The following is a 72,089-nucleotide window of genomic DNA, read 5'->3' as shown; positions in this document are numbered from 1 at the left end:
CACTAGGAGAAGGGGACGTCAGAGGACAAGATGGTTGGACAGTGTTCTTGAAGCTACGAACATGAGTTTGACCAAACTGCGGGAGTCTGTGCAAGACAGGAGTGCCTGGCGTGCTATGGTCCATGGGGTCACGAAGAGTCGGACACGACTAAACGACTAAACAACAACAGGATTGTTGTAAAAACCTGCAGAACACCTCCCATTTTAATTCCGAAAACAGCATGCTCCAGTCTTCAGAAGCTAGGGAAAACCCTGCCTTAACCTTTGACTGCCAGAATACCTCGCTCATTCCACCAAACTGCTCCCTTAATTAAGGAACGTTTCTGCTCCTGCACATTTTGTTATGGGCTCCCTCCATCCTGTTTTGTTGCAGGGAGAAAGGGAGTGCCTCATTTCTTGAAAATGGCTGGGGGAATCGTCTTTTAAAATTGCGCTGCCAGATACATTTTCCAGGTAGGAGTAGAAACAGTCCTCGGCTATTAAAAATACAAGAACCAGCTGCTCTTTAATTCTTGAGAAAGATGGATAATTCTCAAGTATAGGGCTCTGCTGCCCCAAATAGTCCAGGAATTATTTGCTAAAGGGTACTGTTAACTACCTAATTTCAATTCCTAGATAATAGGTTTTGCACCACAAACACAAGGATGACCGTTTTATGTTGTATTCATTCATTCAAAGTGACTACAGGCAGTTTGTATGCTCAAGTGAAAAATTGTCACTGGATCTAACTACCATAAGCTGCAGGGAGGGGGAGGTGTGCATGTGTGTGTTTCTGTGTGTGTGGGCAAAACTCAGCTTGCATCAGGGCCGCCTTAAGCGGGTCGGGCGCCCTGGCGCTGTGGTGTACAGATCGCTCCGGCGCCCCCGCCCCGTTTCTTCCCACGGCTGGTGGGTGAGCGCAGCACACAGCGTGGTTTCCGCGCGGCTTCGTCGTGCAGCGCCCCCCTGCCGACCCGGCGTCCTGGCGCCCCGCGCCACACAGCCTACCCCTAGAGCCGGCCCTGGCTTGCATACATTTACAGGGGGAGATACAAAGGGCTGGGAACCCAGCCACCAATTCTCTCCTGCAAATGCATCCCCTTGCCCAGATTAGCACCTTGAGGCAAACAGGGAATTGATTTTGGTCATGTAGTTCCATCCTTAAGCACAACTAAATTCCAAATATGCAAACATATGTATCGTATACAGTGCTTTTTTCTTTAAAAAAATGTATAGGGGTACTCTCATTTTCCTACTCTTATCGAAATACTGCCCCTCAATGAGGCCAAACTTAGATTCACAAAATGTTTAGGGGCAGTGCTTTTTTCCAAAAAAAAAAAAATAGAGGTACTCTCATTTTGACTCAAGAAAACCACCATTTTATAGTTCAAATCGGGGAAAATAAATACAGTAAATGGGGAAAAAAGTACAAAGATTCACAAAATGTTTAGGGGTATGCATACCCCTGCGTCGTTCCCCCCCCCCAGGAAAAAAAAACACTGTTCATATATACATATTTTAAACTGTTATGGGCCTCAGGAGGTTGTGCATTAGAAAAATAATATATAAGCAACTTGGGTTCCATTTCCCATGGTGCACAGAAGACATCGCCTCATTGGCTATGGGGAGTCCTCAGATATGGCTGGCAAAATGTCCTTAAAGTTATATTAGCGGAATTTAGCAAAAGAGAGGTCTGGGTTTGGTTTGGTCTTTCTTCCTCTTCTTTAGAAATTATTACCCCTGCAAATTATCGAAATAAATGCTAAAGTGTTTAGCACCCAGCCAGTTTAACAGTGGCCTCAGCACCAAAGGGAGACTTTATGGAATACAGCTGTGCTTATTTTATGGCTTCCGGGCCTTTTACAGTTTTTGCAGAGTGCCGTTTGTGAGACTCCACTCTGCCTTTGTAGATCAGGCAGGGCGCTGGGGGGAGTTTCAGTCGAACGTTTCCAAGCTGAAAGATGAAGGTTTTTGTTTTGTTTTTTAAGCTCAGCAGACTCCTTGTTAGAGAACAGATTCAAATTTAATTATATACGTTGGTGCTCCAAACTGTTTCACTGAGTACCCGGGGCTAATCCGCCGCTGGAAAAATGGGGGGCATTTGTGGTGGGAACGACCACCTCTAGCAGTTTACCAGGCATAAATGATGACCATTATGTTTGCTGTTGGTGGCAAGTGTCCTTCACAGAATATCAAGGACTGCCCCTCGCCATATGAACATAGCTGCCAAGTTATCCCTTTTTTTAAGGGATTTTCCCTTATGCTGAATAGGCTTCCTCGTGAGAAAAGCGAAAACTTGGCAGCTATGCATATGAACCTACCCAGACCCTGCAGTGACCTGAGGCCCTTCTTCATGTGCCTCCTCCATGAGAGATCCAGAGAGTCCAGAAAAAGGGCCTTTTCTGCAGTGGCTCCCCACTTGTGGAATGTTCTCCCCAGGGAGTCTCACCTGGTGCCTTCACTATATATTTTTAGGCACTAGGCAAAAACAGTTTTCTTTAACCAGGCCGTTGGCTGGTTGACATCCGCTGCTCTTTTAAATGTGTTGTTGGAGCAGGGGGTTATTGGTTTGGTTTTGCTCTTATTTTTATTTTGTGATTTTTGTGATTTTTATGTTGTAATTTTATGTTTAGAACTGCTCCGAGATCTATGGAGCATTTAGCATATGCTCCACCACTAAGAGACAGTAATTACTTTTAAATGTTTACTCACACTTTCCTTGATCCAAACTCTTAAAATTTCAATGTTGTTTCGTACGCTGCTCAGTTTTATCTATGATATACAGACGTACCTTGGTTTTCGAACAGCTTAGTTCTCGAACGTTTTGGCTCCCGAACTCCACAAACCGGGAAGTGACTGTTCCGGTTTGCGAACTATTTTTGGAAGCCGAACATCCGACATGGCTTCTGCAGCTTCCGATTGGCTGCAGGAGCTTCCTGCAGCCAATCAGAAGGCACACTTTGGTTTGCGAACGTTTTGGAAGTCGAGCGGACTTCTGGAACGGATTCCGTTCGACTTCCAAGGTACGACTGTATAGCTTTGCTCTGTTTCTACCAAGTTGTTAGGAAACATTACTGAATGCCGTTGTTGTATTTTCATGGCTTTTATGCAAACTACCTGAGAAATTTTTAATATATGGAATAGTATAAAAACTGTATGGATAAATTAACTTTTCTGATTGGGTGGCAAAAGAAGACTGATATGCCTTCAAGTAACTAGCCGTAGCTAATCAAAGAAGCAACCATCAATTACTTTTGAAATCGATAGGGTTAGTGGAACTAATTTAACTCCCATTGATTTCAAGGTGACTTTAGCCTGGCTAAATTTATTTGGGTCTCTTCCCTGGAGACCTAATTACAAATATTGCCTGGTAGGACACATAAAATATTTATATTAAAGAATCAAGTGGCTGGATTGATCCAAATTGAGAGGATGCTTGAGAAACAGAAGGTGCTTGGTGGTGTTACAGTCATAAACAGGAGGATTTTAATTTTAATGTACTGTATTTAATCTTCTTAAGTTGTATTTTTATCAGTTGTTTTAGCTGCCTTGAGCCCACCCTTGGCTGGGGAGGGCGGGGTATAAATAAAAATTATTATTATTATTATTATTATTATTATTATTATTATTATGTGGATGGGGTTAACCTGAAAGACCGTCTGCACATGTGCCTACAAAGTATTCAGGTCAGCCTGCACATGTGCAGAAAGCCATATTTTTATCACATAGTTTCTGAGCAACCTAGAATTGTAGAGTTGGAAGGGACCCTGAAGATCCTCTGTTCCACCCCCCTGAAGCCTGGGCATCCAGCCTCATTGGGGAGGGCGTTCCACAGAGACGGCACCACTGCCAGGAATGGTGACCACAGATACTGTTTTTACAGTCCATGATTTTGGGGGTGGGGTGAGGGTGGGGTTTATGGGGAAAACAACACTTCAAGATAAAGGTTAAACGCTGCTAGTGTCAATATTGATGACTTGGGCCCATTCGGCTAATTTTTTTTTTTTAAAAAAAATATTTTTATTAGTATTTTCACAAAAATAACAACGATATATGAAGAAAAAAGAAAAAAGATACATAAAAGGAAAAAGGAAAAAGGAAACGAATACAGTAACAATTCTCCTATCACTTCACATGGTATAATGGGACCTCCTCGGGTTTCCCTCCCTGTGGTTCTTTAACACATTTATGTTTAGCAAATTCTACATCATTTTAATCACCTTATATAACCTTATTTTCTTCCTTTAACATTACATATTCCTAAATTCCACAGTTTATTTACAACTTAATTTCTGATCTAATATGTTACTTTAGCATATTTTTTTAAATACAGTTTAAAATCTTTCCATTCTTATTCCATCGCTTCCTCTCCCTGGTTGCGGATTCTTCCGGTCATCTCAGCCAATTCCATAAACTCCATCATCTTCATCTGCCAGTCATCGATCGTTGGTAGTATTTGTAGTTTCCAGTTCTTCGGCTAATTAATGCCTTGCCACCAAAAGGGTATCTTGCCTGCACTCCCAGCAAAAGCACTGATGGCGCTTCCAGTTTATCTGAGGCCAGAGCTCCGTTTCATTCATTTATTTGGGTGTGGAGGTCCCCAAAACCACCCCTCAAATAACTCACCACATAGACAGAATTTTTGTTTAATGGTTTTTGGCATGAATTTGGCCACAACGTTTATTTAATACAAAACATGTGAGTGGTTGCGTAGGCATTGGTTCTCAACTGTCACCTAAGGACAGAAATAATAATAACTTGCCTTGTCAACACAGGGAAATCCTACAGGGAGAGACGGGGACCCGGGTGCAATGAACTCTCCCCTCTCCCTTCAGGCTCCCAGGGGCCTCAATACGCCGTCCTGGCCCCCTACCTTGGGGTTACGGACACAGCATAGAGCCCCTGTATTCCTGACCGGGATTTCCCCAACCACGCAGGCATAAACTTGGGGCCAACATAATCAATAAGACCCTTTAATACAACCAAAATAACCAATGCCTAACCGCCAACCTTACAAGTTGTGACTATTTGCTATGCAGTAGGCAAAAAACCAGATGGCACCAGCCAATCAGCCAAATGGGAAAAAATCCTACCAGGCCCCTGAATACAGGCAACCCCTGAAGAGGCACAGCAATGTCAACACAGAGGCCTAAAAAACAGCGGAGGGAGGGTGGGGATCAGAAACGCAGCCAAAGAGAAAGAGAAACCAAGCATTTAGCCATTTATACCCCAGGGGTTGGACTACCACTTGAAACATGCTATTTTGCCCAACAACAGCCCAGGTCCAATCGGGCGGTGGCCACTCATGCCCCCACCTTTGACTCAGGAGTGGTTTGCTAGCCCCCACCGCAAATCGTGCTCTCTATGATAGAGAACCTGCATTGCGGTCTTACATGCAAAACACAGTCAGGAGAGTGGGGAGAAGGTACAGATGGATCTGAAGCTGACCGCTGATCATTCCTAAGGGCGAAATATCATCTGAGCAGGGTTATGACCTTCAGTTAAATAACTGAAGCTGTGGTGGATAATTAGGATGGGTGTTTGGGAGAAAGGGACCAGAGTTTACATTTCCTTCATGTTATCTCTAGCTGTGACACTCTTCCCCAGAGTTCCTGTAGAAAGCACTCATCCTTCCTGAAGGACAGGAAGTGTTTGTCGGAATGGGGATTTACATATTCCCTTGGTGATGGGGTCGCTCACCCAGATGGCATGCTACTTATTTCCTTCAAACAACAAAATAATGTGGGCAAAGTTGAGAGGCTGCATTGTTTGGGAAATGCTTTTCTCGTTTGTATTCCGCCCTTAGCTCAGCTATGAAGTGTTGCTTCCCTTGCAGAATGTAGAACTCGGGGTTGCTAATAACGTGAAATAAAACCAAAGATTCCATAAGCAACAGAGAAAATGACCTGGTAAATAGGCCTGCTGCGCCATTCATGTTTTTAGAAGGAGATGCTTAGAAACAGCAATATATTCTTCATTCACAGTGGCAGCAAAGAATTCTTCCTCCTCCTCATTTTGGTAAAAATAAAATAAAGAAGAATCTTCACCCAAGTGGGGTTTAAATATGAAGTCTATGTATGGGGGAGAAATTTGATTTGGTTCACATTTATATGTGAACCCATCTAATTTGCTCTTTCTGAAAAATTATGAGAACTGAAATTCAGCCATCCTTTGAATTTCACCTCTCTGAATTTTGCAAGCAGGGCCGGCCCACCCAGGAAGCAAGGTGCCTCAAGTGGCAGGATACACAGGGGCAGTGAATCCCAATGTAGATCTTTATTCTCCTCCTGAAAATAACACACCAAAATGCACTATTTTATAGGAAAGTGCTTTCCCAAAAAAGTTGCATATTAAGTGAAATTGCATACAAATGTATATTATTAGGAGAAAATTGCACACAAACGCTAATGAAATCTCGTGAGGACTTTTAAAGAAAAGAAAATGATTTGGAGATATGGACAACTGAATTTAAGATTGGAAACATGAGAAACTGAGGGAAACCAAAATTGACAGAGTTGTCCACCTACCCTGGATAGTCTTAGAATTCATCCGCCATAGATATTGCAGACACACACACTTCTGCGGGCACTGAATTATCCCATGAAAGTATGAGAGGGGAGATATTCAGATTAGCTTTAGACCATACATTTCTCAAAAAGGCAGACTACAGAACGCCCTCTAATTTTAAGCACAGCTCTTGTGGTAATTTGCTACCTTAGTGCTACATAAGCTTTGCTCCTACAGGAAGCAAGCATCCCTAAGTTGTTTCAGGGTTGGTGTTCAATGGGACATCCTGAGACTTTGAAGCAAGAAGGAAGGATTTCATGGGGAGGTGGATGACATAAGGCTTCTTCTGATAGGCCGCCAAGCCACAAGACAATAATTCACGCTTTCTCAGGCCTGAACCGCAAATTCGATAACAGCACAAGAACACATGAAGGCTGCTTGCAAGATAATTAAGGCTGGTGGCTTTGTTTGAGAAGGAAACAAGAAGGATTCCCCACCTCCTTTCTTTTACCTTACAACATAAACTCTTTTCTAGTTAGGTTACCATATACGTTTTAATTAATATAAGGGAAGACAGATATAGGATGGGCGAATTCAAGATGGCTCCTGAGAGCCAGTGTGGTGTAGTGGTTAAGAGCAGTAGACTCGTAATCCGGGGAACCGGGTTCGTGTCTCCGCTCCTCCACATGCAGCTACTGGGTGACCTTGGGCTAGTCACACTTCTCTGAAGTCTCTCAGCCCCACCCACCTCACAGGGTGTTTTTTGTGGGGGAGGAGGGGAAAGGAGATTGTTAGCCGCTTTGAGACTCCTTCGGGTAGTCTCAAACACTGCCCAACACTGCAAAGAACAGGAAGAAGATATAATGTGAGGCATATTATGGGCACCTATACCCTATCAGCGCAGTGGTCTAAACCACAGAGCCTAGGGCTTGCTGATCAGAAGGTTGGCAGTTCAAATCCCCACGACGGGGTGAGCTCCCATTGCTCGGTCCCTGCTCCTGCCAACCTAGCAGTTCGAAAGCACATCAAAGTGCAAGTAGATAAATAGGCACCGCTCCGGCAGGAAGGTAAACAGTGTTTCCATGCACTGCTCTGGTTTTGCCAGAAGCGGCTTAGTCATGCTGGCCACATGACCTGGAAGCTGTCTGCTGACAAACGCTGGCTCCCTCGGCCAGTAAAGCGAGATGAGCGCCGCAACCCCAGAGTTGTTTGCGACTGGACTTAACTGTCAGGGGTCCTTTATCTTTTTATACCCTATCAGCAACATGGCAGCCCCTCCAAGTGTCCCTATTTTCCAGGGACAGTCCCGGATTTACAGAAGCCATCCTGGTTTCCAATCTGGTCCCAGACCTTGGGCATCCCTGTTTTCATCAGAGAAATGTTGGAGGGTATGCCATGGCTGATAGCAGCTTCAGGGGTTAATAGCACGAAGTGAAATCTCTTCCCTCAATGCCATGCTCCTGATCCAATTTGCTCCTCTTCCTGGCTTTTCAAAGTCTATAATTGGGAGAACTTATAGCAAAATTTCCAATGCCCCTGAGATCTCTCCTCTCCTCATCCACTTCCTTCTCTGTCATTCTAAGATAGCTGCTAAGTTTTGTTTTGTCACCTTGCTAATTACCAGTATTTGGTTAGATCAATCTAAAAGAGATGGAAGCCAAGCCTTCACTAAGTGCTTTTTAAAAAAGTAATTTCTGACAGTAAATATAATAGATCCAATTTCAGTCTCAGAAAAAAAAACATCTACAGAAATACTGTGTGAATCATACTTGCTGAACATCACCGTTTTCTGTAACGTGTGGGACTAATGGCAAACAGAAATCATTAAAATATGCTCTGACTGTAATTTCTTTTTCAGAACCGCTTACACGTTTCTGGTAAACAATGGCTATTTCTAATAAATTTCTAATGTATTGGTTGGAAGACAACTATGGTCAGACACATTTGGGGGAATCTGGATTTAGGCTTTCTGACCATACAAGTTAAAAGCTGAAACCTTTTCCTTAATTAAATTTATTGTGCCTAAAGGTATTAGCCTCAAAACTAAAAATCAATGTAAAAAGAACCTTGTAATATTATACAGACACTGAGTGGGCAGAAAGCAGACTTTTCATCTTAATTTTTATCTTCCTGCCTTTTGTGAGCATAAATCAGACACTCAAACAAAGTATTTTTTTTAGGGGGGGGGACCTTTAATGTGGAACAGAATTTAGTAACAAATCTAGGAAAGGTATGACTTTCACAAGTTTCCGGATTTGTGGGAAATGCCTTGCTTTCTTTTAAATTCACATATTTGTCTAAAATGAACTTTTAATCTAAGTCAGTGCAAAAATATTCATTTGGAATCTGTTCTTTCCTCCAGCTTTTAAGACTTCAAGATGCCAGAAGTAGCTTTCATAATTAATCACATCGTGTGCATCTGTGTGCAATTACAAAAAAAATGCTTCAGTCTTAAAGCTGTGTATACCTGATGTAATGGAAGTTAAATTTATTAAGTATTTCAAAACCATATGGTTTCCCCTTTCTCCCATATGCAAGAAGCTGATTGAAATCTCATACATAAGCAGAAACTGTTGTCTCTTTACTTTCATCTGAAGACTGGAAAACCACTCAACAAATCTGTGCTGAGAAGGTGTTGCGTGATGGCCCATAGCATGTAGGCAGCAGTTATTTGGTTCAATAAAACACAAATTCCTCATGGATCCTAGAATTCTAATACCATGGTTTTCCAAATTCTAACTTTCAGATGCCTAGCTGTAAGATGTCCAACCTTTCACTGGCATCAGATGTTGGGACATTGTTATTTGGTGTGTTCGTTTATTGTTATATTTGTTTACTGCCCATCCAATCAGGTTCTCTGGGTGGTTAACATCTATATATATATAAAAATGTAAAAAGGGCATGTGGGTGGGTCTCCACTTTTCTCTGAAACCGCTTGACCGATTGTGTTCAAATTCGGACACAACATCCCATGCGAATGTCTGAAGGATCTTATAAAGTTTGCTAAGACAAATGCCACACCTGGGCCAAGTAAGACCCCCAAAACCCTGTGTTCAAGAACTCACAACTCACCCTAAAGTGCATGCTGGGAAATAGAAGCCAGAATCAGGAGACCTTGCACAACAGCGGCCTCTAGCAGAGGCTACACTGGTACTGCAGGTAGGACAGCTTCCCTCTCCAAAACAACTCGGCTTGACTTTACAGACTAGGCCGAGTAGAGGTTTGCAGACTAGGCCGAATAGAGGTGGGGGGCTCACCTGGGTGGGGGATGGGGGGAGGTGGCAGAAAAGGTCATGGGTCAGGACAGGGTGGGGCCAATCACAGGGATGAGGCAGGGTGGGTGAGGAGTGTGAAGGGGGACTCTGAGGGCCCATTTAACAGACTAAGCCACAGCAAAGCATGGCCGGGACAATAAAATACAAAATGCAATTCACAATAAATGGACACCAGAGGGATCTTATATCTCAGGGCCAGGGTCAGCCCAAGACATTTTGGCCCCTGAGGCGAACCACAAAGCAGCGTCCTCCTTCCCACTGGAGAAGAAGAGGTGAGTGAAGATCTGCATCAGGAACAAGGCGGGAATAAAGATCTACTTTGGGATCTGCTGCCCCTGTGGATTCTGCTGCCCGAGGCAGTCATCTCACCTTGCCTCCTGGGTGGCCGGCCCTGCTCAGTGCAAATCAACACAGTGCTGGGGCTGTAGATGGCTCCCCACTGATCAGAAGATAAAATATCTCTCTGACCACTCATTCGGGATCCTAAAGGACAACCAGAAGAACATTTCCCTCCAGTCTAAGCTGTAATCACCACAGTGCTGAGACCAGATCAAAGTCCTCTGAATGGGGTATAAAATATCCCTCCGACTATTATTTAGACATTGGCTGTGTACATTCTGTACACCGAAAGCACATTTGAAGCACAGTTTCCTGCAAAGAATCATGGGAACTGTCATTTATGGCTCACAGAGCTACAGTTCCCAGCACTCTTAACAATAATCCGGTTTCTAGGATTCTTGAGGGGAAGTCATATACAGTACTTTAAATGTGCTTTCACAATATGTGGCATCCATGCAGCCATCCTCTCTCTAAAGGGCAGTCAGAAGGCTATTTTACCTCTCCCCTCAGTGCTAAGCACCACAGCACTGAGACAGGATATAAAAAGCAGTTTTTCCTTCAGTCTATTGCAGATGAGTGAAATGCCACCTTTTTTTAAAAAAAGAAAAAGGTAGGGAAATAAGTGCTGTGGCACTTAGTGCTGAAATCTGAGATAAAAGATCCTCTGACTGCTCTTTGGAGATAGGTTTTTTTTTTTGAAAGGCAGTCTAAGGGGTCTGTTATCTCCAATCTGAGGGTCAAGTACCAAAGTGCTGAGATCAGAGATAAGGACCCCTGTTTACTCTTTAAGAGCAACATTTCTCCCTACTATCACCCCTTTGCTGGATGCTGGAGTCTGGGTGAGTGGAAACTCTGCATTTTCTTTTGCACAGATGCTGCAAAAAATTGATCTGCCCTTACTGCATAAAGACAAAAAGAGCTCAGTATTTCTAGGAAAAAAATAAGGCAAATAATGTCAACAAACAGTTGGACCGCAAGCCCTATCTTACAGCTATTCAAAGCCTCAAACATAAAAGGGCAATTGCCTTTCAAAATACGCATGCATGCAATTGCAATGTGTAGTAACAATGTTTTGTCTATTTGCAAGAGCACATGTTGGAGCTTTATCTCTGCTTTGATTGAGAAGGGGGACACAGTCTTTGTTACCTATTCTCTTCAGCAAGTTTTGCAACAAATATGAAAGCTGCAAGCACTCGATCTTCGTCCAGTTTGAGCTTCTGCCTACGGAATATCTTGTTGAAGAGGAATAAACTGTACTTACGTACCTTGCAAAAAAAAAAAAGATTGCAAAGTATAGCCATGCAGCTCATAAGAATAGGTTTGTTGCACAAGACCTCCCTACCAGCTATAATTGTGCAACCTGAATTTGCTGGTTTGATTGAATCACACCCAAAATAGCAACAGTGTGGAAGCACCTACTGTCTTGAATGTGGAGACAGAACGTAGCCTTCATGGCAAGCAACCACTGATAGTCTTTATGCCCCATGAATGTGTCTAATCCTCTTTTAAAGCCATTCCAGTTGGTGGCCATCACCACCTCTTGTGGGAGGAAATTCAGTTGTATAACTATGCACAGTGTGATGAAGGATTTTCTGTCCTGAATATTCCAACAGTCTGCAGAAATTGGTTGCTCACAAGTTCTAGAGTTATTAAGAAAGGAAGTAAAACTTTTCTCTGTCCACTTTTTCTGCACCGTGCGTAAGGTTTGTGCTCCTCTAACATGGAAGCCTTATTATCTCTGATAGCTTATTTGACTCTGCTTGTTAACAATACTGGCATTCTCTTTTCCCCGGTGGTACCATTTTGATTTGCGGTGTACGTTCTAGCTGAGCAGTGCTGGGTTACCAAATAGGCAAAGTAGACACCGGCCTATGGGCCCCAGGCCTTTTAGGGGCCCCGAGACAATGGGTCAAAATAATATCTGACCTTGATCTTGTTGGTTAGTAAAACAAAAAGCACATTAAGATATAATTTGTGAGGGAGACCCCAAAATCTTGACTCCCTAGGGGCCTCCACAGGGTTTAATCTGGCACTGTACCTAAGCTTCTAATACAGCCGTACCTTGGTTTTAGAACAGCTTAGTTCTCTTACGTTTTTGCTCCCAAATGCTGCAACCCTGGAAGTGAGTGTTCTGGTCTATGAACTATTTTTGGAAGCCAAATGTCCGACAGGGCTTCTACAGCTTCCGATTGGCTGCAGGAAGCTCCTGCAGAAGCTGTGCTTTGGTTTCCGAACGTTTTGGAAGTCGAATGGACTTCCGGAACGGATTCCATTTGACTTCCAAGATTCATGATTGTATTGCGCTTTTAAGCAGGTCACTTGGTCCCTGCTGAACAGCTGGTTGGTGGGAATAGAGCCAGAGGGCTAGTTTTCATGTACACAGCTTGCATACAGGCAGATGTTTGCAGATGGTTGTGCCATGGGACAAAACATCTGGAGGGCACCAGGTTGACAAAGATCGGATAGCTTGAGGAAAGATGCTTCAGAAAGTTTCTGTGGGGAGGGGGCAGGGAGGCATTTAATTAAACTACAGCATTACCCTTATCTATAAATTAGAAAGTGCAGATACCTTAATATGAAGTAAAAATTCTCTGTGAACTCCTTAGCCAATACTACTTCATTATTTGTTGTTGTTGCTGTTTAGTCGTTTAGTCGTGTCCTACTCTTCGTAACCCCATGGACCAAAGCATGCCAGGCACTCCTGTCTTCCACTGCGTTCATTATTTAGCTTCCATCATAAAAAGAAAAGAAAAAAAGGAAAGGAAGGGAAGGGAAGGGAACATGTTTTTACTTCCAGTAATCTAATAGTATTAAGCAATTTAAGTTTTCTTTGGGACAGACCCAATACTGATAAACAAGCTTAGCTTTTCTTTTTTCAGTAATCTGGGGTTATTCACAGCTGATAATTAACCTTGACGTTATGTGTTTATTATACAGGACATCTAACATTCACATTCAGCCTACCTAAGAAGAGATGAAGAGGTTGAGGTCCACAGCATTGATGATTTTTTAAAACATAATAGCAGGGAGATAATATATTCAAAGAGGGCTATAATAAAACTTTTGTGCATGTAAAATACATGATTTTTTTCTATATTCACACATATGTATCTTCAATTACCGGTAGTAAAAAATTAAAATAAATAAACATCCCTTGTTCCACCGGTTCCATGAATTAATCTTAGATTTATTTTGCAAACTGTACATACACAATATGCACTGGCGCTGGTATTCTTGATATGGCGATTTTCATTTTTCATTTTGAAAGCAAACAATGCATATTATGCTGCCTGGAAAAAGAAATGGGAACACCCTGACAATGAAAAGGGATGTAGTAGTGAATAACTGAACCAAGTGGATATGAACTCCAACAAATAAAGAATGAAAAGCTGTGTGGTTATTTTAGAACAACAATAACACACAATGCATTATTAGAAAGCAGAAGGAAGTTTATAGGGCAGGCACATTTATAGTATTTTGAGCATGCAGCTGACAGACAGGAAAAATGGAGACCAGTGAGAGCTAAGGCTTCTTCCATACATTAAAGCAATGTCTGAAGAGTTACTCCCTTGTAATCTAGTTGCATGCACTCCAGTAACATTTACATCAGGGATCACCAACTCAAGGCCCACGGCCATGTTTTGCACCCTAAGAAATGCCAGCTCTCCTTCCTAGATTCAAGAAAGGTATCAAATAGGCCTACAGATGGCTGCGGGAACAGCAGATCATGGAAGGAAGCTGCCATTAGTTGCTGATCAGCAGAACTCTAGATGGAGGAATCACCTGGGCTACTTCCAGGCAAAGATCACATATTGCAAACAGATTATTCAGCTCCATATTTATTTATTTTTGCATGTGCAATTGATACACGAGCATCCACACGTTGACATATTTTCAGCCACAAAATCAATTGTTATTCCACAGCTTGCAATCCACGCTAGTGGACGAAGTATGACAGAAGACATGCAGGTAGTGGTCTGTTTGTTTTTTGTCTCTCACCCCAATCAACTCTTACCCCACCCCACCCCCAATCCTCTTCACAACCTGGGCATACCTGCAGGTACCGGTAATTCCGTACCTATGTATGTGCACCTTAAAAAAAACCAAAAAACACCAACCAGGTTTTGTGCAAAAGAGTACATAAAATCAAGCATTAGTAACCATGTTTCACAATGGAAGGGGATGGAAGCTTGTACTTTTGGACAACACATTTCTGTTTCTTGGGGGAGGGAATAATACTGAGGTCTTGAGCAATACTGAATTTGCCTAAGGCTTGCACAAGAGTGGTGGTTTTTTTATATAAAAAAACAAACCCCTTATACAGTATATGTCCTGTAATGATAGTCTCTGAGGATTAATCCCTCATATGTTATACTGTGCAGAGATCTTGACAGACCAGCTGCTCTTAACTGGCTTGCTAAAATTTAAATGTGCCTTTTGCAGGTAGCAATATGTTGAAATAGGCACAGTCATGGCCACCCTTTTAAAAATGGCTACGGTGCGCTTGGGTAAGTCACGTGACAAACTGCCCATTAAAAAAAGTTCTAATGACCTTATACATCAGCAGTGATTGCAGATGTACAATGGGCTATTTTTAAATCAGATTTTCTGCGGAATGGGTACATCTGGATTAAACAAAGTATAAATAAGAGCTGGCATTTTGGTGACATCATCACGTGGATGGCAGAAACGATTTGCATACACCAATTCAACAATGAACACCCATCTAGAAACACCAGTAGGAAGGGCCAAGAGTATCTTTGCTTCCTTCCCATGGCTGTATTGCCCTCCCTTGGGTGAAGGTGGCTTTGGAAGAAGCATAATTTCTCATGACCATGCGGTTCCTCCAAGGAAATGGTAGCACAGCAGCATTGGACCTGATCCATGGAGAAGAGGCTCCCATGCCACATCAGTAATTCACACATTGACTCTCTTGCCTCCTTTGGGTTATATTTCAGTGTTTCTGTTGTCAAACTTTGTTTTGTGCTTGTTTGGTTGTAAGTTGCTTTGGCTTGCCTTGGGCAAGATAAAGTAACTAGAAAATTTAATAAACAATCTAACAGACTTGAATTGTATTTTATTCTTAGTATCAGTTAGGCACTTAGGAATTCCTTCTTGTTTGTCAAATGATATACAGTATCTATATCTATACAGTATATTTATAGGCATACAAAGAGCTACATTAGATATATCCATGCAAGTCCAAACTCCTGGAGAGTGAATGGAAGAAAACACACCTGCTACCCTGGCCTTTGGCGCTTGAAAGGTGTATTTTTTAGGACCTACCATAGTAGCGACTGCAATTTGTTTTCAACTGTTTTTAATATTGTATTTTACACCATAGTGACCTGTCTTGGGACCTAATGGTGAAAAGCAAGCAATAAATAATAATAGTAATAATAGTAAACTATGTTTACAGTGGTACCTCAGTTTAAGAACAGCCCTGTTTACGAACTACGAACTCCACAAAACTGGAAGTAGTGTCCTGGTTTGCAAACTTTACCTCGCTCTATGAACGGAAGCTGAATGGTGGAAGGGCACTGGGGGTGGGAGGCCTTGTTAGGGAAACTGCGCCTCGGTTTAAGAACGGTTTCGGTCTAAGAACGAACTTCCAGAACAGATTATGTTTGTAAACCAAGATACCACTGTACATGTTTTGGGTGTTTAAGGGGTGTTAGGAGAGCGGTAGTAGGATTATAATCATAATAATGGGTTGTAACCAGTGTACGGTCAACCAGTGTACGTCTGGGGAACATAGCAACCAACTCCTGGGGACCAAAGTCCCTTCATCCCCAACCCCAATACAATATTTGTGGGGGCTGCCCCCTCCCAAAAGTTGATGGACATTGCCATGAAAATGGTGTGTTTGTGCCGCAGCATGTGATCGATTACTTGCCTCCCCCAATATTTTATTCAAGTTGACACCGCTGGTGTGTTGCATCTAGTGTAAGGTCAAGCTGAGGTAGCTGAACTCCTACGGCCTGAGGTCTCTTTGCCCCCCCCCCCCAATTAAAATATTTGAGGGGGCTGTCACCCCAAAGTTGATGGGCATTACCATTCCAATGGTGTGTGCATGTGCCATGTCAGGTGATCCATTTTATGGGGTGGGGCTTATCTGCCCTCCCTCCAATATTTTATTCAACTTGGTACCTTTGGTGGGTAACTCTCCTTGTGTAAAGGGGAGCACACACTTCTTCTCCTTCTCCTTCTCCTTCTTCCCTTCTTTGGCGATTACTCATAATCAAGTAAGATTGTCTTCCATGAACATGATCTTAATGGTGAGTCCATAAGTGACTGTGGAGGCCAATTCTGGATCTGCACTTCCTTCCACAGTGGGGACACAGGTTTCCTGGCGGGAGTTGATCACAGTGAGGGTTTGCCAAGTGTGCCTTCCTGCACATTTCTCCTTTCGTTCTGAGTTTGTGCTTTTTCAAAGTCCAAGATACCTTTGGGAAAAGCTGTTTTCCAATTGGAGCGCTCGCAGGCCAGTGTTTCTCAGTTATCTGTGCTTATAATGCAGGGGTTTTTTTAGATTTGCCTTGAGAGTCTTTAAACCTCTTTTGTTACCCACTGGTATTTTGCTTTCCATTCTTAAGTTCAGAATAGAGTAATTGCTTTGGAAGACAATATTCAGGCTTCCAAACAACACAGTCCAACAAAGTTGATGCTGAAGAATCATTGCTTTGACATGGGTGATCTTTGCTACTTCCATTACACTGACATTAGTTCACCTGTCTTCCCAAGTGATATGGAAAATTGATGGGATCTTTCAAGGAGTTGGAGATGGGGTTGCCATGTGTCCTCTTTTTCCAGGATGTGTCCTCTTTTTCAGGGGTAAAATTTGTGTCCGGGTGGATTTTTTAAACGTGCCAAACTGGCTATACTTTCTAGATGAGAGAGAGACATAAGTGGTGGTTGAAGACTTGCTTTCCTTTCCCTCTTCTCCTGCCCCCCTCAGCAGTAGATCACAGCTTCTATAGCCTACCTATGGTAGAGGTCATGGGTGTAGCCAAATCCTCAAAATGATTGAAAACCATAAAAAATAATAAATCAACTGAGGTTCTGCCCCCCCCAGCAGAAACCTGCCCCCCAAGAACACCCCCCCTCCAGTATTGTCCTCATTTTGGGTGGATTTCTACCCATGATATCCACCCAAAACATCAACAACTTTTGGGGTGATCTCCCAAGAAAAGCTCAACAACTTCCCTCCCCACCAACCCCCAAAATCCTGGCTACACCCATGGTAGGGGTATTTAAAACAAGTCTCCTCATAGCGTCATCTTTTTTGCTCTCGAAATACACCCCGCACCACCGCTGGGGATCTCGTCTGTGCAATGGAGCACCCGAGATCTCATTATACACCTTTAGGCGCCAGGCAAAAAAAACACTGCTTTTCAACCAGGCCTTGGGTTGATTTGAATTTACATCCTATGCCCTTTTAAAATGTGGGGGGTGTTTTTGGGGGAGGAGGGGGGCTTATTGGGTTGCTATATATATTCTGATTCTACATTTTATGGTTTTATAGCTCGCTTTTGTTCTGTGAAACCACCTGGAGACCTCTGGGTATAGGGCAGTATATAAATTCAATAAATAATAATAATAATAATAATGTGAGGGAAGAATTGCAGGGTGATAATATTGTGAGGAGAGGACATGGGGGAGGGGAGGAAGGGCGTAGCAGGTGGGGCAAAAAAATAACTGAAATTAATTGAGGTTCTGCCCCCCCCCCAGCAGATACAGGTGAAACTCGGAAAATCAGAAAAATTATTTCAGTAACGAAACTTAAAAGGTGAAACCAACATATGAGATAGATGCATGGCATGCAAAGCAAGATATGTCAAAGCCTTTATTTGCTGTAATTGCAATTATTTGTCGTTAGGTGGGTCAATTATAAATGGAATGCAATTACTGTAATGAAATGTAATAGCGAGGTTTAGTTTTGGATTATTGTAACTATTTATTTCCAAAAGTATTTGTAAAAATTGAAAAAAAAAAGAAAAAATAATAAGTTGCATTACTGAAATAAATGCACTTTTCGACGATATTTTCCGAGTTTCAACTGTACCTGCCCCCCCTTACGAAACCTTGTCGCCCCCCCAAAAAAATTGGGGAGCATTTATACCCTTGATCTCCCCCCTTCAAAAAAGCTGCCCCCTCCCCCTGTCTACGCCTAGACAGGGTGGGTTGGGGGGGGACCCTTCTCCCTCAGAGAGAGAGAGGTGGGCAGCAGCGCCATTTGCGCGGGGCACGCGGCTGGGGGGGGGGGGCGCTAAAGCCGCGAAGAAGAAGAAGAAGAAGAAGAAGAAGAAGAAGAAGAAGAAGAAGAAGAAGAAGAAGAAGAAGAAGAAGAAGAAGAAGAAGAAGAAGAAGAAGAAGAAGAAGAAGAAGAAGAAGAAGAAGAAGAAGAAGAAGAAGAAGAAGAAGAAGAAGAAGAAGAAGAAGAAGAAGAAGAAGTGGGGGGCGAGGAGGGGAGTTCGGGGTTGAGCGCCCCACAAGCGCCGCCACCGCCGCTCTCCTCAGGAGCGCAGCCTCGCCTCCGAGTCCCCTCAGAGATGGAGACGGGGAGAGGATGGTGTTGCTGACGCCGCCGCCTCCTCCGCCTCCTCCTCCCCGCTGCGAAGTGAGCGGCTGGAGTCGGCGGCCGACTTGGGACGAGGCAGCGGCGGCAGCGAAGGCGGGAAGACGGCGCTCCGGTTCAGCCCGCCCGTCGTCCGTGTGGCTGCGGGGCGAGGAAGGCGGCGGGGCGCTTCGCCTGGCCCAGGTAAGCGGGGGGGGGGGAAGAGGTAGGTAGCTAGGTAAGGGGGTGGGTGGGTTTTTTCCGGCGGGGGGGGGGCCAATCACTTTTTCTTTTTGGGTGGAAATCGGCTTCTTTAATACTTGGCCACCATTCCTTTACTTTATTTTCTTTTCCAGGCGTCGGTCTTAAAAACCCTTTCCTCTCCACCCCCCCCCCCCCAAAAGTTCCCCTCCTCGGTGGAAGAATGTCCGCTTTCTCTCCTTTTCTCTCCCTGCTTTCGAATAGCTTCTTCTATTCCTCTCTCTCTTCCATTTGACCGGGGGGGGGGGGTTGAGGGAAAACAAGGGGTTTTCCTTCCACGTCGCTGGGTTTTAAATAGGTGCGATGGGAGGAATCCGCTCCGTTTTCTTCTTCTTCTTCTTCTCCTCCTCCTCCTCGGTGATTTTAAGGGCGACTTGGTCGGGAAGTTTAGTGGCCATAGAGGTCAGGAGACAACTCCGAGGGTGGGGTGGGGGGGTCATCTGACGCGCACCCCCCCAAAATAAAACATTTCCAGGGGTTCCACCTCCCACCTACCCCAATAAAAATTGGGTGGGCTGTATTGCCATTCCATTGGTGTCATGTGATCGATTATCCAGGGCAGGGCAGGACTTACTTGCCCCCCTCCCAATATTTTATTCCAAGTTGGCACCCCTAAAATATTCCCTATCCCCTAGTAAATGGGCGTTGCCGATCTTGGGGTGGAGGGCGGGGCTTACTGTCGCCCAATATTTTATTCAAGTTGGCACCCCTAACCCCTATAAAATATTTGGGGTGTGTGTGTTTCCCCCCATGAATAGGCATTGCCATTCAAATGGTGTATGGATTATGTGGGCGGGGCTTACTGCCCTCCCCCTCAATATTTTATTCAAGTTGGCACCCCTGCGAGTGGCTTCGTTCCAAGTCAAGCTGTTGTTTCAACCCCCCCCTCCCCAAAGCAATCTCAAGTATCCTTGTTTAAGGTGAAATTTGCTGCATACCGTAGTAAACAAGGTTCTTCCTCTGTTTAGCAAGAACCACAACTCTCCGCAAGTTCTGCACCCCTTTTTGCAAACGGGAGTTTTGCGTTCTTTCCCTTGGGTAAAATAATAATAAGAAGGCGTCCAGCTTTGGAATTTAAGGTTTAAGATCCCATCTTGATTTCTTTGGAATTTGTTACTTTGCAATAGGTTTCCAAACGTAGGTATTTCCCTCCTCCCCCCACCCCTAACCTCCGCTCCTCGAAGCCATATGGTATTTTTGAAGTTTAAAGAGTGGAGACACCCTAGGAGTGTTGCTTTCAGCCTAAGCTGAGGTGTTGGAAATGCAAAAGGATTCAGCTCTCAAGAATTAACCCGTTGTCAACTTCCTTGCTTCGGTAGTTTATGACAATATTGTTGGGTGTGGATTAGAAATCCCACAATAAGTTTTAACCACCTTAAGTTATACTTGCAGTCAGGGTGGTTGAAAAGTTGTGAAATGGTTGATTCTTCCTACCCCCACCCCCCACCCCGGCAGTGCATGTGCATGGATCTGTTTTAGTCACTGTATGATGATAATTCTCCATTAACATGGAATATAAGCCTCTTTCTGGTCCTAATTAGCTGGGCAGCCCAATCCCAGGCTTCCTTACTCAGAAATAAATCATACTGAGCCAGTGAAATTTACTCTTAAGTAAACATACTTAGAGTTTTACTTCTGGAGCACAATCTTACGCATGTCTACTCAGAAGTAAGTCCTACTGAGTTCAATGGAACTTATTCCCAGGCATATGTGTAGTATTGCGGCCTTAATTTATTAAAAGTCGAATGGAGATACTCTACATTCGTCTTAAACATGCACCGTTTGGTCTGCTAAGTATAAAGGAAAGTGTGTAGATAGAGCATGTTTCAAGCACTGCGTTTTCATAAGCTGCTAGCATTTTAGCTGAAATAATAATCAAAGCAGTGAGGCTTGCATGGACTAAATGCAGCATACTTTTAAAATTAATATTCATAGCGCCACATATTCTGGGCTGATTTAAGCCCTCCCTGCTTTCTCCCATTTTATACATGTGCTTGCTTACTACAGGTAAAAAAAAGTATCAGCATGATTTTTTAAAAAATGCAGTGGTCAACGCAGAGGAGCTCAGGGTAAGAATGCATATACAGAAGTCTTTTGTCTGATTTCATTTCCTTAAGCTTGAAGAGGCTGAACAAGGATAACAAGGCATAGTCTAGATCAGAAGAAAAAACTGGAAATAAAAAGAATAGAGAAAGGAAGGAAGGAAGGAAGGAAGGAAGGAAGGAAGGAAGGAAGGAAGGAAGGTTAAAATCAAAGTTGACCATCTTTATCCATATTTCTATCCCCCCCTCTCCTGTGAGTCAAATTGGGAATCAAATAACTTCAAGTGATGTGTCTCTAAATCATCCTAGGGTGTCTACCATTTCTTTTGGCCTACAACTCCCATCATCCTTGACCATTGGTTGTGCTGACTCAAGCTGATATGCATACCTGCCAAGTTCCTGCCTGAAAAATAAGGGATCGGACCGGAAGTAGCAGACCGGAAGTAGCGCTGCTGCCATTTTGGAACTGGGCGGAGCATGCTCAGAAGCGACTTTTGATGCTGCTCTGCCCTGTTCCAAAATGGCCGCCACACCAGAAGTTGCGCTGCAGCTATTTTAGAACTGGGCAGAGCAGCATCAAAAGTCGCTTCTGAGCATGCTCCGCCCAGTTCCAAAATGGCCGCCGCACCAGAATAAACCAGGGAAAAACAAAAAAAATCCGTTTTTTCGGCTGGGAACAGCTGGAAAAACGGGGGTTTCCCGGGGAATACGGGAGACTTGGCAGCTATGTGATATGAGTTGTAGTAGAAACATCCGGAGAGTACCACACTCGTGCAAGTTGCTCTACATGTTCTCTGAATGTTCTATATACAGTGTTTTGCTATATTAATGCATCCTACCACATGTTGATAGGACCTCTTCTGCTTTACATTTCTGCCCATTAAATGATGACATTTTTGTTTTTAGGGATTTCCCTAAACAATAATGGGAACAGCCACAGCTCTTGACAATTTATGATTGCTGGCTTCACTCACTAGTACAGGAGCAGACCATGTGGTGCCCTCCAGATGTTTTCCCCGACTACAACTTCCATCAGACCCTGCCAGCATAGCCAGTGGTCAGAGTCAATGGGAGTTGTGGTTCAACATCTGGAGGGCATCACGTTTGCTAACCCTGCACAGAGGGGGAAAGTAAGAGAAATTGTGTTTCTTGTTTTATGCCAATTTATAATTGGCATTGCTTGGCACCGATCATTAGACCTTCCTGCACGCTTTCTACTCCAGAGCCATGTCACAAGTCTAGGATTTCTGCTCATTTCAGTTAAGAAGAGCCAGAGGGCTAAAATGGCCAGTTGCACATCTCTACCCCATTTACTCCCATTGAACTCCTAGGGGGCTGCATCTTGTTCACACTTCTTTTGACTGTGTGGTGAGATTGCATGGAGGTTTGGAATTCATATGCTGGTGATACCCAGCTGTGCTTCTTTTTATTTTGACCTGCGTCCTGCAGAGTCTGTGTTTCTCGCCATGCTGACATTTTGGAAGCAGGTGAGCTAACTGAAGTTGAACCATACTAGACTGAAATAATTTTGTTTGACACCTTTCACATGCTTGTCTATTTGACCAGGCTATGACAACGATAATTCATGCCTCTGTTACCTCAAGGTAGCCTGTTGTCACTTGCGTGCTCGATCTGGACTGTCGTTGGCGACTGTTCAGGAGCATCAGTTTGTATAGAACATGCCAGCTCTTTGGATCACAGAAAAGAAATGTGTTAGTTCCCCATTGTGTTTTGGACACTACTGGTTTTGAACATGAAGCCCTGCATATCTATATCTACATTCCTCAGAGACTAACTTATTTTCTTCATTACCGTGTTTCCCCTTTTTAAATACGTAGTCATAAAGTAAGCCATGGAAGGATTTTTAAGCATTTGCGAAATATAAGACATACCCTGAAAATAAGACATACCTTGTTGCTTTCCTTTAGAGCCTCGGAGAGTGGGAGGGGGTGCATGAATTGAGCGTGTCACCAGGCATGCCACGCTGGGAGCCTCCCCGCTCCTCCCAGGACTTTTTTTCCACTCGGGCCTAGCGCCTGGACGGGGAAACCCCTCGGCGTCGGGAGGCCTGCTGGCCCCTTCTGTGCCGCCGGAGCATCATGGGCTGCATGGCCCGAGGCTGAGTGGTGGCGCGAGGCCTGCCAGGGTGACGGACGGTGGCAGGAGCACTGCTGACCCCTTCCGCGTTGCCGAAATTTTGTGGGCCACATGGCCCGAGGCAGAGCAGCAGTGAAAGGCCCACGGGCCCTTCCGCACCGCCGGGGTGATGGACGGCAGCAGGAGCACTGCTGGCCCCTTCCATGCTGCCAGAATGTTGTGGGCCGCATGGCCCGAGGCCGAGCGGCGGGGGGAGGCCCACTGGCCCTTCCCCAGCCAGCCGGCAGTGACAGGAGGAGGAGGCCTGCCAGCTCGGGGTCTGGAACCGGCTGCTGCTGTGGCAAGCACGCGGAGTGCCCGAGCCAGCGGCCTCGCCTCTTCCTGACTCGGCCGAGGAGGCCTGCCGCCTCGGCACCAGGAACCGGTAGCTGCTGCAGCGCCAAGCACTCAGAGCGCCCAGCAGCACCCCGAGCCAGCGGTCTGGCCTGGCCTGGCCTCCGTAAGGTACCGTAATAAAAACCTAATAAAAAATTAAGACATCCCCTGAAAATAAGACACCTTGTGGTTTTTTTGAGGAAAAAGGTTATAAGACAGTGTCTTAAAAAAGAGGAAACACGGTATATTATGACCTTCGTAATCAACAAAGTGTATAACCAATGGGCCAATTACAAACAAGCATGGGAATGTAGAGAGGCTGCCCCACAATTAAGAACAGGCATCCCCAAACTGCGGCCCTCCAGATGTTTTGGCCTACAACTCCCATGATCTTTAGCTAACAGGACCAGTGGTCAGGGATGATGGGAATTGTAGTCCAAAACATCTGGAGGGCCGAAGTTTGCGGGTGCCTGATTAAGAACATTAGGAAGAGGTTTGCAACAGGCCAAAGGCCTGCCTGTACAAGGAGCTCTTCACTTGCTAATAGGATGCCATCAGAGAGGGGGCCAAAAGAGCCTCTCTTGGAAGGGGGTGCCTGAGCCTGAAAACTTCCACATCCTCACATCCCTGTCTGAAGAGTCTTTAAACCCATGAAGGTTCATATTGATCCCAAGCCATTTAAGGATCTAAAGGTCATGGCTAGCACTTTGAATTGTGCTCAGATAGAAACAGTCAGCCGGTGAATATGTTTTATCATAACAAGGAAGGGAGTTTCATGTTCCCAATAAGTTGACCTCAGTCAACAATCTGGTTGTGGAATCTGAGCAAGTTGGTACGATGCTGCTCTTCTTCCTAATTTTTTGTTACCCTTTCTGTGTGTTTGGCAAATGGTGGAAAAGAAATGGAACATAGTAAATGAATGAATACATCAATTATAAAGTTTTTTTTAAAAAAGTCTAGCCAGTGATTCTAGGCCATGTCAATAAATTGAAACTCAAATATTGGGTAAAATGCACCACCCCTATTTTGGTCATTTGTGCATTTGACCAAGTTTTTCATTTGGCCAAGTTCTAGGTGCTTCTGACTTGGAGATATAAATATATGTATATGTACAGTATATGTATATGCATATGCATATGCATATGCCTATGTCTCTCTCTCTCTCTCTCTCTCTCTCTCTCTCTCTCTCTCTATATATATATATCTTTAAGAGCAGGGAGTGGGAAATCATTCGTTGGTGCCAACATATTTTTGTTGCATTGTGTGTTCTGCTCTACAGTGACTCATTTTTCCAGGTTGAGGAATCTGATTTCAGTTTGGCAATGAAATTTGTTGGCTCTGGAGTCTGCTGGGATTGTTGTGGGCTAAAAGTCTTACATGGCTATCATACAGGAAATACATACATATATCTGTTTTTAGCATTTGGAACTTTGGCTCATGGAATTCATGTCATGGCTGCTGTTTATACAAATACAGCGGTGTAGTTTTAGCTTATCTGAACCCTTTTAAAAAAAAATAAAAGCACTGTAGGTCTAGATTCTGCGTGGCCATTTGAAAAAAAAAAGCACTGTGCTTACATAAGGCCTGTGTATGCTCACAGTTCAACACCCCCCCTTTATTCAGTGGGGCTTATTCCAAGGCAAATGTGCATTGGATTACAGCCTTAATTTCCATAGATCTCTTACAGAATTTCTTGCCTTTGACTGCAATCTCAGATTTCACAGAGTTTCTCAGTAGCAATTTATTAATTTCCAAGCTTAAAAATGTACAGTATAACCCATTACCTAGAACTTCAAACATACCCTACTGTAGTCGAATAACTCTTTGGCCCTGCTTTCTGAAATGTAGAATTTCGGGGAGCACAAGGGAGTTAATATGACACAGAAATGACTAGAGATATTATAGTGATGTATACAACTATACCATTTTTAGTTTGGAATGTTCCTCCACTTTCTCTAACTTTTAGATGAATAATGCAAGCCGGAGGAATTTAAGGATGAACTAGACTTAAGGATGAACTAGACCTTATTTAGTTGTGGGATTTTTAATGTGTGATATTTCCACATAATGCAGAATAGTTGCTTTTCAGTATACATTTTCATATGGTTGCATCTGTATTTCACGGTGGCCTGGTTCAAACATCATGTTAGGGGCCTGGGAGTTTTATTGGCTCCCAGAGAAGAGAGCTCACTGCTGCTCTGCTCCTTCCTGGTAATTTTTGCTACCATACCAACATAAAGTAGGATTTGGCTTAGCATTTCATCTGAATCAGGAATTGTAGTCAAGCTTTCTCCTCAGTAATCATGAGCTACACCAAGGTTTTTTCTTGGTGCCTTGGCATTGTTTATCCCCTAATTTATAGACCTATTTGGTTGCAAGGAAATAATTTTCTATCAGGTTGTACTGGCTAAAGAATGTAAAAGGTTGCATACTGCCATGCGTGGTTCCTGACAGTAAGAGCTGTTAGGCAGTGGAATTTGCTACCAAGGAGTGTGGTGGAGTCTCCTTCTTTGGAGGTCTTTAAGCAGAGGCTTGACAGCCATATGTCAAGCCATATTTGATGGTGTTTCCTGCTCGGCAGGGGGTTGGACTGGATGGCCCTTGTGGTCTGTTCCAACTCTACGATTCTATGATTCTATGATTCTATGACTTGCTTGCTTCAGGTAGATGGAAATTCCTTGCCTATGAACACCTGTGATTTTATGTAATATGGAGCTCCTACTATTTTGGTCTGTGCCATGATTTAAGCTCCATGATGTGGAGCTGCTATGCTAAGAATCTTGTTTTGCAATAGGTTTTGAAAGTTGCAAGTTCTGTGATTTCTTTAAACTGCTGCATCTCAGAGATGCTTGGATCAAGCCCAGTACTGACTGAGGCTGTGAAGAAAACAGCACCTCTTGAAAAAGAACGGCTGTTCTTGCTGTTTACATTTCTTAGGATTTAGATTTTGTTTTTCTTGGTTTATCTTCATGGTATAGCTGTGTTAAAAGACGTGGAAGGATTGCCAGTTAATTTGCACGGTTTCAGCACTATGTTCAAAATAACAAATGTGAGCATTGGAAACAGGTCATATTAGCCTCCTCCACCCTCTTTTTTAAATAAATGAAGATACAGTAAAGTATGGAAAACATCTGTTCTGTTTTCTTTTTCTTCCTTATCTTCAACTTAAACAGCATAAGTTGCTTAAATAAAGACAGCTTTTGTGGACAGATCATTGGTTGGCTAAAAAAATGTGCTAAATTTCCATAAATTGTGTACATTATGCTTAATCATACAGTTACCCTGTTTTTGAACCAGAGCATGAAAATGAAAATAGAGTTAGCATAGTGATTCAAGAGGCCAGTCCTATGCATGCTTAATTGGAAACAAGTCCTGCTGAATTTAATGAATTACTTGCTAAGTGCTCCCCTAGAGAATGGAGCAAGAAGTTCCTGGTTAAAATTAGAGCTGGGCCAAATATCTTACCTCCCACACTTTTGCAGGCCATTTGTCCTCCACATAGGATAATCAGCTATTTTCAGGGGAGTGGTGAATTTTCCAAAATGTTGTCTTATCAAATGGCATAAAAAAACAACCTTCAAGCAGCAATGTTTTTGTGTTTTTTTAAATAAAGAAAGAGGAAAAAATAATTGGAACCCCTGACATACCTAATAAGGTAAGACAAAGTAAATATAAATTTGCTACTCACTCAGCCTCCCCCTCACCCAAAACTAATCCAGTCTTCTGTGATGGTTTTTGATGCACCCCCTTTTTGGACCAAATACTTTATTCTAGCAAAAATAAAAAATCTTAACTCAGCCACAAATTCACTAGGTGGCTTTAGAGAACTCAGCTCTTCTCCCTCTGCAGTATGTATATAATAATACTGGCCTACAATACTTGAAGGTTCTCAGACTTGTTGGCATGAGAAGTTATATGAACCTTTAGGCAAAATGACCTGCACTTTCCCTATAAGCTCAAATTTTTAATCATTACTATTTAAGTTAGTGCTGCCATGTTTCTTTTGGCAAAGTTGTTGAGGTTTTTTTTTCAACATTATGAACTGCCATATGCCAGGGTTTTCCCAGATATTTCAGCCCATTTCATACCCAGACGCCATTTCCGACGGACAAATCACTGTTATTTTGGATGTATTGCAGCCCTAAGTAAGTCTTCTACAAAAGTTGTCTTACTGTTCTGCATGATATAATTAATAGCACCCTTCATATGTAGGCAATAATGACATTTCCTATTGACTAGGACACCAGGAGTTTCCTGAATGTTGTTGTTCCCCTCCCTGGCAGTGTAGGAATCCCCCCACCCTCCATTGTTACCACTGAGCTGGTTCGCATAAACATTGACTTGGTGAGATAGCTAAGGATGTGGGCAGACTTCTGGAGAGGTGCTTGCAATTCCTTTGATCCACCTAGGGCCTTTTTTGCTGACATGCACATTCATGTGGTCCCCAGATATGGGGTGGAATTGTTATCTGGGAACCCAAGGTTGAATTATTATTATTACCATTATTATTATTATGGTAGGATTATTATTTCATTTACATCCCACCTCCCCCCCCCCCAAGGAGCTCAAGTTGGCATACATGGTTCTCCCCTTCTTCATTTAATCCTCACAACAACCCTGTGAGATAGGTTAGGCTGAGAGGCTGTGACTGGCCCAAGGTCACTCACAGTGAGCATGATGGGCAAGGGGTGGGAGTGGGATTTGAACCCTGGTTTTCCAGGTCCCAGTCCAACACTCCCAAGTACTAGATCAGCTTAGGAGGTCTTGCAAACCAGACCATTATGCTTATGTTCCCTCCATTGTGTACGTACTGATCTTATTAACATTAACCACGGTTAGCTGCAAGCTAACATCTGCAATCATGGTTAGGTAATCATAGTGTCCCTCACAAATATGTTTGTACTGCAACTCCCATCACCCTGCCTGGTTCTCTAAGCCATAGTATGAGAGGTGGAAGGTGTGAGTGAGAAGATAACAAGACAGCATGACCGACAAAAAGCTCTTTCACAGTTGCTTTGTTTTTGAAATTCCCTGATTGTCCCAGTTTCCAGAACAGTTGCCATGTTAGTGTGCATCTTGCTAGTGCCGCAAGGCAGGTGTATTCTCAGTGATTCTCAGTGATTGATTGAATGATTGGGAAGGTTGTTTTACACTGTGTACATAGTTGTGAAGGAAGCTCCTTTGCATGGAAGAATGTCTCTTTGATGTGGCCATAAAACACTAATGCAGGATGTAAATGCCAGTTTGGCTCCTTAGCCTGAGGTAATGTTTTACTGCCTTAACCTTTGCACTAGACTGTAGTTAACCAGACTACCGCCTACTTTGCCTGATGGAAATATATCTAATTACTAGGTTACAGAAGATTAAAGAATTTAGATGGCAGGTTCAGAAGAACCTAAAGTGGGAAATAGAGTTAGGCTCGGTTCCACTGAGAGGTAGCAGCTGTTTTCCTAACAAGTAAAATAGAACTTTAATTGGCCATTAGTATTTTAGATGCCTTATTTAAGATACCGCATTGCAATCTATTCTGTGTCTATTAATCTATTAATGCTGGGATAGCTCAGTCAGTAAAGCATGAGACTGTTACCCTTGGGGTCATGGGTTCAAGCCCATTGGTGTTCCATGGTGTTGTCTCTAGGGGTGTCCATTTGACACAACACATGAGGATAAAGCAGGTCTGAACCTGCTGGCCACAATCCTCTGGTGGATGCACACAGACCTAATAAGAAGGGGTCCAGGAGGGTCATTAGGCCTCAGGCTCAAAGAGGGCCTCAGATTTGGGCATGTGTTAATTTTTTGGCATTTGCCAAGTTTCACAACTTGTTTTATGCACATTGGACCACAAAAGAGACACTCCCACAGTTTAAAACTGGAAGTTTAAACAAATAAGAGATGTGATTTCGTAGAAGACATTTGTCTGTTTATTAAATGATATAGATGCCATATTAAAGAGTTCAGAATGTTATTGACTTGGTCAAAATGGTGATTCCAAGGCCTCCAACCTTCCACTCCTGCTATGAAGTAACCCCCATTCCCTTTCATAGAAACTATGCTGGAGCAATCTGTGGACACATGTGGTGGCCTATTTACCAGTTACTCCTTTTTCCCCTTTTCCTTTTTAGAATGCTTGGGAGCAAAGAATAAATAAAAACATTTAAGGGCGGTGGTGGTCAGCTTACTTTGTTTTCCCATAAATCCTTTTCGGAGGAGGAGAGAAGTGGGGAGGGATGTAGCTTTTCTTCTCCCCTCCTATTATTACCCACAAAGGCTTCTGAAGAATGGGATGGAAAGAAAAACAAGAGCATTACAGTGGTACCTCACAAGACGAATGCCCTGCAAGATGAATTTTTCGCAAGACGAATGCGTCTTGCGTTCTGATGGTGACTCGCAAGACAAATTCGTTTTGCGAAAATGCGTTGAAATTTAATTAATGCGTTCCCTTGAGCAAAAAAAGAAATTTCAGTGCATTCCTACGGGAAACCGCAATTTGCAAGACGAATTTTTCGCGGAACGAATTAAATTCATCTTGCGAGGCACCACTGTACTTTGGATCCCACTTTGGAGCTTTAAATCAGGCCTGTATTTCCTTCAGGGCACTCAGATCCATTTGGCCAGCCCTGCCAAGGGAGCGACACTAGTATCACTCTGCTGGGGCAAAAGCCCTGTTCCACTCACCAAATGGAGCTTTCCGTTCTCTAACCAACTGAACTATCGGCCAGCAGAAAGACCCAACTTGGAGTGTTCCAGGGGAGGGGCTGAGCTTGCCTGGGATTTCCTGTATCCTGAGTTGGCCCTACTGCCATCACCTGACTTAATCCAGGCCCAGTCTCTACACCACCTCCAGGCTGGCATAGCGGTCCAGGCTAGTCTTTGCCGCCATCTTCTGCCCAGGCTTTGAATTCTTTGCTGGCTCTACTGCTCCATCACGTCCTGTTGCTGCCCAGCCTCCGTTTGAATTATGCCCATTACCTTTTTTCCATTTTAATGGCCACAGTGAAGTTACTGTCTGCTAAACAGTTACAGATTATCCAGTAGCTATGTTGAGAGCAGAATACCTTGGTCTGCAACCTAATTGAGGAAAGTACCTTTGAATTACAGCTGTATCCATTCATCTATAAAATACACTAGCTTACCTATCATTCATTTATTTTATTTTTTAGTGAGCACACAAGGCTTTGGGAAATATGCTGCTTAAGTTAATTTTTGTATTCTTTGAGATATAAATCAATTCAGTGCAGAAAGGAGAAGGGATTTCCCCCCACATATTTCTAATAAAGTTTATCACTGTTTATCCTGCTAGAATCATAGGGGGCAATGTATTGCACAGAATTTAAAATAGTTCATTCAGCTGCCAGAATCTCTAAAAGGTTATATATAGTATGTGGATGTAACCCAAATGGGTGTCAAGATTAGAATAGTGGAATATTTTACTTATACTCTATCTGTTCTTTATTCTTTTGGAAAGGGAACTTTGTCAATTTTGGGGAGGGCTACAGCCCATGAAATAGTCCCCTACAGCAAATCTTTCAGAAGTGCTTTTCAATTTAAAGATATCGAATGCCCCTTAATAAGTAGCATTATAACAAACAATTGCAGTTGAAGATGTTTGGATTATGGGTTTTGCTTTAATTATTCTAGAATGCTGATAAGCACTTGGAAGCTGCATTACCCCAGTCCCAGTGCCATTAACTTTGAGAAGAGGTTAATGACGAAAATATGTCTATATCTTTTGAGCGAAGAGTTTTCTACCCAAAGATTGCTTGCTACTGCAGTATCTACAATCATGACAGTGTGTACCTCGGGTTACAAACGCTTCAGGTTATAGACGCTTCAGGTTACAAACTCTGCTAGCCCAGAAATAGCACCTCAGGTTAAGAACTTTGCTTCAGGATGAGAACAGAAATCGTACTCTGGTGGCGCGGCGGCAGCAGGAGGCCCCATTAGCTAAAGTGGTGCTTCAGGTTAAGGACAGTTTCAGGTTAAGAACGGACCTCCAGAACGAATTAAGTTCTTAACCAGAGGTACCACTGTACAGTGGTACTTCGGGTTACAAACACCTCGGGTTATAAACACTTCGGGTTACAGACTCCGCTAACCAGGAAGTAGTACCTCAGGTTAAGAACTTTGCCCCAGGATGAGAACAGAAATCGCACGGTGGCGGCAGTGGGAGGCCCCATTAGATAAAGTGGTGCCTCAGGTTAAGAACGGGCCTCCAGAATAAATTAAGTCCATAACCAGAGGTACCACTGTAATGGGAGTCTATAAAGGTAGATTAGACGGAATCATGTACGAATGAGCTAACTGTTAGAGACTGTGTGTATGAGTTTATGAGAATCCCAAGAAGAGGGAGTGCTCTCAGGTCCTGCTTCTGGCTTCCCATAAGGATTTGGTTGGCCACTGGGAACAGGATGCTGGAATAGACCAACCTTTGGCCTGGTGTTGTTCTTATGTTTATTCAGAAAAATATGCCTGATTACTGGTTGGTAGTAGACGGTTGGGACATATTGTGCCTTTATTTACTGGTTTACTGGTTATCAATGCGTTTCTGTGTCCAATGTAAAGTGCTGGTGATTACCTTTAAAGACCTAAGTGGTTTAAGATTGGGTTAGTTGAAGGGCTGCCTTAATTCAAACCAACTTGCCTATACCATGTGATCTGCTTCTGAGGCCCCACTTACTGCCTACATGCACAGCCCCATTTGTTGAGCTCTTAAAATATCCTACTCATTTCTGATGCAACTTTCTGCTTAAATAAATTCTAGTGAGCAGAGCTTTAAAAGCATCTTGGTAGTACTAATAGCTCACAACAGTGCTGCTTTCCGTATCTGTACACAAAGCATCAATTCATAATTTGACTGATGTCATCATGTATGGAGCACAAGCTGCTCTGTGAATACAAAATGTATTCCTATGGGGTGGAGGAAGAAAGGTGGAATATTAGTATCATTTTTTCAGAGAAATGCAAAATGTTTACTGACATTTAAAAAGTTACTTGGAGCCTCTTCACGAGTTACTTTTTAAAGGTTTAAACCAAGGATACTTTTATTTATATTCTGCAAGCAATTGAGAATACTCTTTTTTAAACAAGCTTTTGATTCTGTTGCTGCTTAATGTTTTGATTGCTGGTGCTCCTCTTAGTGTTTTTGTTTATGCTGCTCTTAATCATTTGATAATTTGTGTTTTCATGGGTGGATCATTGTTGCTTTTATGTTTGTCTTTATTGTTGCTTTTATGTTTGTCTTTATTGTACGCCACTTTGAGCGGCTCCTCTGTAGAGCTGACAAAATGCAGTATACATTTAAAATAAGTACAGGTGGTGACCATTTCATATGGGGGTTCTGTTCCTGGCTCCTGTGCAAATCAGTGGAGCACATAGGCGTGTGTCCCCCCCTGCTGTTCTGCCATGCCCCCATGATATCCTTTTTGTGACACACTGAGTGACATTTTTGCGTCACTTCCAGGTTCTGCACCATACATGTGTGTGCAATTGCGCATCTTCTGGACATGCATTAATCAGCCATTGCTTGTATTTAAATCACCATTTGCAGCAGGCTTCTGATCTCATTTTATCCCCCACACAATTCTAAGGATCTGAAAAAGCATGAATTTCCAAAGGCTTCTTGCTGCAGAGAAGCCACATACTTATCACTGAAGTGCTGCAACTTTTCTGCAAAAGTTACTGAACAATTAACTGAAAGCTAATTTTTCCTGTAAGTGTCCCCAGCTCCAATTGCAGTGGTGTTGGATTGGTATCTTGGGCTTTTAGAATAAAAGGAAGTAGGTAAGATGATGTTTCAAGAAGTGATGGTCAAAAGCTCTGTGTACTCCCAGGAGTCAATCTAGTAATATTTGCCATTCATTTAATTGTTTTTCTTTTTCTAAAAAATTATTGAACAAATTTAACAAAATACATTATCAATCAATATAACCAATTACATTCCCCCCCTTTTATACCCTACCCTCCCTCCCTCTCCCACCTTCCCAAGACTTCCCTCAGCTCCTCCCCTCTGGTTTGTTTGCACGTTATTCTCTGCATGTTATAAAATTGTACATATCTTTACCTTATCTATATATTCTACTAATAAATTCTGGGTGTTTATTCAAAACCTGCCAAGGAGTCCAATTCCTTTTGTTGTCCCTTTAAATAGTTTGTAAAAAGTTCCCATTCTTCCTTAAAATCATGGTTGTCCTTCTCTCATAGTTTATATGTTAATGTCAGAGGTTGTTACGGCTACTCTTGAGTAACAACTTTCCACATACTTGTCTTTTAAAGAGTCTTTATTGGTGCACGTTATTTACAGTGTGGTGAGCTGTCGGTTTCATGTCCGCTTATTCCGTCTCAGAATCCGGCACTGCCCCTTTTCGCGACTTTGACCAACATAATAACCTAGGGAGAGCGAATCTCCTCCCCTTTCTCCTCCTCCTTAATTCCGGTGCTGGGGGAAAGGGCCTACATTCCGTCTTTTCCCTCTCCCCCCTTGCCATCTCTCTCTCTTCCCGCCTGTGGAGCAGGGGCTCTTCCATGCTGCCGGAGACCTGGCTCTCTCTCCCCGCTTCCTGACTAGCCCCTTCAGACCCTGTGCTTTCATGGCTGCTTGGGGACGAACTGCTCCTGATGAGAGGGGGAGGTTCTCTGTAGTCTCTCCCCCTTACAGTTAACTTTGCCAGTTCCGCACAGCTCATCAGTTTTTCTTGCCGTTGTTCTTTCGTTGGGCCATGCACCCTTCTTCAGATACACTGAAACAGTGTATTTTCGTGCATGCACACGAAAGCTCGTACCAATGACAAACTTAGTTGGTCTCTAAGGTGCCAATTTTGTTTCGACTACGGCAGACCAACACGGTTACCTACCTATAACTGGATATGATAAGTGATGCTAGAAAGATGTTGAAAGAAAGGACCCTTCTCTGTGCTAATCAATCTGTACTATCAGCACCATGGCAAGTGCCACTTACCTATCTAATGGGCTAACGCCCGTATATAATCGTTATAGGAAGTTCTCAACATTTTTTAATATAAAAAAACCCAATTCGGTGGAAAGAATGTGCTGGGTAATGAACCTGGGTATGTTTATCTAAACAGAAGCCAGCAGATTGTGCAAGTCTAGCAATCAAGTCTGGTTGAGAGCAACTGAGACACGGAATGTGTTAAGTGTCATTTTAAGAAAAGGACAACGGAGGAACTTGAGGGCATGGGTTTTTTTTTAAAAAAAAAATCACCCTATGCTCCCCCACTTCCTATAGAGAAATAAAGTGCTTGTGCTGAGTGAGGGGTGAAAGCAAGCTCTGATACCAACACATGTACCATTTTATAGAACAGCACAGATATAGTCATAGCTGCCAAGTCTCCCGTTTTTTGTTGGAAACCCCCGGATTTTAATCCATTTCCCGCTATTATCCCAAATAGAAAAAAATCCCGTAAATCCCCCGATTTCCTACCTGCCAGGGAGGCTCCTTCTGCACATGTCTGGACATGCGCAGAACCGATTTCGGGTGCCACTCTGCCCATGTCTGGGCACCGGAAATCGGGCAGCGCCGACACCGGAAGTCGCTTCTACGCATGTCCAGACATGCGTAGAAGCGACTTCCGGTGCCGCGGCGCTGCTGATCCCGGATTTTTCAATGGGAAACTTGGCAGCTATGGATACTGTATAGTGGAAAGAAAGTGCTCTCTGCAAGGCCTAAATAGTACAGTAGTACAAAGCTTCTGTTCAAGGCTGTCTGGTGTTCTGAACAGGAGCATTCTGTCGGGGCTTGGGAATACCCTGCAAAAGGTTGTTGCAGGAGCTCACTTTCTCTGTTTAACACTGAAGAATTTGTCAGCTGTCATGGAATTAAGTTCCATGCATTTGTATCTGCACATTTTGTAGCCGTAACATGAAACCTGTTAGCAATCTTCACTGAAGTGATATGTAGCTCGGTTTCAATAGACTTGGGTAAGTTCTTTAATGCCAGTGAGCTATTGAACTTTGCAACTGAAACAATCTCAACTGAAAAAAATACTTGATTGTCTAAAAGGTTTGTCTTCCTTTACTTTGGAAGAAGCTTTGTGGAATCTTAAATACAAACTGCAGTCAGATGATCCTTCAGATCGTGGTTTGGAGCACTGAGTTTTGTGTGTGTGTGTGTGTGTGTGTGTGTGTGTGTGTGTGTGAGAGAGAGAGAGAGAGAGAGAGAGAGAGAGAGAGAGAGAGAGAGAGAGAGATGGTTTCATTGCACCCACTGTATTTACTATTTTTTACTATCTGAAAAGTGTTGCTGCTGTTTAAGCTTATAGATCATAATGATTGGGAATAATAAATAAAACAATTGTTCACATTAGATTGTGTGGGTGTTTTTGTTTTGTTTTTACGGATTTTATAAACAAACTTTTCAAGCACCATTTGTTGTTCATCCCTTTAGGTCAGGGGTCTCCAGACTACGGCCCAGGGACCAGATGCGGCCCAATTGGCCTGCCAATCCGGCCCGCGACGACCCCCGCCGCTGCTGCCCGCTCTTACGGCGCGCAGCGGGGCAGTGCTCTTCCGAGTCGGGAAAAAAGCGCCGAAAATCCTTTGTGCGCATGCGTATGGGCCTCTCCCGACACGGAAGAGGTCATTTCTGGTGCACTTCCGGGTCGGGGGAGGCCCATACGCATGCGCACAACAGATTTTCAGCGCTTTTTCCACCCTGGAAGCGCGCCGCCACGCCAGTAAGCACCCGTGCGCATGCGCATGGGCGCGCACTCCCCCGCCCACCGGCCCGCACAGGCGCGAGCTCCCCCGTCCTCCGGCCCGCCGCACGATCGGCGCGGTGGGAACCGGCCCAAACGCCGGTAAGTCTGGGGACCCCTGCTTTAGGTTCAGGGGAAGGGAAGGAAGAAGGGTAAAACATTAAGGGTATACTTTTCATTCCTAATGTTTCAAACCAAACCATGATTCAGTCAACCATCTTTTTATGTAGCCACAGTGTTTACAGCATGAAAATGAAAAATGTTGGACAAGCAGAATCTAACAGGATTAATAATAATAATAATAATAATAATAATAATAATAATACGGTAATAATAATAGTATCCTGCACATCTGGCTGGGTTTCCCCAGCCACTCTGGGTGGCTTCCAACATGTAATAAAACCCTAATAAAACATTACACATTAAAAGGCTTCCCTATACAGAACTGCCTTCAGATGTCTTCTAAAGGTTATATAGTTATTCATCTCCTTGACATCTGATGGGAGGGGGTTCCACAGGGAGGGTGCCACTACTGAGAAGGCCTGGTTCCCTGTAACTTTGCTTCTCACAGTGAGGGAACCAGCAGAAGACCCTTGGAGGAAGACCTCAGTGTCCGGGCTGAACAATGGGGTTGGAGATGCTCCTTCAGGTATACTGGGCCGAGGCCATCAAAGGCTTTAAAGATCAGCACCAACACTTTGAATTGTGCTCAGAAACGTACTGGGAGCCAGTGAAGATCCTTTAGGACCGGTGTTATATGGTCCCAGTGGCAGTCACCAGTCTAGCTGCCGCATTCTGGATTAGTTGTAGTTTCCAGGTCACCTTCAAAGGTAGCCTTACATAGAGCGCATTGCAGTAGTCCAAGCAGGAGATAACCAGAGCATGCACCACTCTGGTGAGACAGTCCGCGGGCAGGTAGGGTCTCAGCCTGTGTACCAGATGGAGCTGGTAAGCAGCTGACCTGGACACAGAATCAACCTGTGCCTCCATGGACAGCTGTGAGTCCAAAATGACTCCCAGGCTGTGCTCCTGGTCTTTCAGGGGCACAGTTACCCCACCCAGGACCAGGGAGTCCCCCCACACCTGCCCAACCCCTGTCCTCCAAGAACAATACTTCTCTCTTGTCAGGATTCAACCTCAATCTGTTAGCCACCATCCATCCTCCAACCGCATCCAGACACACAGGACATTCACCGCCTTCACTGGTTCTGAATTGAAGGAGAGGTAGAGTTGGGTATCATCTCCATACTGGTGGGCTCTCCCAGCAGCTTCATGTAGATGTTAAAAGCATGGGAGGGAGGACAGAGCCCTGAGATACCCCACAAGTGAGAGTCCAGGGGTCTGAACACTCATCCCCCAACACCAATCTCTGGACATGGCCCGGGAGGAAGGAGCATACTGTATTTAACTTGTCTGCATTCAGCTTTATACACTTAGCAAAAAAAGAGAGAAAGAGAAAGGGGGTGGGTGTCCCAGGAGGAAAAGGACTTTGACAATCCCACCTCCCACTGAACCCAATGTGTTTTGACTACATGTGGATTTGGCTTTAGGAGCACTCCCCAGAATGTAAACCCAGCGTAAGTTGGGGCATACTGTACTTGGGATCTCAAAACACTTAAGATCCTTTGCAGTTACAGCTTTGTTTAATTGGAGTTCTAGAACATTAAAGGTTTTCTGAAATGTAACTTTAATATGCATCTTCTAAGGATTTCTGAAATCTATGTAGCTTTTCTCCTTGTGTGAAATAATGTATGTTGGATGAAAATGGCTGTTAGAAGTAGCACTTGATCTTTTAATGCTAAACTTTCTTGTTTTATGTTTTAAAAAGGGTCTTTCATTTAGTTTTAGTTTTTTCGGTAAATGATTATTCACACAAGTTTGTCACGTTAATCCATCTAGTAATTTCTTTTGACTTGTCTAAGGTTCTAAAACGTGTTTCTATCTTCTAGGCCCAAATGTCAGCATGATTGAGAACTGACTCAGAATCTCAAGACTTTACTTAAACATCTGATACGTGAAAGGAAGGGGTTTAACAGACCACTAACCATGGCAGATCCTTCAGTCGAAGTTCCCTTTTCTGTGATTACACAACCACAGCTAATTGAGGTAAGTAGAAACAGTTACAATATTTTTACTAAGCTCTGTTGCTAAATTTTTACGTCAGTGCAATTGTCAAGCTTACATTTCTAAGCTCTCATGTAAAACAATCATGTACCATACTAAATGGCAAGAGTTGACAGTTGGTCAGCTGAAAAGGACCTCAAGCTGTGACATATTTCAAGCTTTTTCTAGCTACCACCACTGATAGGGTTTCAGAAGTGTTTTTTTTGTGGGGGGGGGGTGTCAGGGGAACTCCCTACAGGGAGCCTCTCCCAGTCATCCTGACCAGCATTTTGTCCAGCGAGAGCGGTAGCAGCGGGTCAGGTGGGGGGGAATGAGGAGGGAAGCGGAATGGAGGGAAGGCTCACTAGCACCGCACTAGCCCACAGCTGGAGGAGGGAGCGCAGCCATTTTCGGCACCCAAATTGAGGCGAGCGCCCAAACATAGAGTGAGAGGGCGGCGTTTCGGGGTGCCCAAGCTATTATGCTGGCCCCGAAGCAAACGGGCACCATTGCCAGATTCTGCGAGTGACTAGTAGGTCATGTTTTCTGCTATCTGCAATAAAACCTTTAAAGACAGAATGGACTGGAGCGTCTTTACTCAGGAGTAGCCGCAACAACCCCCTGACGGGGGACGACGGGGACTTAACTTAATTCAGCTAACATTTTGCAAATGTAGTATAGGTACAACCATATCTGGTTTTGCAGTACAGGAGATAAATTGGCTAGAGGCCAACACAAATATAGCCTTGTGAAATGTCTATATCCATTCTTAAAGGACAAAATGAGGGAATCCTTTCTCAGATGATTTTGAAATAAAACATATATCCAAGATGTTGTTAAACTGTTACTGTAAAATGTACAGTTGATAAACTGTAAACTGATAAAGATGTTCGTGGAATTCTGTAATGTGTAGACAGTGCATGTTATTGCTAAGAAGTAGTGTATCCTGAGAAGTAATCCTCTGACAGCTTTTTTTCATTTTTGGTATTCCTGTTACGGAATATGCTTGTCAGCAGAGTAATTGCATTTTATATTCATTCCCGTCAAACCCCACCCCCACCCCCAAATGATTAACCTTCCAAAGTTACATGAAGATGAATTGTAGTGGCTTAAGATAAGATGGAAAATATGTGAAAAGCAAACAAATTGAAACAATCAGGGGAGCCTCCAAAATGCATATATTGAATATATGCATTATATTCCAACTATTAGCCTTTGAAGGAAATTCTGGTTTCAACATCTTGGTGTTTGAATCTTGTCTTGCACCTCCTTGAAGTATTTTAGCAAGCAGAATATTATTGTTCCTAACTTAAAGGACGAAAGGAAAAGTTCAAGAAAAGCCCATTATCTATTTTCTCCTATTTGTATTTTAGTTTGAAACCTGAGTATATAATATGCACCAACTGTCAAAGAAAGTCATATGAGCTGGACAGTTGTGTGTGACAGGGGAGCTTGTGCAAAGTGTGCGTTACCAAAAAGGGATTTTTAGCAACTGGGAATCTGTGGAAACAACTGTGTGTCGAGGAGGTCAGAGACCTCTTTTGGAAGCTATGATTACAAACCCAAAGAGACCCTGTTGGAAGCTATGATTACAAACCTCCATAGACTGCCAGGAAAAAAACCCAAATAGGGTGTTGACCTTCCTTACTATTTATTCATTGTAAAATTACTACAAAGGAACAACAAAATGAAAATAGCTTTCAAGGGAGAGAAATAGAATATACACAAGGAAGTCATATTGTCCTTAACCCTCAAATGGGTTTTTTTCTTGAGAAAGAGTGAAGGAATAGCCTAAGCTCAAAGTGCCACATTCCCTAAGGGCTACTTCCAGCATTTTATCACTGTCATTTATACAAATTACATAGCACACTCTTTCACCAGGGCTGACATTGTGTTAAGCTGAATCCAGTGGCAACGTACAAAAATAGTGGTGGCCAAGACAGTTATGACCCACACGACACACACTTCCAAAGAATTTATGTAATCAGCAGAAACCCTACTGTGCTTATCAGGGGTTTCTGGTGACTACTCTCGAGTAACGACGCTCCTCAGGTTACTTTTCCATAACGTGTTTATTAGTGCTGATATGTACAGTGAAGCAGGTGCAGAAACATGTCTTCTCAGTCCGATCCAGAATCCGGAAGTGCCCCTCGGCGGGAACGCCCCCAACATATAAGGCGCGGGACACTGAATCTCTTTCCTTTCCTCCTCTTTCGTAATTCCAGAACCGGCGGAAAGGGTCTGCTTTCCATGTTTTCCCTCTCCCCCTGGTCCCTTTCGCTCTCCTCCCGTCTGTGGAGTCTGGGCTCTTTCATCCTGCCTGAGCCCGGGCACTCTCTCTCCGTGTCCTGACTTCCCTCCCCAGAGTCTGTGTTTCCTTCGCTACTCTGTGAGGAGCTACTCTTGATGATGGGGGGGGTCCTCTGTACTCCCTCCCCCTTACAGTGCTCATCTGGATTACTCCACCTCTTGCCTTCCCTCCTGCCACACTTCCTTTTCTGCTGTGGTGTCAGAAAGCCAAGCATGGGTCTCATTCCCTTAGATGCGGGAGAGCCCTGTCATGCTGCTTCAAACCAGAAAAAAAATGCACTGCATATTCTGGCCTTATATAATCAATCAGGCTATGATTTTTAAATGTGGTTAGCATTCTCAAACTCACAGTCTCCTACTATGTAATAAAACATGCTAACTATTATTCTGTATATTGTTCAGCAAACAGCAAGAGAGAAGCCCACACAACTGGCTTTGGGGTTGGGGGTGGAAGAACCTCTAGAACAGCAAGTGGGGGAGGTATGGCAAGATTGTTCTGAAATGCTTGTGCAGTGGAGATGTTCAAAATAGGGCAAAGTTGAGTAGGTTTGCACGTCACATTTAACCACAGTTTATTTTAAACATTTGCTCTTCTTCAACTTCAGAGAAACAAACCACAAATAATGAGAAGGCCATCTTGTAGTTTGTTTCCTCTGGTAGTTTGTTTCCTTTGGTCCACCAGGAGTAGGGGAGGAACAACTCACATTTATTTTAAATTATGGTTTAAAGTGATGTAAACCACAGAGCCTAGGGCTTGCCAATCAGAAGGTCGGTGGTTCGAATCCCTGCGATGGGGTGAGCTCCCGTTGCTCGGTCCCACCTAGCAGTTCGAAAGCATGTCAAGTGCAAGTAGATAAATAGGTACCACTCCGGCAGGAAGGTAAACGACGTTTCCGTGCGCTGCTCTGGTTTCGCCAGAAGCGGCTTAGTCATGCTGGCCACATGACCCGGAAGCTGTCTGCGGACAAACGCCAGCTCCCTCGGCCTGTAGAGCGAGATGAGCACGCAACCCCAGAGTCGTCCATGACTGGACCCAACTGTCAAGGGTACCTTTACCTTTACCCATTACTACTAAAGATGGGCAAGCTTCCTCTCCCTCATGTCAGGTTAGCTCAGAAATTAGTTGAGCTATTTCCCAAACAACTCCCAAGCCAGTCCAGTGTCTTGTCATGCTCTGGACTGCCCTTCTCTTTAAGGATAACTGGCCAAGTCACTGGCAGTGGAAGCAACAGCATATGGGGAGAGAGAATTAGAGGAATCTATCCTTCCAGGACAAGATTAAAGTCTCTTGGGAAGCATGAGCTACATCTCCTGCAGCTTCTCCCAGGGTCCACTTGGTCCACCAGGTCTTTTGTCCTGGCACGTAGTTATGTGGTGCAAACCTCCCCACATCTCTCTCCCCTTGCCCTACCACTTCTCACACCTTCAGCAGCCTGGTAAGTTATCTTTAAAGTGGATGGAGGAGGGTGGGTTGGGAATTGCATGGACTGGTGTGGAGGGGAGGAGTGAAACTGGGAATTCTTCTCTGGCTCAGATTATAATTTGGGGCTTGGGAATGTGTTGAGTTTTTTTTTCTTTTTCTTTTTTGGAGGCAAGGCGTTGTTTCCAGACCAGAGCCCAGATAGGTTCACCAACCATCCCTATTCAATGCATTTACTTATTATGGAAATATATTAATAGTATCTAGAACAAAATAGGTAAATTTGAAATGGATACCAGTGACCACAGATCTGGCATATACTATACCACCTGTTAAATTAGACAGATTCAGCTCCACCAACATGTCATTTTCCTTAGGTTCTTTTTTAAAAATAGCCATAGTTTTAAAAGCTTTTGTTTTGTTTCTTTTTGTTTTGTTCTTTGCTTTTGATTGCCTGTTCTAGTGGTCTTTATTTTTCTGGCACAGCAGTACTTCCATATCCATCCTAACTTCTAACTCTGCTCTGTCTTCTTCTTTTCAGTCTACAGTGATGAGTGAACCGCAGTGCTACTACAATGAAACCATTGCCTTCTTTTATAACAGAAGTGGGAAGTACCTAGCCACTGAATGGAACACCGTGAGCAAGCTTGTGATGGGCCTCGGGATTACAGTATGTGTCTTCATCATGCTAGCCAACCTCTTAGTTATGGTGGCCATCTACGTCAACAGGCGTTTTCACTTTCCTATTTATTACCTCATGGCTAACTTAGCTGCTGCGGACTTCTTTGCAGGACTGGCGTATTTTTACCTAATGTTTAACACAGGACCCAACACTAGAAGACTGAATGTAAGCACTTGGCTCCTTCGTCAGGGACTCATTGACACTAGCCTGACAGCCTCTGTTGCCAACCTGCTGGCTATCGCCATTGAGAGGCACATCACAGTGTTCCGCATGCAGCTACATACCCGGATGAGTAATCGGCGCGTGGTGGTGGTAATTGTTGTCATCTGGACTATGGCTATTGTCATGGGTGCCATACCAAGCGTGGGCTGGAATTGCATCTGTGACCTATCCCACTGTTCCAACATGGCACCGCTCTATAGTGACTCTTACTTGGTCTTCTGGGCTATTTTCAACCTGGTCACCTTTGTAGTCATGGTGGTCTTGTATGCCCATATCTTTGGGTACGTGCGCCAGAGGACTATGAGAATGTCTAGGCACAGTTCTGGACCACGTAGGAATCGGGATACCATGATGAGTCTTCTGAAGACCGTGGTCATTGTGCTTGGTGAGTACGTCTGGCAGATTTTTTCCCCTCACAGCCATCCCAATGGGACACCATTCAATCCTTGCTGGGAAGACTCATTTCCCGCCAATACTCTTGTAGTATTGCGTTTCAAGAAAATGCTGCATGTTGAAAGTATTTCATGATGTACAATACACATTTCAGTTGTGCCTTATTCTGTGACTGTTTACTCCTAAATCTTCCAAGTCATAGACTGCTGGGATGAATGACTTGCTCAGTTTGCACTCCTAATTTTATAAGATCACTTTCATCAACACCAGCATTCTAAATTGTACAAGTTACAGAGTTAACATCTCCCAGTCCTGCACCCCAGCTGTATCCAGCATTTATCATACAGGTGTAAGTGCCGCCGCAGTCTTGGAAGGCCTTCCATATGAGCTCCAGCGATTGATGCTACTAAAGTACTGTGGAAAGGAGGCTCACTGAATTGGCTTCCTCCTTGCTCATTGGAAGGGACACTTAACTTTTAAGGCATAAGAAAGGCCCTTCCATGTTTAATAATAACAATAATAATTTATTATTTATACCCCGCCCATGTGGTTGGGTTTCCCCAGCCACTCTGGCCGGCTTCCAACAAAATATTTAAATACAATAGTCTGTTAAACATTAAAAGCTTCCCTAAACAGGGCTGCCTTCAGATGTCTTCTAAAAGTCTGGTAGTTGTTTTTCTCTTTGACATCTGGTGGGAGGGCGTTCCACAGGGCGGGCGCCACTACCGAGAAGGCCCTCTGCCTGGTTCCCTGTAACTTGGCTTCTCGCAGTGAGGGAACCGCCAGAAGGCCCTCAGCACTGGTATGGCATACAACAAAATAACTATCTGAAGATATTATATTAGGGTCTTTCTGTTTGATAGTTAATTCCTGGCATGTGCAGTTTAGCATGTCTTGGCGCCAGATGGTTTGCTGGCTATTATTCAGCATACTTTTATTCTGTTGGTTCAGTATGAAAATATCTACATTCTGAAAGCTGGATGTACATTCAGGCAGTTAATAGGAGAGAAATGCACATTTTCCCCTGCTGAAAATATAACAAAGGCTTTGCATGTTAGTGTTAGTCATACCTGACTAATCCTCACTAAGTAACAGTGATGATTCTTACATTGTTTTGATAGTAATTGTTAGGACCGAAGCCAGCACGTGCTGTGGCTTTCAAAATACACACATAGCTTTCAGCAGCATCAGCCCTCATTTTGCAGTCTCTCTCTAGTGTTTACATGCACAGGGATGTGAATTTAACCATGGTCCATTATCCTTTACTAATTATTGTTTGTGGGACTGTTAATAATAACTTCGCTAACTATAGAAAAGAAGATTATCCCTCTTTCCCCCTTAACATATCTACAAGCAATATTGTAAGAAATACAGGAAACCTAGGCAGCTGTTTGAATGAGTTATGCTAAAAAATATTGGAAGTTAAAACTAAAGAAGAGGATTTTCAGGAATTGGCGTTTGACTACGAGTGAAAACTAATTTCAAGAAGAGATACTAAGTTGACTCTGCCTTTGGCATAGAAAGGCAGGACATAAATATCAACACAAGTGGGAAAAAAAATAATCCCACTTATTAAGGTGTAAGGCTTGTTGATCTTAGTGGGATTGACTTCTGAGTAAACAAGTTAAGGACTGTGCTGCACAATGGTACTTAATTCTAAGCAGGAGCGGATGGCATGGTGCAGACACAACACTCACCTGATCGCTCATCAGTTGCATCACTGCCACTTACCAGCAGGTGGAGGTGCAGGGGCAAGGCCAACACTGCAAATACACCAATGGAGCCAGTCTGGCACTCTTACTAGTGCCTTGCCCCTCTACCTCCCAGAAAGCAGAAGTGACATGAACAACCAGAGGCCAGGTGAGTGCACCACCCCGTCGTCATCTAAGGCCCCATCTGCACTTAAAGCAGTATTATATCAATTTAAGCAGTCATTACATAGCGCAGATGGGACCTAAATAAGCATGTTTAAGATTGCACTACACAAACACCAGGGGATGCCAAGTGCAAATGTTGTTTTGATGGCTTACAAGAAGAGGTTGCCTGGTTTTTCAGAGGTGGTAGTTACTTTTAAATATATAAAATAAAAACATTGCCTTATTGGCCCAAATATAAGCCGTACCCACAAATAAGTTGCACCTTTTAAATTGAAGGGGGGGGAGGGAAGAGAAAGACAATATCTGGACTGCTTCCGGGGGTGGGGGGAGGGGACAGGCGGCTTTGCTGGCAGCCTTCTTCCTTCTTTCCAACGGCTTAGGGGAGGCTTGGGAGTGGTGAGTGGACTGTGCGCCGTTGCCCCGCTGTCCCAAGCTGTTCACTGGGGAGGGGGAGCCACACGGCTTTGCCGGTGGCGTAAGGTCGCGAATATAAGCTGCACTTTAACTTTTCGCTGTTGGAATTTGGGGGGGAAGTGTGGCGTATATTCAGGCCAATTCAGGAGAAGAAAGAAATGTGTTTAATGGTTCCCTGAGACCATCTTTTTAGAAGTCTATGAAAGCTTAAGCAATTTTATAATTAAAACTTATAAACACTTCTACAGAGTTCTGAACACATTGAGGATAAATAGATACTGAGATCCATCACAACGGAATTTGCTGCCAAGGAGTGTGGTGGAGTCTCCTTCTTTGGAGGTCTTTAAGCAGAGGCTTGAAAGGCATATGCCAATAATGCTTTGATGGTGTTTCCTGCTTGGCAGGGGGTTGGACTGGATGGCCCTTGTGGTCTCTTCCAACTCTATGATTCTATATCTGAATATAGCAATGTTTATTATTACGTTTATATTTTACCTTTCTTCCAAGAAACTCAAGGTGCTGTATGTGGTTTTCCCATTTTATCCTCACGGTCCTGTGAGATAAGTTAGACCAGGGGTCAGCAAACTTTTTCAGCAGGGGGCCGGTCCACTGTCCCTCAGACCTCGTGGGAGGCCGGACTATATTTTGTGGGAGGGAAATGAACTAATTCCTATGCCACACAAATAACCCAGAGATGCATTTTAAATAAAAGGACACATTCTACTCATGTAAAAACATGCTGATTCCCGGACCGTCTGTGGGCCGGGTTTAGAAGGTGATTGGGGCCAATCCGGCCCCCGGGCCTTAGTTAACCTCTACCCATGGGTTAGACTGAAAGACTATGATTAGCCTTGTGAGTTTTATCGCTGAGTGGAAATTTTAACTAGGCTTCCTTAGGCCTAGTCTGAAACTGGACTCTAAGCACAACATTGCACTGGCTACCCAATATCTGCCTGTCAACCAAAAGCTGTAGTTTTTGATCAGACAATTAACAAATTTGAATAGTACCCCAAGTAGTCCAAGTATACATTATTTTTTAGTGTCAGAAGCATGGCTGTATGGTGTTCATCACCAGTTTACAGTGGTGCCTCGCAAGACGAATTTAATTCGTTCCGCGAGTAAATTCATTTTGCAAAAAATTCGTCTTGCGAATCGCGGTTTCCCATAGGAATGCATTTAAATTTCTTTTTTTTCGCCCATAGGAACGCATTAATTAAATTTCAATTAAAATTCAAGACGAATTCGTTTTGCGAGTCACCATCAGATTGCAAGACGCATTCGTCTTGCGAAAAATTCGTCTTGCAGGGCATTCGTCTTGCGAGGTACCACTGTAGTAGACTTCAGAGAAGTGGGAGCATAATACTTTCTGTTTGGACTTTCTGATTTAGACTTCCATAACTTATCAAGCACTTGGGTTCTTCCAAACTGAAATGTTTTAATGGAGTTCCCAAGTAGAAGGTCAACCTGCCAATTATCCCTCATTTTTAAAGAGTTGCCATCATTGAAAGAGCAAATGAGTGGAAAATTCTCCATTCCACCTCAGGCATTTCTTTCTGTACAGCATGAATGGCAATGTTAGCAATCTGTCTCTGCCAAGACTGCGTTTCCTAGTCTTGGAAAAGCTAACTAGGCCTAATATATGCTCTCAGACATGCGTGTGGAAAAGATTACTGAATGTTTATCCGCATGTTGCATGGATTTTTCCAAATAAACTTTTGGCTTTATGCATCAGTAAACCTTGTATACAATACTGTGTGGAGAGAGAGAAGTACTGTACTCTGGCTTCTCCATTGCCCTAGCACCTGGTGGTTGCATCTGTTACCTGAGACAAAATGAAGTCTCTTGCTGCGAAGGAGGAAGAATATATTTGCGTCCTTTTAAAGGAAAAGTCCCTGCAGCTAGCTTTCAAACAAAGTTTGAGCTGCCTTAACTCTTTTTATATTGGGAGAATTAGGTACATGCCAAATCCGATTACTGGATAAATGGCATTTTAATGTTTGTTGCATGAATGTATGACAAAGCCCTTGACCAAACTGCGGGAGGCAGTGGAAGACAGGAGTTAGGGTTAGGGTTAGGGTTAGGCAGTGGAAGACAGGAGTGCCTGGCGTGCTATGGTCCATGGGGTCACGAAGAGTCGGACACGACTAAACGACTAAACAACAACAACATGACAAAGCATGCCTTAAGAGTAGTGGTTGGGGCTCTTGCATGTGACAGAATGAAGAGGTTTATGAGTTCTCCCTTCACACAGCTAGGAACATAATCGGGAGATGCTGCAAGTCATTCAGCCATCGCAATAGTTTTTGGATATTGAAAGAGGAGGCATTCTAATGGCAATCGAAATATGATCTTCACTTGCATGTGTAGAATATGGTGATTCTTCAAAAAGGAAGCTGCACTCATGTCATGGAGATGCGCTTTTGTGCAATGAGTTTAAGTTCAGAGGTTAAGTGCTTTCGTTTTTGAAGAGCCTGTGAATCCATTTAAACCCACATTGTATACAGGCAACTTCTCTTTCTTTCTCTCTGAAGTAATTCCCTTTTTAGTATAGTTGGGGGGACGGGACAGATTTTTCCAATGAACAGAAAAGCGTTTTCATCCATCCCCTCTGTACTCATAGAGGGGCCAAACAAGAGAATCTTGTTTATCTGCCCAGTAAATGCCTAACATTGTGCCTGCCATCTCTTTACAGCCTTGCTTTGCTCCAATAGGATGGTTTCCCTTCTCCAGATGGGGGGAAATCTGCTCCTGGTGGCATGAGTGATGTGGGATCCAATCGAGTTTCACAAGAGGGTTCATTGTCTTGACTTATGACTAAGATGACTTGAACCTCTGGCTGGAGCAGTCGGGAGCTGGCACACTGCATCATCCCACAGAATGGCTGAAATGTTTAATCTTGGGGCAAAGTCAAAACAGAAGAGATGCCCCCCCACCCCCACCCCGTTCATGCTCTTTTTGTGTTTTCCCCCCTCTGAGTAAAATATTTTAAACAGAAGGAAATGATTTCATAGTTTGAGCTCTTTTCTCTTTTTAACAAGGCTGCTTTTGAAATAGCTAAAGTAATGGAGAACATAAAACTCCTTCTCCATAGCATGCCTCTTTGCTCTGGGGCTTACATAGAAATTGATTTATATAGCACACATAGGCATGAAAATGGACCTTGGTCAGGCACTGATTCAAAGCATAATAGAAAAGTTTTAAATTTGAAATGTGCTTTAGAAAAGAGAGCTGACGGGAACATTGTCGGTGCAGTATAGTTGTGCTTCAAGCAGATTGAAATACTAGGCATCCTTTCCTGGATCCAAGTCCCTCTGGGTAAATTTGTCCAGGATTCAGGTGTTAAAAGATTATTTTTTTGAGTTTTATAGAATTTCCTAAACAAATAAAAATACACTCAGTACATTAGCTAGGCAGCCCAGGAGCCACTTAAACACAACTCTGTCTCATGCTACTAACGGGGCATGGAGGAAATTTGCAGTGGACTGGACACATCACACATTACGAAAACTTTGAAATGCTATATATGGGTGTTGGAACAGTTGTCATTGGGAGGGCATTTTCTGAGGCACCCCTGTAACAAACATTTTCACCTGGTTTGCACATAGTACTAAACCAGGCATCCCCAAACTCCGGCCCTCCAGATGTTTTGGCCTACAACTCCCATGATGCCTAGCTAACAGGACCAGTGGTTGGGGAAGATGGGAATTGTAGTCCAAAACATCTGGAGGGCCGAGGTTTGGGGATGCCTGTACTAAACCATGGTTTATTAAACTGGCTTAGCATTATGCGTCAACCATGCCCACATACTTAACTTTGCAATAAATCTAGATGCCAACTTTGCTGCCACATACACCCAGACTGTTGTAAGCCAAAAATGGCTTATCTTCTGAGTTAGCCAATAAAACTCAAAGACAAGAGGACTTTAGGAGTCCATTATCATTATATTTATTGCAAAGCAATAAGGTTACAGTCGAATCATTTCGGTATACTGGAACCCCGCCCAAAGGTCGGGCAGGAATTTATAACATTTCAGACAAAGGATTTTGATTTAACCAATCACATAAAGCATTACATCATTTTAATATTTAATATTCATCACCTCATTTCATATTTAATACGTATGTCATTACCTAATCTAATACGCATGCGCAATAAGCATTGCTAACTAAACTTTGATTCTTACCGTGATCTGTTACATATTGTTAGTTTGCATGTATGGGAACCTGTGTTACGTGTGGATGTAACAATTTATGTTCTAGTTTATGAATTGCTTCTTTGTGATTTACGTATTAGCTGACCTTCTATCCCAGTAGGGACGGCTTCTTGCTGAATCATCAGTTTCTTTAAAGCAACAGGTTACCATAATTCACTAATATAAGCATATTCCAGGATTTATAGGGATTTACATTATCACCTTAATTGGGACCCTTTGGGCCCCTGCTACAAGACAATATCATTATTGGCCCCAATAACATCAAACATACCATCTCAGGCCTATTTAATTGTTCATCTTCCAACATTATATATTGTATCAAATGCCAACAGTGCCCTTCAGCTCTCTATACAGTATTGGACAAACAGGACAAGCCTTATGCCAAATAATAAATGGACATAAATCTGACATCAGGAATCATAAAACAGAAACACCAATAGGAGAACATTTCACTCTCCCAGGACATTCTATACAAGATCTTAAAGTCGCTGTCTTATTGCAAAAGAATTTTAGAAATACACTTGAAAAAGAAGTTGCTGAATTACAATTCATTACCAAACTAAAAACTATGGAGAGACCTGGTCTGAATAGAGAGATTAGATTCATGTCACATTGCTAAAGCTAATTTTGATCATCTATCCCTTTACAAATCCCTTGCCCTTCCCTGTGGAACCAACTGCCATCATTAACAGTCATCAACAGTTATAAGGTTATAGTGACCTCTGCTTCAGAGTTTCTGAAGAAGTGTGTATACACACAAAAGCTCGTGCCTGGAAAGCTTATACTTAGTTGGTCTTTAAGGTGCTACTGGAACATCTTTCAATAATTTTTTAAAAAATATTTCATCATTTTATTTATTACGACAGACCAACACGGCTACCTACCTTTGGTTTGTCTACTGCCAATAAATATGATCTGAAGCCATAGCTTCTTGTTGGCTTACAGTTTGTTTTAAGTATGGCTTTTCATTATGCTTGAACAAACCATTCACTTTTCTTTAACCATAGTTGGTTTGACCACCACACTCTAGAAGTTTGCCAAACTATAAGGTGTGAGAGCAGCTGGAAGGCAGATCAAGAGACAGGCTATGGTTTGTTTGATCATCTGGAGCAGGCGTCCCCAAACTTTGGCCCTCCAGATGTTTTGGATTACAATTCCCATCATCTCTGACCACTGGTCCTCTTAGCTAGGGATCATGGGAGTTGTAGGCCAAAACATCTGGAAGGCCGCAGTTTGGGGATGCCTGATCAGGAGGCTAGCCTGTGGTTTGTTAAACAACCATGGCCAAATGTTATGTGAAAACCAGGCCATTTAATAAATGTCCCCTTATGCAGTGAGGGGCAATGAACATAAAATGAATGCTGTCTTATCACTAGTCTAGCATTCTTTTTCCCATAGTAGCTAACCAGCTACCTATGGAGAGCCCAAAAGCAAGGCAATAGCCACCACTCATATTGTTGTCTCCCAACAGCTTGTAATTGAGGCCTCTGATCCTGGAGGTAGCATGTGGCTACTAGCCATTGATAGCCTTCTCCTGCTTTACTTTGCATGAGCCAGTCACCACCTCATCCTGTGGTACTGAATTCTGTAGTTTCACTGCACTGCATGCTGTCTTTTGTCCTGAATTTCACCACTCTTCAGCTCCAGTTCAGTTCAGTTCAGCTCTGAGGTTCAGTACTGCAAGAAAGGGAGAGGGAGTCTCTGTCTGCACTCTTCGCACCATAAATAATTGTACACAGCAACTTAAATTATGAAATGAATAATGAGATGAATACTGAGTCAATTGCAACAATGCGCCGCATGAATAAATTTTGTACGGACATATATATATGCACATTGGCTAGACAGGGACCACTGTCTTTGATAAAAGATTCACCTTGTTGAATTTGGCTCCCAAGAGGACCTCTGACACAGCAGCGTTGGTGTTCCTAGAGATTTTGGAAGATAACTGGGTTTTGTAAGGGTTTTTGAATGGCCAATGGAGCAGATCATTGTTTGCACAGCTGCAGTTAAAGAATGCCTGTTAGAGTGGGTATTCCAAGTACTTTGAAGTGTGTGAGTGAGTGAGAGAGAGAGAAAGGAGGGTGGTTTTTTCCTTTGCACAATAGCTTCATTTTATACCCACATGTTCTGTTAAAAAGCATGTATCCTAGTCTCCCCATATATTTTATATTACCTGTTTTCATTGCTGCCTGATCATCTTTATTGTTAAAAATAATTCACCTAATAGTTTAGTTTGAAATCACTTGTGAAACTGCAAGCAAAATAGGCTGGTCAAACAAAAAACCTTAATGAAAGATTGATTAGTCAAAATGCCACCAAATAGAACAGCTGGTTTTCTCCAGTATTTACAAGTAAAGCATATGTTAAATAACTTCAGAAGAAGATACAGGTTAGTAATAAATTATACAATTTTGAACTGTTAATTCCCTGTTTCCCCTATTTTAAAACGTAGTCATAAAATAAGCCATAGCAGGATTTTTAAGCATTCAAGGAATATAAGCCATACCCCGAAATAAGACATAGTGATAGGCGCACCAGCAATACCAGCCGTGGCAGGAGGAGGACGGAAAAAATAAGACAGCCCCTGAAAATAAGCCATCAGGCCCGGCTCTAGGGGTAGTCTCGGTGGCGCGGGGCGCCAGGAGCGATCTCCACGCCAGGGCGCCCGACCAGCTTGAGACGGCTCTGTAAGCCATAGTGTTTTTTTTTTGAGGAAAAATAAATATTAGACGGTGTCTTATTTTTGGAGAAGCATGGTACAAATGTAAATCAGTTGCCAGGAACTTTAGCACAAATTTGTAAAATTATTGTGAAATCAGAAACGCTTAGTAACAATTACCAGGCAAAATGGAAGGCAGACATTCTAAGAATAATACCAGTAGAAAAATGGATATGGAAAAATATTGCATGATTTACCTTCTGTAAGAATCTTCAGGATTTTTCTTAGTAAAACCATCACTCAGTAGGATTTCATACCAGCCAGACTGAATAGAATTTATCCAACTTGGACTGATAATTGTTGGAGATGTAAAGCGTCCAGTACAGATCGATTTCATGTGTTATGGGACTGTCCCATAATTAAGACCTTTTGGCAAGCTGATTTACAAGAAATAAGAAATATCCTTGGTTATGGGATCAAGTTGTGATTTTGTTTGGTTATCTTAGAGGTAGTACATTAGAGGAAGATTTTGAAAAGGTTTCTTATTTATTAATGTCAGCTAGAATGCTAATTTGTCAAAACAAGGGGGCAAACCTAAACCACCATCTATAGACACTTGGATTTCTAAAGTATGGGAAATTGTCTATATATGGTCAAGCTGACAGGCACAATTAGAGAAAAAGAAGGCAAAATGAATGACAGTATTTGTAGAAAAAATGGAGTTTGGTTATCATTTGTTGGAACAATGCAGTACAAGATCCAGTTAATCCATATCTGTTGTTACTAGGAGAAATATTATAAAGAATTGCTCATTTTAAAATGTGATGAGTGCTAATGTTGATATTTGTAAAGGAAAAAACAATTAAAAGACGATAAAGGACATTTACAATAATAATTAATTCAATGCAAAGCTATAGAAGATTACTTTTTTGGCCCAAAAAGCACCTTTATTCCTGACAAGCTACAAGTTAAGGTGTTGAATATGGTGCACATACACCTTCATTATTGCGTTCCTCCACAAAAAGAAAGCTTTGTTTTCGATGACCAATAATTCCAGCAGTACAACACATCAGCTAAGGGCAATTCCAACAGAATGACCGCTCCCCACATCAAATGGGGGGGGCGCCTTTTGCGTGGTCATGTGCAGGCCCCCAGATCCCAGTGTGGCTCCCAGTAGTTTGGGCTGGCTTCACCCTCCCCAGGCTGGGTACCTGGAGTTCTCTGCCTACCTCAGTCAATCGCCCAATCCCACTTGGGGAGGCGTTGCCAGGGGATCAGCCAGGTAAGGGGAGGGACTGCCCTGCCCAAACAATACAGTGGTACCTCGGTTTAAGTACACAATTGGTTCCGGAAGTCTGTACTTAACCTGAAGCGTACTTAACCTGAAGCGAACTTGGAAAGTGGATTAATCTGTTCCAGACGGGTCCGCGGAGTACTCAACCTGAAGCGTACTTAACCTGAAGTATGAGTGTAATTGGTTCTGGAAGTCCGTACTTAACCTGAAGCGAACTTTCCCATTGAAAGTAATGGAAAGTGGATTAATCCGTTCCAGATGGGTCCGCGGAGTACTTAAACTGAAAGTACTCAAACCGAAGCATACTTAAACCGAGTATGTAGAAGGTGAATCTTACCTGCAAGCATCAGTTGGCTCCAGAGCTTCTCCCACCCTGCCCTCCCTCAGTTAAGTCTTCTTTTGCAGGTTAACCTCTTCTCCACAGGTACACAGGCACTGCTAAATCAGGGCCACTGTTGAAGGGCCGGAAAGGAATTTTCCTGCATTGTCAGGGTTTGCCTTTCCCGTAGCAAAACGTCACAACTTTGGCGGTTTCAGGCCTTGGGCAGAATCCTTTAGTCCAGTGGTTCCCAACAGGTGGTCCGGGGACCCCCAGGGGTCCACGAGCTATGCCAGAGGGGTCCGCAAGATGCTATTAGAATAAAAAATATATTAAATATATTTCGTATGATAACAGATTTTTTGTTTTGGCCGCTTCCTGCATGAGCAGAGTCTAGCGCAAAACTAGAATTAGATAGAAGCAGTAGTTCTGCTGTATGCCGTTAGGTGGCGCTTTACAAACACTACTGTTTTGCAAAGAGGCAGCGCACGCATTCTACTAACGCTCACCTCCCCAAGATGCTTTGCACGCGTCGGCTTCATTTGTGCGCTACTGCGCAGGTACCCTGTCTTCTCCATTCCCCTCCCTCCTCCCTGGCGCGCGCTGCCTCTTTGCAAAACAGTAGTGTTTGTAAACAAAGCGTTGTTTTTCGCGGAAGCTACAGTTCGCGTAGTTAAAAATGGACCGTGGGTTAAAAAGTGGTTCGTTAAAACGACAAAGGCCTACAGATGAAGAGGAAGATAATGCATTTGATGTTCAAGCAAGTAAGTCAGTGACTCTCAAACCGATCTTGTCAGTGTCCATTGAACCTAAATCGTCGGCGTCCCTTGAACCTAACCCTTCCAAGATCAGTGTTAAACTTACTGGAATAATTAGATTAGGAATTAGGAAGTAGATTTAGGATTAGGAATTAATGGGGGTCCTTGTCACAATAGCAGCTCGATGAGGGGTCCTCGAGAAAATTTTGTTGGGAACCCCTGCTTTAGTCTATCTTCCTAAATGGGGGGGGGGGAGCAGTGATTCACGCCCCTCTCGCGGCAGTAATCCCAGAGTTCCCCGTTAAAGGGGTATTGAGGGGAGGCATTGGCCATACGCCGAGAGCTTGTCATTGCTCTCGGCGGCGAAACAGGGTGGGCTCTCTGCTTGAACATATGTTCTCCAGAGCCAGCCCAATCCCCACACATTCTGGATAATCCTGATGTCTCCCAGATCCCCGGCTGGGGACTGGGTAGGATAAACACCCAAGGCCTGAGCCAAGGTCTCCCTACATCTGAATCTCAATAAAGTTGTGGCCAATTTTAATCCCATGGCACGTTGTCTTGAGTCATTATTCCGCTCGGGGGTCGCCTGGGGTTGGGGGGACTCCGCCTGTCCATGCAAAAGAGTTTAACAAGGCATGCTGGAGTTTTGACCACTTCCAACCTCCCCCCGCAAGCAAGACCCCTTTGCTGTCATTGCCGATTGAAGCTGACATTTCACCATGCAGGTCTTACTATCTGTTTGCTGTACAGCTCAAGGAAATGCTACGTTTTCATAGCTTCAATGAGGATTAGTGACGTAAGTGGATGGTAGTTATTTTCAGTAGAGGAAAGTATGAGATCATGGAAACCTGTTCAGTGAATTGTTGTTTATTAAAAAAGAGAGAGGAGAATTTCAAGAGGTGCTGCTGCAAGTGAGTGGAAAGCACTACAGCAGCTTTAAGTTGTGATGTCTGTTCCTGTTTTGTAAACCCTTCCTGAATACTGACGGCAACGACCATAGAATTGTAGAATTGTGAAGTTGGAAGGGATCCTGGGGGTTATCTAGTTCAACCCCCTGCAATGCAGGAATCTCAACTAAAGCATCCATGACAGATGGCCATCCAACCTCTGCTTAAAAACCTCAAAACAAAGGAGAATCCACAACCTCCCAAGGGGAGGTTGTTCCACTGTCAAACAGTTCTTTCTTTCACAAAGGTCCTCCTTGATACATCCTGGAATAGCATTAGCCTTTTTTGCTGCTTCCTCACTCCATTGACTCATGTTAAGCTTGTGGTTTATTAAGACCCCTAGATCCTTTTCACATGTGCTACTGGCAAGCCAGGTGTCCTCCCATCTTCTGTTTCTGCAGCTGGTTATTCCTGCTTAAGTGTAGAACCTGACATTTGTCCATATTGAAATCCATTTTGTTCGTTTTGGTCCAGTTCCCCAATCAGTTAAGGCCATCACAAATTCTGTCATCTGCGGCATTAGGCAACCCTCCCAGTTTGGTGTCATCTGTAAATTGGATGAGCACCCCCTCAATTCCTTGATCCAAGTCATTTTCAAAGACGTCGGACAACAACGGGCCCAGGATAGAACCCTGTGGCACCCCACTTGTAAATTGTGACTATGTCAGAACTGATAGAGTTCTTGCTTGTGCTTTTTCTTCCCCCTTCAACTCTTTACTTAAATTTTTAAAAAGTGGTACATTGCTAAAGTGAATATTTGGCTGGAGTGAGGGAAGGTTAGGTCATGACATGAGCATTCTGTGTTATCTGGCAGTGTGATGCTTTGTCGGCTTTAAAAAATAAAGATAATACTGTGTGTTAATGGAACCATAGGAAAGCAGCTATCTTTCAGAGGTGACGAAGGCTCTGTAGCATTGCTACTCATAAAAAAAGAGAAAAAGATGTGGTGACAAGCTGTGAAACGAAATGAAACTAAAGGGCCAAGAAGGTGATCTAATAATCTTTGGATGTCCACACTAGCTCATTCTCACATGATCTGTCATTCAAAATAGTCCAAAGAACCATGGGCAGTTGACATCTCATGCTCTTCTTAAATGAGGTTCCTTACCCCTGTGGTACTTTCCTATGGAGCAGTTGACACAAGGTTTACAACAGGTGAGGATGCATCGGGGAAAGAAGTGTATCTCCCCCCCCCCCAAAAAAATTAAGATATTTCAGAAAATGTCATAGGTGCAGTACAGAAGTGCAGCAATGATAGAAGTCTGGACCAGAGTCTAATCACGGTTCAGCAAGCTTTTTCAGCAGGGGGTCGGTCCACTGTCCCTCAGACCTTGTGGGGGGCCGGACTATATTTTGGAAAAAAAATGAACGATATCCTATGCCCCACAAATAACCCAGAGATGCATTTTAAAAATTTAAAAAAAAAACATTCTGCTCATGAAAAACATGTTGATTCCCGGACCATCCGCGGGCCGGATTTAGAAGGCGATTGGGCCGCTTCCGGCCCCCAGGCCTAAGTTTGGGGACCCCTGGTCTAACCAGGGCCAGCTCTAGGTATAGTCTCGGTGGCACGGGGCGCCAGGGCACCGGGCTGGCAGGCGGGGCGCTGCGGGGCAAAGCCGCGCGGAAGCCATGCTGCGCGCTGCGAGGGCTGGGGCGCCGGAGCGATCTCCGCGCCTCAGCGCCAGGGTGCCCAACCTCCTCAAGAGTGCCCTGGGTCTAAATAATGGTGTGGGGAAACTCCTCAGTTCCATTGTGGGAATTGTAGGCAGAGCCGTATCAAAAATAAAGAGGGCATGGCTGAATTGTAAGCTTAGGTACACATTGTTAACATACATACATACTATTTTCACGAGTATCATTAGTGCCAAGCAACTGAGAGTGTGCTAAAGCAACATTCTAAAGTCTTCGCAAACCTTGAGTCAGCCCTTGAACGGTTAATTCATGACCTCGTGTTATTGTTTCAGTGTTTCTTATTATATTTGCCATCTAAATTGCAGGCAAACCCATAAGGACATAAAAATTATTGTTCTGTGAGTGGCAGCTACAATTCTAATGATAGAAACAGATGTGTAAGTTGCAGCAAGATTCCTTGGTGGCTGTATTTTTTGGCCTTTGTACACTACGCTCTCCCCGCCCCATGCTGCTCCCCCCCCCATTTTGGGTGAATTCTTTTTGCACTCATCCGCCATTATTATTATTATTACTACTAGTGCTATTATTATTTACTTAACCACCGCCACTGAGATATAGCACAGCTCCAGAAGATTTTACTGAGTTAGGCAAAGCCTGAAGCTAGAGAAAAGACATTCTTGAGTGGATGGCTGCTGAATAGAGAAGAACTATTTAATTTCTTTTTAGCTGGGTTTTTCATCAACAGTGCTTGTTATTTCAGCTCAACCAAGCATTAGGAGCCTCCATTGCTTTTCCACATGGCATGGCTGCTCTTATATTTAAAATCCCCTTTCTTTAGTGGAAAACTTCCATAGTAACTGGAATGCTAAGGAGAGCGTTGGGGCTTACAGGCTGTCCTTTAAACCCCTTTTTAAAAATAAATAAAAAAAATAAATAAAAAAATGAGTTGTAAACTGAGAGATACTTCCAGAATGGACAGTTTCTAGAACAGACACTGAATAAAGACTTTCGAATAAGGAAAACTAATGCAGGGTCACCATTGAACCCATACATTCTTAAAGGAGATATTATTATTTTCTGATATATTCCTCTTGATCTTTTGGTGTGGCAGCACCCACACTGTAGAACTCCTTGCCTATTGGTATCAGAAAGGCACCTTCACTGTACTCTTGCTACAAACATGCCTACCAGATGTTTAGGGACACGGGTGGCGTGGCACTGTGGGTTAAACCACAGAGCCTAGGGCTTGTTGATCAGAAGGTTGGCGGTTCGAAACCCCACGACGGGATGGGTTCCCGTTGCTTGGTCCCAGCTCCTGCCAACCTAGCAGTTCGAAAGAACGTCAAAGTGCAATTAGATAAATTGGTACCGCTACAGCGGGAAGGTAAACGGCGTTTCCGTGTGTTGCTCTGGTTCGCCAGAAGCGGCTTTGTCATGCTGGCCACATGACCTGGAAGCTGTACGGCAGCTCCCTCGGCCAATAATGCGAGATGAGCGCCGCAACCCCAGAGTCAGTCACGACTGGAGCTAATGGTCAGGGGTTCCTTTACCTTTACCAGATGTTTAGAAAGTCGATGCAAGTTTTAATCTTTTTTAGTCTGTTGTTATTTTAACTTTTAAGTTTTAAATTACTCATTTTTCTTAGTGATAATTTCATTGTTTTATCTTTTTCATTAACTGCTTTGAGGGTTTGTTTGTTTTTTACAACCAAGCTGTGTCATTACAGCTGAGAAGATTGGGAGTGTGTTGACAAATGTCCTCTAAAAAATTTTTTTTGCCAAGTTGGGACAAAGAAAGTTTCAAGGTAACTTGATGCTATAGATGAAACCGCCATACTGCAAAGAGAGAGGGGAGGCTGAGTAACAAGGCACATATTGTATTATTTATTTTTAAAATAACAATATACTTAATTTTTTAAAAAAGTATTTTCCCTAAGTGCTGAAAGGGCGTCATTACATCAGCAATGCTTTCAGTATTCATGCCAGACATGTCAGTACAGTGGTACCTCAGTTTATGAACACAATTGGTTCCGGAAGTCTGTTCATAAACTGAAGCGTTCATAAACTGAAGCGAACTTTCCCATTGAAAGTAATGGAAAGTGAATTAATCCGTTCCAGATGGGTCCGGGGCATTCGTAAACCGAAAATTCATAAACCGAGGTGTTCATAAACCGAGGTTCCACTGTATTGGCATACACCAGGCATAGACAAACTTGGCCCTCCAGATGTTTTGGGACTACAACTCCCATCATCCCTAACCACTGGTCTTGTTAGCTAGGGATGATGGGAGTTGTAGTCCCAAAACATCTGGAGGGCCAAGTTTGCCTATGCCTATACTATGTAAGAGGCTTTAAGCTGAAGGAAAGTGACTAGCCCAAGCTACCAAGTGAGTTCACAGTTGAGGCAAGGATTGAATGAGACTTCTTCGCTCAGGGGTCAGCAAACTTTTTCAGCAGGGGGCCGGTCCACTGTCCCTCAGACCCTGTGAGGGGCCGGACTATATTTTGAAGAAAAAAATACGAATGAATTCCTATGCCCCACAAATAACCCAGAGATGCATTTTAAATAAAAGAACACATTCTACTCATGTAGAAACACACTGATTCCCGGATCGTCTGCGGGCCGGATTTAGAAGGCGATTGGGCCGCATCCGGCCCCCGGGCCTTAGTTTGAGGACCCCTGGCTCACAGCTATTTCTTATTGGCAACAAACCTATGCACACATTCTTGGGAGTAAGCCCTGTTGAATGCAGAGGGGTGTACTTGCAATTAAACATGCATAGGACTGCCCCTTTGTACCTTAGCTCTTGAGTCGCATCCTTGGCCGACTGCTAACACTGTTCTTATATGGCAAGAGCGGGGAATGTTTCCAAGTTTATGGGCTACAGCTCCCAGCATCCTTGACCATCACGCTGGCTGGGGCTGATGAGAGTTGTAGTCCAACCTTTGTGGTACAGTACTGAGTCCTTATATAAAAGCTAAGAAAGAGCTGGCTCTAAATATAGGCCAATATGTGCTTTGGATTGAATGTCAATATGACATGAAAGCATTAGTAAAATACGATACTTCAACAACACAGGGAAATGTTGGCAGGCCTATATTTTTAAAAGCATAAAAGCAAGAAAGGTGGTTTTAATTTGTTCCAGTGCGCAGGCTGCCTTATAGTTTGGGGTTTGTCGCTTGGATTCAAATCTACCCAGAGGTTCACTGGTTCAAATGAAAACAAGGGCATCCCCATCAGTAGCATGGAGATTATTACTCAGAAGGACTTGCTTTTGAATTTTGCGCTCTGGTCAAGTTCCCAGGAATCTGTAATAATAATAATATATTGCTGAACTTCATAATGGATTTTTTAAAAAATAGTAGCAAATATATTACTTAACAGCAGGCACCCCCAAACTGCGGCCCTCCAGATGTTTTGGCCTACAACTCCCATGATCCCTAGCTAACAGGACCAGTGGTTGGGGAAGATGGGAATTGTGGTCCAAAACATCTGGAGGGCTGAAGTCTGGGGGTGCCTGCTTAACAGTTTTAAAAGTAGCCCCCTGCCCTGCAGTGGATAAACTAGAGAAATTACAAAGCTCTTCGATATATTTATCATACACTTGAGAAGTCAAACGTGAACAGCGCCTTTGAGCCAATTATTCCCGACTTTCACTTTGGGCTTCAGGTGACCTCTTGTGGTGAGCCATAGAGCTTGCAAAAACATGACTGTGTTGCTGCTTCATTGTCACAGGGATTCTTCCCGCAGTGGGCCTGATTTCAAAATACAGTGGTACCTCGGTTTACAAACACAATTGGTTCTGGAAGTCTGTACTTAACCTGAAGCGTACTTAACCTGAAGTGAACTCTCCCATTGAAAGTAATGGAAAGTGGATTCATCTGTTCCAGACAGGTCCACGGAGTACTTAAATTGAAGCGTACTTAACCTGAAGCAAACCTTCCCATTGAAAGTAATGGAAAGTAGATTAATCCGTTCCAGACAGGTCCACGGAGTACTTAAGCTGAAAATACTCAAACCGAGGTGTACTTAAACCGAGGTATGACTGTACCTCTGCATTCACAGAGGTGGTGTATTTATTTTCCTTAAAGCAAAATTGGCAAGTGTTTTGTAGTGTTTTGAATGTATTTGGATTAAATCATGAAAGGTGGTTAAGTTACTGTATTTAACTTGCCTAAGTTGCATGTTTTCATCTGGGGAATGGTTTTAAAAAGAGGGTTGCTTGCCATTTTTCTGAAAATATCCCTTTTAGACCATTGTTGTTTGCTGTGGGAAAATGCCAGCTCCATCAGTGCGTTAAGGAGCAGCTTTAGATGGCAACCCTTTTAGATGTTGTGTTTTTGCATGGATGTGGTGCTTTCCAAAACAGTGCTTAGAAATGTGGGACCACTGAGCATTGTTTGATTCAGCTATCAGTAAATTAATGGACCCAGTTCAACACTGTAGCTCGGAAGCGATGAATGGCCCCCTGAATTCCTTCTGCTCCCAGGCCTGTAATCTGAATCCTTTAATTAGCCTGCCTTTATTTTGGCCGGTGCCTGATGAGTGGCAGTACTTTGGTTCATGCCAAAGACAGAAAGCGCTGCACGAATTTCCTCATGCTTGTTTTTCAACAACCACATTTTTCAGATAGTAGTATCTCAGAAAGCTGGAAGATCATCCAGTGCAACTGCTTGCACTCACACAAGATCCCTTATGCATCAACATTTTTAATGAATTAGCAAGAGTATCCAGATGTATGGGTTGCCAGCATCAAGGTTGCTTGCAGCTTAATACTGTAGAGCAGGCACCCCCAAACTCGGCCCTCCAGATGTTTTGGGACTACAATTCCCATCATCCCTGACCACTGCTCCTGTTAGCTAGGGATGATGGGAGTTGTAGTCCCAAAACATCTGGAGGGCCGAGTTTGGGGGTGCCTGCTGTAGAAGGATCGTACAGATGCTGTAAATGTTTTTTTGGCAGCAGGTTCCTTTTTAAAATAACTGGTTGTATTTTCTGCGGAAAGGGTCCATCAGGATTAAGTGAGGGGAAAATGCAGACTACCAGTTTGATGCCAACATATGGATGCTGTGGGGAATTTCCATGAACGAGGAGCACCGATCAAACAATGAGCACCCATCTGGAAGCAACCAAACTTCCGTTGTACTGGAGGAGCTTATAGAGCAAGGAGTACATTGAGTTACACAAAAACACATGGCTAAGAGCAGGCTTCCTCAAACTCGGCCCTCCAGATGTTTTTGGCCTACAACTCCCATGATTCCTAGCTGGCAGGACCAGTGGTCAGGGATGATAGGAATTGTAGACTCAAAACATCTGGAGGGCCGAGTTTGAGGAAGCCTGGCTAAGAGTAACAGTTAGGGTCTGTTGTGTTGTGTGGCAAACTAAAACCTTGGAACTTCCAGCTTATCCTGACCTCTGCCATTTCCCCTCCCACAAGGCCAGAGCTGAGACAATGAACTCCGCATACAGCAATTGGAATGCAACCTTAAAGGAACCTATTCAGAGATGGGCCTCACTGAGTTTAATAAGACATGTAGTACAACCCTATACATGTCCACATGGAATTAAGTCACACTTCTTTAAATAGTAAGTGCACGTAGGATTGCAGTCTTACTCCACCACCACCACCACCCCAAAAAAATCCCCAATATCCTACTTCTATGGTTGTTTCCCATTATTGTGATTTCCCTCTGTTCCTGGTTGCCCTTTCCCTCATTACGTGACTGGGGTTGCAGCGCTCATCTCGCTTTCAAGCCGAGGGAGCCAGCGTTTGTCCACAGACAGTTTTCCGGGTCGTGTGGCCAGCATGACTAAACCGCTTCTGGTGCAACGGAATAGTCCCCCTTCTAACCCCAGTTGGCTGCTCATAGAGCATCAAATTAAAACTCGTGTCATAATCTATAGGCACCAACACTGGCCGAATGCCTCATATGCTTTAATGCCATATCTCCGACTTTTTAAATAGCGTTTGCAACTGAAGCAGCATAGCAGAGAAGTTGTTTAACTGATAGAAGATGATAAAGACACAAACACTTCCTGTTAGTGTCAGAGTTTTGGCAGGGATAGGATTCCATGGGGACTGCATTATAACTTTTGTAGCGGGTAAATGCTTCAAATTGTCTTGACAACAGCTGGGCCTCGTTCATAACATTAGTTTCACATTATCTTTCTGGTTTTAGATACCGTTGAAAATCCTGACTGTCCTAACTCAAATACTTCTGCCCTCTTTAAGGTTCCTCTGTTTATCTAAGCAGTTCAGTTTGTTAACTGAAGAACGAAAACTTAATTTGCCTGCGTCATTAAGAAATCCAGCCCTAGCATTTGAAGTGCTTTCAGTTTTCCCCCAGTTGATACTGAAATATAAACTCCATTCTACGTGGCACCCTAAGAACTATGACTTTTTGCTCCATAAAAGAAGACTGTGTTAATGGTGGGTTGTTGTTTTTTTAAACCTTGCTACTCAAAAGGCTAGGCTCCCGAACAAATAGGCTCCCGAACGCCACAAACCCAGAATTGAGTGTTCCAGTTTGCGAACATTTTTCGGAACCCAATTGTCCGACGCTGCTCCTGCAGCCAATCGGAAGCAGTGTCTTGGTTTTCGAATGGTTTCTGGAGTTGAACGGACTCTCAGAATGGATTAAGTTCGAGGACCAAGGTACCACTATATGTGTGAAGTCTGTTACTTAGCACAGCTCAGGTGTGAATGGTATTGCCTAAGCTATACTGTGAACCTTAGAATATAATGTGATATGGTTTGTGCAGAAATCAGTGGCACAGCAGAGGGATATTCCCAGAACCTTATTTTGTGCAAAAACCTTCCTCTTAATACAATGTTTCTGGCTTTTCCATATCTCCTTTTTTATGCTAAGCATGCTGATAAGTATTTTTGAGCATCACTCCCAGTTCCAAAACACGTGATGGAAATAAATGTTGGTTTGAAACATGGAGAAGAAACACCCAAGTTGGATTTGTGGAAAAGCTTCAGGCATATTTCCCCCTCGCTCTGGGTGACTGGTCATTAGGGTCAATTTCACATGACTTTGCCTTGACCTGTGGGTTAGGCCCAACCCAACTGCAGTCAGAGTATAAAGAGGTACTTTTTAATTGCTGCAACATATGTTCAAAGAATTGGTTAGCCCACAGTAGGCCAGATCTACTTGACAGGCAGTCTTGAGCAGGTGGTGAATGAATTAGGTAACCTATTTTATTTACATGTATCAATCCAATTGTTATCCCATCCATCTTCTCAAGCCTACATAGGGATCCTGTCAGCCCCAGCTCAGCCATGCCCATTGGACTGCACTGCTTCACTCCACGGATGAAGCTAATTGGTCCACAACATTGGATTTGCAAACATTCTTCCCATGCCTTATTATCCCTTGTTTAGGGATCTGGAAGCACTGATGATAAAAAACAAGATTCCTTTGGATTTACAAGGATAATACAGGCCTAGAAGCCAGGAGGTATAAATTATGCAGGAGTAACTGAGCCCTTTCGAATGCTTCCTTTTTTAAAAAAAATCAAAGCCTTGAAATAACTTCCCTTCTGCCATACTCACCTTTTAGGTTTTTATTACCTTGGCACCATCTGTTCATTCCTTCTAGTTTTGCCTCATTGATTCCTTCTCCAAGTGAAACAAAAAGATAATAATCCTTTTTTGGTTCATGAAAAATGCTGATCCTCTTTTCATGTTCAGGAGTAAGGGATGGAATATTTTGGAACTGGGAGTTGCCTAGAATAGTAGACTCCCCGTGGTGTGTGATTTGGAAGGGGCAGACGCATTCCTGTGTCACCAGATAATCCTACCCCATAAGGAAAAACAAAATGTGTCATGCTTGAGAGATACCTCAGCTGTTTGTTGGATAACTTTTCAAACAGACTCTTACCCTTTCATTTGTGTCACAGGAGCGCCGGCGGCTACTCTAGAGTAACGACTCTCCGACACGTTGCCTTTTCATGCTTTTATTATGTGCAGACTATTTACAGTGCAGAAGCTGTACAACGTACATGTTCTCAGTCTGGGTCAGTACCCCGGAATGGTGATTCCCGCGTCTTTTTCCAACAAAGTAGTCTGGGAATCCCCAATCTCCGCCCCCGTTTCTTCTTGCGCAGCTCCGGAACTGGAGGGAGGGGTCTCCTAGCCGTGTTTTCCTTCCTCCCCTTTTCCCTCTCCCTTCCTCTTCCGGGCGGAGCAGGGGCTCTGTGACCCTGTCAGAGCCCTGCCCTCTACTTCCTGCTTCCCCACTAGACTCATCCCCATCCCCGCTCCCGCTTGTGCTCGGGGAAGAACTGGTTGTCAAGATGGGAGGGGGTAGTCTATAGCTCCTGTCCCTCACAATTTGAAATAAGAATATCGTCCCATTGCAGTTAGTACAAGAGTTAAAACCGGATAGTTTTGAGCTCTTGGATTTCAGATTTCTTATCCTTGGAGAACCCTTTGCATATTGTAGGCAAAGGAACCTCCACTATGTTCTAGAGCACATGCTTGGGCCTGATTAAAAGGTGACACTGGAAATGTAAAACAAAACCAAAAGAAAACAAGACGCTTATTGGAATTCCACATCCTGCTTCAGGTTTCAACTGACCCAGACCACAGTCACCATGTACTGAACACCTATAGAGATCGTAGATCCATAACAGGGCCGTCTTAAGCGTGTCTGGTGCCCTGGCGCCGTGGTGCGAAGATCCCTCCGGTGCCCCCCCGCCCTGTTTCCCAGCACGGCTGTCTGGCGGGTGTAGCATGGCTGCCGCAGGCACAGCAGTGCGGCGCGCCCTGGCGCATTGTGCCACCCAGCCTTGCCTTAGATCTGGCCCTGATCCATAATATAGTAAAGTTGCATTCATGAGTGATATAACCCGATTTAAGTGAGATACCAGTTGCATAGAACCTCACATGGGTTTTTCTCGCATCCCTGGTGCAACATTTAAATCAGGTCTTAGTTTGTCCATGGCAGCAGCCAGGCATGTTGAATCTAGTTGTCGTGTCATGCCAAGTTGAGTCGTGCCATACCATTTATTTGCACATTGCAGGGGAAGAAACATAACGATAGAAAAGCCAGTCTTTCAGGCTGTTTGGTTTACTGTGCTGCTCTTCATGGAGCTGTTCTTATTCTGGGAACGGGGACCAGGTTTGAGTGGTCCCTAGGCATTGTGCTCTCGAAAAATCCTCATCTATCAGTAGGTCCTGGAGGATTTACTTGGCTGTGGCAGCAGCAACACTCTAAAGCGTCAGACCAATGTGATGTAGTGGTTGGAATGTCACCACAAGACCTGGAAGACCATGGTTCCAGTCCCCATTCAGCCATGAAGCTCACTAGGGCCAATCACTCACTCTCATCCTAACCTACCTTTGGGGAAGAGGACAGCTATGTATGCTAATGCACTGTCAGCAATGGGATCTGTCATGGCAATGGAAATAGTTGCCAAGTCTCCCGTTTTTCACGGGAAACCCCCAAATTTTAATCCATTTCCCACTGTTATCCTGAATAGAAAAAAATCCCGGAAATCCCCCGGATTTCCTACCTGCCAGGGAGGCTCCGTTTCTGGTGCCGCTCTGCCCATGTCTGGATATGCGTATAAGCGACTTCCTGTGTCGCTCTGCCCATGCCTGGGCACCGGAAATCGGGCAGAGTAGCACCGGAAGTTACTTCTATGCATGTCTGGACATGCGTAGAAGCGACTTCCGGTGCAGCTATGCCCATGTCTGGGCACAGGAAATCGGGCAGCGCCGGCACCGGAAGTTGCTTCTACACATGTCCAGACATGCGTAGAAGCGACTTCCGGTGCCGCACTGCTGCTGATCCCACATTTTTCAGCGGGAGACTTGGCAGCTATGGCAATGGGCCCCTGGCAATTGAACTGCTTGAATACCACTGTTTTAAGGCTTCCATGGGGATTCACCTGCAGTGTAGAGCCTTGTTCTCCAGCATCTCCTTGCTGAGAGATGATCCACCGAGGACTGAGACAACTATTTTGATCCTTTTCATATTTTTGGCCCAGGAGCCAGTAGCATGCCATACTCTTTAATATGCCTTATTTACGTTTGAAATTTCATTTCAAGATGAAAGGAATAGCTAAATAGCCTCCCACCCACCCCCAAAATGTGGGGGCAATAGGTAATCTTGCTTATCTTTATTGCAGGTATTTTAATAGACGTTGAGAAGCTGTGCTGCAGAAATCCACATAGTTATTTTGAAGGGGTATGCTCCCAAGTCAAATAATAGATTAGATTTTTGCTTACTTATAGTAAGCGGCCATCTGTTCAGAATCTTGGACGGTCAGTCCTGGATAGAATTATTCATTTTATATGGCCACGTCTGCAAAAAGCATGTCAAAGGGAAAATCTGATTAATGCAACAAGAGTACGAGGGTTACTTTTCTCACAGTCCTCAGGAAAAATGGCATTATTATGGCTAGAGGAGAATTTAGTTTGGTCTGCATATGTGACGAGGCTGGAGAAAGCAAGCTTAGGTGTAGTGGAGCCAGCATAAACACACCTGCAAGGAAGATTTTGAGTGTGGCTAATGGTTTGTAGGAGGGAGCAGAAAGAGAGAGGCTTTCTTCTATCCTACCCTATGATGAGCTGAGGCTCTTCGGGCTGAGAGGATTTGAAGACACCGCCACCTGGCATAAAAGGGGGCTGCAATCACCCTGAGGTTTAGGGGACCATTCCACAGCATATTTGGGCAAGCTGAATTAATATACAAGTTGGAACATTCCTCCCTTTTAGATTCCACACTTACCCAAATTTTGTGATGCAGTTATTGACAGGGACACACACACACACCGAAAAGTTGTTTGTGTTTTAATTGGCATATTTTGGGATGAAATACCTTTAGAAATGTGTATGTTGAGATAAAATACATGTGTAAAATATATTTTGCGATAAAATGCAAATTTAAATGTGACTCTTCATGCTTTACTTTTTAAATTCACATATTAATGAGGAAACAGGACGGAAGTGAACCAACCAATACAAAACTGAAGCGGATCAGAAATAGACCGATATGACTTTCCCTGCTTCTCCCCCATCCCATCCCATCCCATGTTCCACTGAATGTGTCTTGCAAACTTTCCCTGACAGGCATATGAAATGGGTTCTTTCCTACTTTGTGGCTTGTTTGTTTACTCAAAAGATTTCTATACTACTTTTCACCAAAAATGGTCACAAGGAGGTTTACAACGTGTATTCTGGAATATGGTTTGTATGTTTGTTCTCTGTAGGTTTAGCCCAGGCATCCCCAATCTGCGGCCCTCCAGAGGTTTTGGCCTACAATTCCCATGATCCCTAGCTAACAGAACCAGTGGTCAGGGATGATGGGAATTGTAGTCCAAAACATCTGGAGGGCCGAAGTTTGGGGGGTGCCTGATTTAGCTTTTTAGGTACCATCACCAAATTTGGCATGAGATTTCCCAATGGGGGTGGGGGGGAGGTCTTCGACAACTTTTGGATGCTGGCCACCATTTTGAATCAAAATGGCAGACCCGAAGATGACTTTGGTGTGGCTTCAGCCAATTTTTGGCGTGACAGGTCCAAACTTATAAATTACACTGTCCATTTAAAAATCGTAGTATGTATGTATGTATGTATTTATTTACCACAGACTTAGATTCGAATCCCTGCTTAGTCCTGAAGCCCTGTGTGCTAATCAAGATCTCAGCATAGCCTACCGTACAAAGCTGAGGATTAACTGGTCTTCACTCAAAGTAGACCTATTGAAAGTAATGAACTTAACTGAATACCATGTGTAGCATTCTGCTCCTCAGAGGAAAGGCATTAATATTTAAAATATGGTGAATGTGTGCAGAATATATATATATATTCATATATATTATTTCTCCCTCTTCATTCCAGGTGCTTTTATAATCTGCTGGACTCCAGGGTTAGTCTTGCTGCTCCTTGATGTTTGCTGCCCGCAGTGCAATGTCCTGGCATATGAAAAATTCTTCTTGTTACTTGCTGAATTCAACTCTGCCATGAACCCCATCATCTACTCTTACCGGGACAAGGAAATGAGCGCCACCTTCAAACAGATTCTCTGCTGTCAGCGGAACGAAAATGCCAACGGCCCAACAGAAGGCTCTGACCGATCGGCCTCATCACTCAACCACACCATCTTGGCTGGAGTGTGTAGTAATGATCACTCGGTGGTTTGAAATTGAACTGAAAGGGTTTTCTTTTCTTTTCTTTCTTTTTTTAAGGAAACAAAAACAAGACACCCACACATGAGAATTGAGTGCTGGGTGGATTACTAGTTACAAAACGATTGACAACATTGTTGGAGGTCTTGGAAGCAGAGAAAAATAACAATTTGACTAAGCTCTTCTTTAATCACTAATGGACCGTAGTACTTTATTCACCAGCGCCCAGTCCACAAAACTGTCCAGTCTTTAGAAGCCTCACTGTTGTTTTGTTTTTATCTTCTGCTTGGTGAAAGTAGAAAACGAGCTGCTTACACTGGGAAGCTGACAAACATTTGAGAAAGCCATTTTTAAACTACTCATAACTAGTCTTCATCAGATGATATTTTTGTGATGGCCCTAACTGAAAGCATCTCCAATTAATTAAGCTTAATAACTGCTTCGGTGCCTTCTCATTTAGAAATTTAGCCTTCCTCCTTGTTGTTGTTTTTAAAATGCATTTCATTAATAATTATCCCCATCAGCATGCTTTGTGATGGGCATTTTCAGGGCAAGGACAGAAACCTGTTGTAGCCTTCATTTTTATTTACACTGCCATTAACAATGAAATACATCTGTTTTACTACTACAGTTGTCAATATAGCGGATGGGAAATGAATGCCTTTCCCTTGATTTGCTAGTTTGGAAGCAGGCTTGTTGCAGATATGGATGTGCTTAATTCTCACACTGAAATCAGTGGGAATTAAAAGTTGCTTGGTGACTGGCTATATTGCCCCCAAGACATTTAGTGTTCTTCAGTCAAGAATTAAGCAATCTGTGTGACATATACTGGAAGTTTTAAGAAGTTTCTTGTGGCCAGATCTTATGGTGGGTTATAAAATTCTGAAATAACCACCTTCAAATTGGCTAAGGTGAAGCATGACCGTGCATATGTTTTTAAAGTATGTTTGTATTGCCAAGTCTTCTAATTAAAGGGATTTTACTTTGGGGGGGGGGAGTAAAACTTTTTTTAAAAAGAAGGAATTTTCTTCGCTGTTTTGCACAGAGTGGGAGATATTTCTTTTTGATTTTTTAGATTGCTTAGGGCTGGGATGTATGTGGCCAGTTTTCCTCCTACTCACCCTAAAAAAGCTTGTGACATGATTGAGGGGGGATGACAGATTTATCTAGTTTCGGTGGGGAATGCTTAATGTTTGTGTCTTTTCTTTATTTTTAAAGCCACTGGCTGTGAGAATGGCAACAGCAGGCCTCTCTCCACTCACGCCAAGACTGGATCTCATAATCTGTTCACTGAGGTTTTCGTTTCAAATGGCAGTGGGTAGAGAGATGGAACTTGCCACCACCATCACCCTCATAGACAGTGTATTTTAAGATGTAGGAAAAGGCAATCTTACTATGGTAGGCAAATCTCACCAGAAATCAGATGAACTGATTCAGTCTCCCCTCCCACGCAAAAAAAAAAAGTCACCCCACATTTGCTACCTAAGAATGAGGTGGCAAATTCTGAGTGCTTTTGCCCCTTGGCCCTACTTTCTCCTGTCATCCAGTTATTTCCTTGACTCAAATTTCTGTTTTTTGGGTTTTTTTTACAGGCAACATAAATCAGTATCACAATGAAAATGTGTTAATATTCCGTTCCTACAAACAAGATTTGTTATTTAGAAAAATGGATTTAGAGTTAAGCCTTTGCTTTTGTTACTGTAATCTCTCGGTGGAGATTAAATATAAAGAGCTCTCTGTAGCGAAGGCTAAGGATTAAAAAAGGGGGGGAAAGAATTTGGGACCGTTGTGATATTGGCGTAGCTCGCTACATCAGTAACAAATTTGCAGGCCTTCTGTGCTGAGAATCTACGTACATCGGACAGAACATTTGCTTGAAACCTTTGCTTAAAATAGATCCCTCATTCTAATGTTCTGGAACAACACATTCAAGATAGTACCATGTTTGTGAGGTAGAGTATGTAGATTTCTAAGAACAACGTATAACAATGTCAAAAAGGTAAAGAGTATGTACAAACATAGAATATTTAGTGATATCCTACGTGAAAGTAACAGAGAAGTGTGGCTGATCCTACCAAAAGGTACCCAGAAATCACCTGCCAGTTAACCAAAAGTTTGTGAGATGGCAAATACGAAATGAAATTAAAAGCAATGAACCCATTGTTCTTTACTTATGTAATTTGCCTAATGAAGCAGAAGTCAGACTGTTAGAATTTTTTTTAAAAAAATGCCCTCCATGCTAAGCCACTAATAAAGTTCTCTCGATGAATATGTAATGTTTGATGTACGTGTGCCTGTCATCATTCACTGGATTTGTTTGGCATCCCTCAGCCAAGCAGAACTAAAATGTTCCTCTATACTACAACTATAGAAATTGTCTAAATGGCTTAGAAGCCACTTTGGCAAGTAAACAGTTTATAAATAAGTAGAAAAGTAGCTATATCCAGAACAGTTGTGGCAATAAGATGTGTAGGCAAGACTCTACAGTCATACCTTGGTTTTTGAACAGCTAAGTTCTTGAACGTTTTGGCTCCCAAACGTTGCAAACCCGGAAG

At 43.3% G+C, this 72,089-nt stretch overlaps 1 protein-coding gene across 1 annotated transcript; it reads left to right on the top strand.

Moving 5' to 3' along the window:
- Positions 1 to 18,692: 18,692 nt before the first annotated feature.
- On the top strand, positions 18,693 to 71,035 carry LPAR1 (lysophosphatidic acid receptor 1). Its single transcript, XM_035140876.2, has 4 exons — positions 18,693 to 18,861; positions 38,092 to 38,248; positions 42,517 to 43,264; positions 69,248 to 71,035. Exons 2-4 carry the CDS (start codon positions 38,189 to 38,191, stop codon positions 69,547 to 69,549), a joined length of 1,110 nt encoding a protein of 369 aa, XP_034996767.1. The 5' UTR covers positions 18,693 to 18,861; positions 38,092 to 38,188; the 3' UTR covers positions 69,550 to 71,035.
- The last annotated feature ends 1,054 nt before the right edge of the window (positions 71,036 to 72,089 follow it).

The sequence above is a fragment of the Zootoca vivipara genome, chromosome 16 (genome assembly GCF_963506605.1).
Source record: "Zootoca vivipara chromosome 16, rZooViv1.1, whole genome shotgun sequence".
NCBI classification, from domain to species: Eukaryota; Metazoa; Chordata; class Lepidosauria; order Squamata; family Lacertidae; genus Zootoca; species Zootoca vivipara.
Note: the sequence above shows the minus strand (reverse complement) of the source record. Positions and strands in the feature narration are given on the sequence as shown.

Bases quoted from the DNA above. Each gene is read 5' to 3' on its own strand.
- LPAR1 (XM_035140876.2), top strand. From the start codon at position 38,189: ATGGCAGATCCTTCAGTCGAAGTTCCCTTTTCTGTGATTACACAACCA. The intron at 38,249-42,516 runs GTAAGTAGAAAC...TCTTCTTTTCAG, and splicing joins CACAACCACAGCTAATTGAG to TCTACAGTGATGAGTGAACC. The intron at 43,265-69,247 runs GTGAGTACGTCT...TCTTCATTCCAG, and splicing joins GACCGTGGTCATTGTGCTTG to GTGCTTTTATAATCTGCTGG.